Genomic DNA, 72,089 nt, shown 5'->3' on the forward strand with positions numbered 1-72,089 from the left:
CTAATAATAATTCAGCAAGTGCATGTAATTGATGACAATTTGGGCAATTCAGTTTGGTCTGATACATATGTCCTTCCTCTCCAACAGACAACATGACCCCTGATCAGGAGAAATCCTATTAGATCTGCCTGGAGAGGCACCAACACATACGGCACATTGCCAAGGCCTTCAGGCGCATGGGGCACAAGTTTGAAAAATCAAGGGCAGCGGGGACCTAGAAGTTGACACCTCAGGGACAGAAAGCAGGGTCAGGCTTTGCTGGACTTATTGGCTTGGCATTTTAGCGCGTCGCTCCTCAGCGCTGTATTTTAACCTTAATGCGCATTTATATGCGTTTATTTTTTCTGGTCTGCTGCTTTGCCTGGGGGAAAGGGTCTCCACTCACCTGCACTTAAAATATTAGCGCACCGCCGCTTTGGCGGGTCCGGGTCCCGAGGGGGCACATTTGTTTAACTTTAGCCGCCATTCTGGATTGGGGCTGTTGGCGCTTTTTGCGGGCGCCATCTTAGAGCGTCCTGACGCTCGCTTCAGTCCAGGGGACGCCTATTTAAGGCGGACTCTTGGTGTCTGACGGCGGTCAGGCTTTGCTGGACTTATTGGCTTGGCATTTTAGCGCGTCGCTCCTCAGCGCTGTATTTTAACCTTAATGCGCATTTATATGCGTTTATTTTTTCTGGTCTGCTGCTTTGCCTGGGGGAAAGGGTCTCCACTCACCTGCACTTAAAATATTAGTGCACCGCCGCTTTGGCGGGTCCGGGTCCCGAGGGGGCACATTTGTTTAACTTTAGCCGCCATTTTGGATTGGGGCTGTTGGCGCTTTTTGCGGGCGCCATCTTAGAGCGTCCTGACGCTCGCTTCAGTCCAGGGGACGCCTATTTAAGGCGGACTCTTGGTGTCTGACGGCGGTCAGGCTTTGCTGGACTTATTGGCTTGGCATTTTAGCGGGTCGCTCCTCAGCGCTGTATTTTAACCTTAATGCGCATTTATATGCGTTTATTTTTTCTGGTCTGCTGCTTTGCCTGGGGGAAAGGGTCTCCACTCACCTGCACTTAAAATATTAGCGCACCGCCGCTTTGGCGGGTCCGGGTCCCGAGGGGGCACATTTGTTTAACTTTAGCCGCCATTTTGGATTGGGGCTGTTGGCGCTTTTTGCGGGCGCCATCTTAGAGCGTCCTGACGCTCGCTTCAGTCCAGGGGACGCCTATTTAAGGCGGACTCTTGGTGTCTGACGGCGGTCAGGCTTTGCTGGACTTATTGGCTTGGCATTTTAGCGTTTCGCTCCTCAGCGCTGTATTTTAACCTTAATGCGCATTTATATGCGTTTATTTTTTCTGGTCTGCTGCTTTGCCTGGGGGAAAGGGTCTCCACTCACCTGCACTTAAAATATTAGCGCACCGCCGCTTTGGCGGGTCTGGGTCCCGAGGGGGCACATTTGTTTAACTTTAGCCGCCATTTTGGATTGGGGCTGTTGGCGCTTTTTGCGGGCGCCATCTTAGAGCGTCCTGACGCTCGCTTCAGTCCAGGGTACGCCTATTTAAAGTCGTCCTCTCCGCGCAGCGGGAACGCGCAGCCGGGACGCCGTCGCTTAGCTGGAGTCGTGCCTGAGTCCTGCCCGTCTGCGCCCGTCCGCGCTAAGGACGTGCGGGACTCGGGCTAGGCCCTGCTGGTACGGTGTGCGGGTGGTTTTTCCCAGCCATGTTGACATACTCCTGTGACACCCTGCGAGACTTAGGACGCCGGACTGCTGGGTGTAGTTCACCTCTCTTACACCCGTTAGTCGGTCCTTATTATTGTGCTGGCTGTCAGTGGTTTTTGGAGCGAGCTACTTCCATCGCCCCTTCGCATTCGGTGGCAGCCGTCTGCAATAACCGCCCGGAGCATGCTCTTCGCATTTTTAGTTTTAATGCTAGGTCTTTGGTGTCGCACTATCAGGCAGTATTTGACCTGTTGCAGGATGAAAGCCCAGACATCGTGGCTATCACCGAGACATGGCTGAAAGACGAGGACGCAGCCATTATTAATCTGGCATTCCCCCCTGACTATACAGTCCGTACCCTTAATCGATCTTCTAGGGGAGGGGGAATTGCCCTGGCTATTCGTTCTAGTTTCACTTGCTCCTGGACTGCACTGACCATTGCGGGATGTGAAAGTGCGATGTTTAAGATTCTGGTTACTCCTCACTTTTCACTCTCGGGGATGGTGGTCTATCGTCCCCCAGGGAGCGAGGCGGTGTTTCGCGCTGCTTTCCCTGATGTGGTCAGCTCCTTGGTGGTAGGGTGTCCCAATTTTTCGATTTTGGGGGACCTTAATCTCCATTTCGACAGACCTAACCTACCCGCGGTCAATGGCATTCTCGCGGATTTGGAGGCTTTACAGCTGTCGCAACTTGTTCAGCAGTCCACCCACACCGGTGGCCACATGCTAGATCCCTTCTTCACTAATTTGGCAGATGCTTCTGTCACTGCCGTCTCGCCCCTGGGTTGGACTGACCACTCTTTGGTCGCCATTAGTACCCCTTTACCAGGTAGGACTGTTATCCCCCCTGCCAAGCTGGTCGTAAGGCGGCATTGGGGTAAATTACGGTTGGAAGATCTGCACCGTGTCCTCGCTGCAGAGCCATTAGACCCGTTTGTAACTGTTGATTCAGGTTACGATGGGTTCTGCGCGTGGATCTCCAAGGCGCTAGATGCGCTTATTCCACTCACCGCCTGTAAGACCAGTGCTAGAGAATCTAGCCCGTGGTACGATGGCGCCCTACGTGCGCTCAAGGGTAGCTGTAGGCGTGCAGAGAGGGCTTGGCGGAAGGCGTACGATTCGGGGAAAAAAGCTATTTATCTCGCCTCCGTCAAAGTGTACCATCGGGCTGTGTGCCGTGCTCGGGCAACGTATTATACTGCCGAAGTTGGCAACAGCTCTAATCCCTCGAAAACTATTTTCAAATTGATGAAGGATCTTCTAGCTAAGCGCCCTGATGCTCCGACGACTGGCTCCACTGCACATTGTGAGGCCCTTGCGGTGTTCTTTCAGGAAAAGGTCCAAAACATCTATAAGACCTTTCCATCTACAGGACCCCCAGTTGAGTCTCCGATTTCCATCTGTGGAGACGCGGCCCTGCACGCGTTGCCCCTGTTGACATCTGAAGGGTTTGACATCTTGGCAAAGCAGGTGAAATCTGGTTCCCCCGCTGACCCTCTTAGTTCGGCTCTCTTTAGAGATGAGTCATTCTTGGGCCGGACCGTGGTACACTCCTTGATCAACATCTCGTTGGAGTCGGGCACGGTCCCCCTTAGCTGGAAGCGGGCGGTGGTTTCTCCCATTCTTAAGAAACCCTCATTGGACCCAGACAAGCCTGAAAACTATTGGCCTATCTCTTTGCTTCCCTGGCCTACCAAAGTAATGGAGGCCCATGTCAACAAAGTTCTCTCGGCCCACCTTATCCAGGTTAACATCTTGGATCCCACCCAAAATGGCTTCCGTGCTGGTCACAGTACGGAGACCGCCCTTCTCTCCATGGCTGAACACCTGCGCACAGTGATGGATGCGGGGCAGACAGCGGCGCTCGTTTTATTAGATCTGAGCGCCGCGTTCGACACCGTGTCCCATCCTATCCTGTTGCATCGCCTGGAGGAGATCGGGCTGGGTGGCTCTGCCCTCCAGTGGTTTCGCTCCTTCCTGAACGATCGTTTCTTTAGCGTTGCGCTGCCACCGTTCCAGTCCCAATTCCTTCCTCTGAGACAGGGGGTCCCGCAAGGCTCCTCGCTGAGTCCCACGCTGTTCAATCTGTACGTGAGACCGCTGGCTGAGATCGTCAAGCAATGGGACATGACTATGGTCTCGTATGCTGACGATACTCAGCTAGCGGTTACTATCAGCGGGGATGCGGACCGGGATGCCCCCAGGTTTCAGAGTGGACTTAGGGCGGTGGCAAGCTGGATGAAGAACAACTGTCTCCAGCTCAACGCGAAGAAAACCGAGATCATGATCGTCGGCAGGAGGGCGGAACTGTGGGGGGACAAGTGGTGGCCCGTTGAACTGGGGCCGGTCCCTCTCCCGGTCACTGAACTTAGGAATCTGGGAGTTTGGATGGATCCTGCTCTTAGTTACGAGGGCCATTCGAAGAAAATCGCGGCCTGCTGTTTTGGCATCTTGCGGGCGCTAAGGCCCATTCTTAAGTTCTTTGACCGTGGTACCAGGCAGCTGATAGTCCAGGCCACGGTATTATCTCGCCTGGACTATGCCAGCTCGCTTTTGGCAGGGACCAATGTGGCGGAGACCACCCGCCTCCAACGCGTGCAGAATGCCGCGGCGAGAGCCATTGTTGGCTTACCTCGAAGGAGCACTGTCTCGAGAGTCTTGAGATCTTTGCATTGGCTCCCCATCAAATCACGCATCCAGTTTAAGGTGTTGTGCTTGGCGTTTAAGATCTTGAGGGGAGTAGGTCCGCCAATTCTTGCTGATCTCCTGTCGTGGTATGTTCCTTCCCGCGCTCTGAGATCGGGAAGTCTAGCGCTCGCGGTGGTCCCCCGATACAGGCTGTGTCGGGTTGGTGGCCGCTCTTTCCGGGTTAGGGCGGCTGAACTTTGGAATTCCCTCCCAGTAGACTTGCGGCTATTGGATGACCTCTTGGCCTTTCGCAAAGCACTGAAAACTTTCCTTTTTAAATAAACTCTTTTATCTGTGTTGTGTCTCTGCTAACTGTTGCACATTGCCTGCCATGCGCCAGGACGCCCCTTAGCTGGGGCAGCTGTGCGCAATACAAAAGTGCATAACATAACATAACATAACAGGGCACGCACCGCACCAAAAGTAGTGATCCAAGGCAATTCTGGGACCCTCCACATTCCCACCAGCAGTGGCACCACAGGTGGTCGCCAGTACATCCGCTCAGCCAACTGAATTTGAGAGGCAGTTTTTGAAGGCACAGTAAGAGACAAATTTGAAGCTGGCAGGAGTACAACAACCCTTATGCAAATGGTTCGCACCTTACAACAAACTGTGGACCACGTTGATCAACACAATTAGACCCTCCCTCCAATGTTTTGGCCCTCTACAAATCATATTGCTTGTTATTATTGTTTAGACTTTTAGCATAGGTTAGGATAGGGTTTAGCATAGTTCTAGGTTAGGTTAGTTTAAGTATTTTTATAGCTTTTAATATTTATCTGTTTTTAGGTGGGGATATGGGTGGGTAGATTGTTAAGTGGATGAGGAGTTAATGTTTAGTTTGTGCCTTTAAAAAATAAACATAAAGAAAAGATACCAACAATATATACATATTTGTTTATGTTTTAATGTTTAGGTAGTTTGTGTATAGGTGTAGTTCATGTTTGTCTGTTGTGCAAATGTGTTTTAAGGGGGATGAGGGTGTGATGTTAGGATGTAATCTGTGTGTTGTAGTATATGTGTAGAGTAGGATAAGTTAAGGTTAGGTAAGTAAGGTTCATTTTAAGTTAGCATAGTGTAGGTCAGTTAACATAGGTTAGTTTAGGCATACTTTAGATAGGAATAGTTAGTGTAGGTTTTTAAGGTTGTTATGATGTGTTCAATAAATTATCTTTTGCACTTTCACAACTGCTTACTTATTTACTGCGTGGCAGTTGTCACAGGTGCTTAGGTTGGGTTGCCCCTGTGCTGTAGGATTCCTGCCAGTGTTTTAAAACTTGTGTTAATAGGTGGAGCACCTAAAGAGCAAACCATGTAAAGTTTACAATGGAGTAACTTAAGGGATCCTCTAACGTCATAGAGCACTGTAAGTAGCACGCTTGCTGAGAATGGACACACTGACCAAAACAGGTATTAACCTACTGTTGCACTGTGTGTGTACGTGAGGCTGCATGTTTTGTATGGATGATCAAGTCAAACCACTGTGACTAATCAAGGATTGTTTTTGTGCAGGAAGGGAAATAGCCTGAGTGTCAGGGTTAGCAAGCTAGCCTAGCTGATGAGGGGTAATTACCCAAAACTGGTCCTAGGATGCATGTTTCCAGTCCAGGGAGGACCTATCTTGGCTATTCGGGCAGGACTTTCCCCATGAGGAACAGGGTCAAGACTGATTTGCATACGACTGGGTCCAAACTGGGGTGGCATAGTGAGCAAACAAATGATGGATTAAACACAGATCTGTGACTGGGGGTGAGTTTTTGGTAAAGTTTCAGCACTATGTTCACCCTAAGTGGCGAAGGCTATGCCCAGACATGGCTCGCTTGCTCACTGTGCCACTGCATTCAAGCTAGTCTGGTGGATGAGGGGTAATACCCCGAATCCGGTCCTAGGATGCTTGTTTCCAGTCCAGGGAGGACCTGGCCTGGCAGTTCAGGCTGGACTGTCCCCATGAGGAACATGATTAAAACTGATTTGCATATGGCTGGGTCCAAACTGGGGTAGCATAGTGAGCAAAAGAACGATGTATTGAACCCAGATTTGTGACTGGGGTAAGTGGTTGAAAAAGATCAGCACTCCGTCCATCATCTTGTTGTGTTTGCTATGCTCGCTCTTAGTGGCCAAGGGTATGCCCAGACATGGGTCCCTTGCTCACTGTACCACTGATTTAAGCTAGCCTGGCTGATGAGGGGTAATACCCCGAAACCGGTCCTAGGATACTTGATTACGGTCCAGGGAGGACCAGGCCTAGCACAGGGTCAATACTGATTTGCATATGACTGGTTCCAAACTGGCATGGCATAGTGAGCAAAAGAACGATGGATTAAACTCAGATCTGTTACTGGGGGTGAGTGGTTGAAAAATGTCAGCACTCCGTCCATCATCTTTTTGCATTCGCTATTTTCGCCTTAAGAGGCCATGAGTATGCCCACACAAGGAGTCCAATGCTCACTGTGCCACTGGATTCAAGATAGCCTGGCTGATGAGGGGTAATACCCTGAAACCGGTCCTAGGATGCTTGTTTCTGGTCCAGGGAGGACCGGGCCTGGCAATTCGGGCTGTACTGTTTCCACGAGGAACTGGGTAAAGACTGATTTGCATATGGCTGTGCCAAACTGAGGTGACATGGTGAGCAAAAGAACAATGGCTTACACTCAGATCTGTGACTGGGGGTGAGTGGTTGAAAAGTTTCAGCACCTGTCCATCATTTTGTTGCGTTTGCTATGTTTGCAATAAGTGGCCATGGGAATGATCAGTCGTGGGTCCCTTGTTCACTGTGCCACTGGATTCAAGCTAGCCTGGCTGATGAGGGGTTATACCCTGAAACTGGTCCTAGGATGCTTGTTTCCGGTCCAGGGAGGACCTGGCCTTGTATTTCGGGCTGGACTGTTCCCATGAAGAACAGGGTCAAGATTGATTTGCATATGGCTGGGTCCAAACTGGGGTGGCATAGTGACCAAAAGGAGAATGGATTAAACCCAGATCTGTGACTGGGGGTGAGTGGTTGAAAACTTTCAGCACTCCGGCCATCCTCTTGTTGTGTTTGCTATATTCACCTTGAGTGGCCAAGGGTATGCCCAGACGTGGGTCCCTTTCTCACTTTGTCACTGGATTCAAACTAGCCTGCTTGATGAGTGGTAATACCCTGAAACCAGTCCTAGAATGCTTGTTTCCGGTCTAGGGGGACCTGGCATGGAAGTTCGGGCTGGACTGTTCCCATGAGGAACAGGGCCTAGACTGATTTGCATGTGGCTGGGTCTAAACTGGGGTGGCGAAGTGAACTAAAGAACGATCGATGAAACCCAGATCTGTGACTGGGGGTGAGTGGTTGAAAAGTTTCAGCACTCCGTTCATCATCTTGTAGTGTTTGCAGTGTTAGTGATCTACCTAGAGTTACTGGGCCCATCCCCTCAGAGTTGCTACAAAGTGTCCACAAATATGGAGCCAACTGTGTGTTTTTTTGCAAGAAGGGATACCTTTCTGCACAAAAACAATCCATGGATGTGTTTTTCTCTTTCTATGTGTGCTGCAGAATGCAGCCCACATAGAAAGAGGAATAAGCAAGGAGAAATTAAGATATTTCTCCTTGTTACGCCTCCCCTGGGGTGGTCCATATTTTTGATGCATTCCCAGGCTTACAGATCCTTGTAAATCAAGGACAGTGTAAAAAATCTCATGGTTGTTGGGTGAGAAAACCCACTGTAACGCACATGGAATGCCTCCTTGATGTAGAGTAAGGCAAGGCAGCGCTTTGCACTGCCTTGCCTTACTCCATGTCTATGAGGTCATGCAAAGCCACAAATGGTGGCATTGTGTCGCCTCAGAGAAGGGGTCGAGAGGCCTGTGCCACCGGAGCATCATAAAAAGTGACGCTCCGGCGCCGCAGCCCTCTTGTAAATGAGGCCCCATGTTTTTTGCTTTGTATCGTGGGACTTGTAGTTCTCATGACTCATGTTATACATTCCACTACAAGTGCCAGTATACAAAAGGTGAACCTGGACTGGTGTTGCAAGTTACACATTGAGGAGATAAACATGAGGGAGCTAGACTGAGCTGAGCCACATGTGACTGGGCAGTGTGACTTACATTTATTTGATGTTTAATGGTTCATTACCCAGATTCCTGCCCTTTGCCCTGCACATAGCGCAGTGGTGAGCTGGGACCTAGCTAGCTGCTCTGCACAACATGACCTTTTTTCCCACATTGCCCCTTGTTGCGACTTACCCTGTAGGTCTTGTTGTTCCTCATGGGCTGAACTGTCTTGTCCCTTAACTACTGCCACCAACTCCTGTGGGATGACAGCTACGCCCACTCCTCAAAAGCATCCAACTCCTCTTGTGGTGCCGGGCTTCCCCTTCCGGTCTGCATGGCTACCTTCCGGTTGTTGGCCAGTTTCTCCTTCGTCCTGCGCTCATAGTCATGGCAGCGTTTCTTGCAGTCAGTGACTATCATCTTGAATTGTCCCACACTGTTGATCTTAGTCATTATGGACAGTCAAATTGCCTCTTTCTTTCCTAGTGGCAATTTTGAGGTGACAAAGATCTGATGTTAGTGCTTTGTCACTTTAGTGATCCAGATTTCATCCGCCTCCTCACTGAAGTTGCACTTCCTCTTCCCCTGGGGGTCTGTCTGGGCATCCTGGCTGGTGCTCGAGTTGTTGGGGTTGTTGTCCTGGCTGCTGCTCTGTTCTCCCCGCTCCATGGCTACCTTCTGTGAAGTGTGTCAATGTTATTTCCCAAGGCGTCATTTAAAAAATGTTTTTTGATGCTTGAAGCAATGGAAAGTGACGCTAGGGTGATTGGCGTCACTTAACATGCCGCTAACCAGCCTTACATCAGTTTTGCTTCTGATGCGTCAGTTTCCTCCGTGACAACACGCCTGCTTGAATTTTGTTTTTACGCTACCTGATCCTTACGCCATGATGCGCCATACCATGAATATGGTGCATCCATGGCGTTTAAAACTGACATAGCGAATGGTAAATCATTTTAACGCATCGCTGATGCAAAGGGGGGATGCATCAGTTCTTGTAAATGAGGCCCATAATCCAGTAGCGGCCGGCTTTGTTCACTGGTGGCGTGGCGGGCGTGACAGGTTGCGGGGTGAGATTCACGAGGGGTGTTCCAGGGTAGATCTAGGGGGTGTCGTGGGGAAAAAAAGAAATAAAATTAAACTTACCTTTCCGCCGGGTCCAGCTTTTTCTCTGCTCCTGCTCTCCTGCCTCTGACAGGAAAAGGAAGCAGGCAGCCAGGCTCCCTCCCCTAAGACAATCACAATGCTGCAATGCAGTGTTATGATTGGTCGGGACGGCGCCCAGCCAGGGACTAGTGGGGTGGGCATGTTCTCCATGCAGGCTGCAATGCAGCCTGCATGGAGAAGGGCAGAGTGTGCATGATTGGTTTGGGCGGCCCCAGAGGGCCGACCACACAGTCTTTGTGCACTCAGGAGTGTGCAAACCAATCCTCCCTTGTCCTGCTCAAAGAGCAGAGCAGCCCCGCCCACCCACAATGCACAAAGCAAACATAAAATGGTAATAACTAAAAGATATTACCATTTTATGTTTTGACTTCTCGCACTGTGAGAAATCAGTGGGGCAACGGTCCTCCGCCATAGTGGAGGAGCCGCCCTTGCCATAATCCCTGTATTTGGACAGAAGCAATGCCAGTAGGATGCCATATCCCCTACACTGTTAAGATTTTCCACATCTTATTACCTTCTTCCTACCAATCATGGGCATATTTCTATGTTCCCCTCTACTATTAATGCACCAATAACAATAAACACAGGAAAAGCAATATTTCATCAATTATAAAAAAGACAAGTGTTTACTGTTTCTAAGCATTCTGACGAGCATGGATCCCTACGCTTTAGGACTCTAAAGCCAGTCTATAAGCCCAAAAGTAAACTGATCCAGTAAAGGTTCTGCAACACCAAGGGGCATATTTACAAGGAAGTGGCAGAGAGTGGCGTTAGCCTCCTTGGCTTAACGCCGCTCTCCGCCACTTCTGAAACATAGGGCTGCACCATATTTACAACAATATGGTGCAGCCCTGCGTTTCACTCTGTGCTGACGCTAATTTAGTTGCCTAGCACCAACGCAGGCACCCTTGCACGATAGTGCAAAGGTGTCTGCATTACAGGGTAAGATTGTATATATGCAGGAAGTTCTGCCTTCCTGCACATAAACAACCTTTAAATGGAGTTATGAAACTTCTTTTTGTGCTGCTTAATTAATCACACATAGAAGTTGCAAAACGAACTTTTTTTAATGATTGGTTATGTGCAGGAAGGGACACAAGCCTCTATCCTCAACCCACAAAGTCATGAAAAGTGACGTTGTGGTGGCGAAAGGGGCTTGTAAATATTCCCCCAAGTTTATTTGTGATCAGAGTGCCCAAAAAATACCTGCCACTTTGTCAATTACGACTTGGCTGATCACAGGGGAGAATTCATCTCATGCCTACTCGGATTGGCTCTATGGGTGTATCCCTCCACCTCCACTAGAGGTCTTGCACTACACTGAATTACGCTAGGCTGATCACAGTGGAGACTTTTTCTCACTCCTACTGCTACTATCTCTTTCGGTGTATCTCTCCACTAGAGGCCTTGCCCTGAACTGCACGAGGGACTACTTTTTCACAACAGCAATCTCTGTACGCTCCCACTTGCTCTCTGCCGTTCGCCTTTCTTTAATATGCTAAGTCTGCATGTGTTAGCACATTAACTCAGGCCTATTGGTTTTCCTAATGCTTAGTTTTTTTGTGCCTCAGCATTTTGTGCTCTGCTAGGCAATTTGATTTTAATGCTTCTTATATTCTGCAAGGGAATTGCATTAGATGAAGCACAAAGATCAGGAGCAGACATGCTTAAAGGTGTAGTATTTGTAGCGCTGCAATAACTAAGCAAGTTTTTATCAGGTAATAGCATTCATTTTAGATGCATGAAAGGCGGAGTTGGCCAGAGTGACCCGAATGTGGGACCTTCAGATCTTCTGCATGCAGAAGCCACAGGTGCTCATACAACGGAGTAATCTTCTTTTTTATCTCTTCAGTTTCTGAAAGGCTGAGGATGACAAAAAAAGACATGTTCTACGTCTATATTTAGTAAACAAGGATGGGAGACCTATCTGGGAAAACTGTCAAATGAATTGTACAGGGTCTCCCCATCCGCATCCTGAGACACGAAAGGTCAATAAACATTAATCACAAGTCTGTCTCCAAGGGGATGATTTGATATTTTGTGGAAAATTCCTGAAGTCTATTGCTGAGTCCAAAGTAGCAAAGCATGAGTTACAATGGTTATTGTCAGATGCACATGTAGCCCACAGGAGATGTCTATGTGCCCATTTATATTGTGTTTAAAAATTATATGAATTGGTCTTAATCAGTGGCGTATCAAACGCCCCCCACAGCCTGAACTCCAGGGTCCCCCTCCGGCACTGGCAGGCCCCTGACCGGAGAGCTTCAGACTGGGTCCTGAGCATGCGGGGACTCTGCATGTACTTTGCAGGGGGGAACCCTCAAGTTTTGCTACCCCACTGGTCCCAGTCATGAATTGTATTGGTTTTACCCTTACCCGTGAATGCTATAGTTATGTATCATTGATCATGCTAAAATAGGAAGCTTTTATTTGTAGTACTGCTATCATAAGAATAGTTTTAATATGAAGTAGGAAATGTATTAAAGGCACATGACCCTTTGTTTTGACTACTTTGTACAAATTAGACATTCATGGTTATAACATTGCTTGCTGATATACTTTAAATGCAATTATACTAAACTAAAACAACATAGTCCATGCTCTGCAAAACCTGAATATTGCAGCACTTTTTTTTCTAACACTTAACTGGGCAAAGTTATCTGAATTATATTCCATAGTTGGTGGTTTACAGTTGTGGATCATTATTATATGACATGTGACTCAGGTTTACGATTTTCAGTACCTCTTTCCTTGATTGCCAGGTGAAAAGTTAACTTTCAGAAGGTGTCCCTAAGGCTGGTCTGGTCCCATCACGGCCTCGTACCTGAACCTCTGCCTGCTGGTTCATAGCGATAGCCTGATACTGTTGACTTGTTCGTCTTTCTGTACTCCCTTTTTCTGTGTCTTCTTCACAGACTCTGGGCTCCTTGCCTCTCCTGACAGTTGTCTACTGGTTACTGGCTTTCTCTTTGGCTGTGGCCTCTCTTCTGTCCTGCCGGCAACATTTACGAATACGTGGTATCCGTGTCAATGCTACTGCATCTAGCGGTGGATTGTACTCTGTGAGTTCCTGTCATCTGAGTCTTCCATGGCTCTGTTATCCAAGCTTGCTGATAGATCTTCTGCAGCTTGGTTTCTGTGAGATGTACCCTCTAGTCATTGGTTTCTGTGAGAGTCATTGGTTTCTGTGAGATGTGTCCCCTAGTCATTGGTTTCTGTGAGTTGTGTCCCCTAGTCATTGGTTTCCGTGAGATGTACCATCTAATCATTTGTTTCTGCGAGATGGGCCCCCTAGACCTTGGTTTCTGCAAGATGTGCCCCCTAGTCATTGGTTATTGTGAGATGTGCCCCCTAGTCACTGGTTTCTGTGAGACGTTCCCCCTAGTCATTGGTTTCTGTGAGATGTGTCTCCTAGTCATTGGTTTCTGTGAGAAGTACCCTCTAGTCATTGGTTTCTGTGAGATGTGTCCCCAATCATTGGTATCATTGGTTTCTGTGAGATGTGACCCTAGTCGTTGGTTTTCTGTGAGATGTGACCGTAGTCAGTGGTTCTGTGAGATGTGCCCCCTGGTCATTGGTTTTCCTTCAGATGTGCCCCCGGTCATTGGGTCATTGGTTTTCTTTCAGACATGCCCCCGGTCATTGGGTTCTGTGAGACGTGACTCTAGCCATTTGTTTCTGTGAGTTTTGCCCCTAGTCATTGCTTTGCGTTAGGTGTGCCCCCTAGTCATTGGTTTTTGTGAGATGTGCCCCCTAGTCATTGGTTTTCTTTGAGATGTGCCCCCTAGTCACTGGTTTCTGCAAGATGTGCCCTCTAGTCATTGGTTTTCTTTGAGATGTGCCCCCTGGTCATTGGCTTCTGTGAGATGTGACCCTAGCCATTGGTTTCTGTGAGATGTGTCCCCTAGTCATTGGATTCTGTGAGATGTGCCCCCTAGTCATTGGTGTCTGTGAGATGTGCCCCCTAGTCATTGGTTTCTGTGAAATGAGCCCCCTAGTCATTGGTTTCTGTGAGATGTGACCCTAGTCATTGGTTGCTGTGAGACGAGCCCCCTAGTCATTTGTTTCCTTTGAAATATGCCCCCTAGTCATTGCTTTTCTGTGTGATGTGACCCTAGTCATTGGTTTCTGTGAGATGTGCCCCCTAGTCATTGGTTTCTGTGAGATGAGCCCCCTAGTCATGGGTTCATTGGTTTCGGTGAGATGTGACCCTAGTCATTGGTTATTGTGAGATGTGCCCCCTAGTCATTGGTTTCTGCGAGATGTGCCCTCTAGTCATTGGTTTCTGCGAGGTGTGCCTCCTAGTCATTGGTTTCTGTGAGATGTGTCTGGTTTCTGTGAGATGTGTCTCCTAGTCATTGGTTTCTGTGAGAAGTACCCTCTAGTCATTGGTTTCTGTGAGATGCGTCCCTAATCATTGGTATCATTGGTTTCTGTGAGATGTGACCCTAGTCGTTGGTTTTCTGTGAGATGTGACCGTAGTCATTGGTTCTGTGAAATGTGCCCCCTGGTCATTGGTTTTCCTTCAGATGTGCCCCCGGTCATTGGGTCATTGGTTTTCTTTCAGACATGCCCCCGGTCATTGGTTTCTGTGAGACGTGACTCTAGCCATTTGTTTCTGTGAGTTGTGCCCCTAGTCATTGGTTTGCGTTAGGTGTGCCCCCAAGTCATTGGTTTCTGTGAGATGTGCCCCCTAGTCATTGGTTTTCTTTAAGATGTGCCCCCTAGTCACTGGTTTCTGCGAGATGTGCCCTCTAGTCATTGGTTTTCTTTGAGATGTGCCCCCTGGTCATTGGTTTCTGTGAGATGTGACCCTAGCCATTGGTTTCTGTGAGATGTGTCCCCTAGACATTAGTTTCTGTGAGATGTGTCCCCTAGTCATTGGATTATGTGAGATGTGCCCCCTAGTCATTGGTGTCTGTGAGATGTGCCCCCTGGTCATTGGTTTTCTTTGAGACGTTCCCCCGGTCATTGGTTTCTGTGAGAGGTGACCCTAGTCATTTGTTTCTGTGAGTTGTGCCCCTAGTCATTGGTTTGCGTGAGGTGTGCTCCCTAGTCATTGGTTTTTGTGAGATGTGCCTTCTAGTTTTTGGTTTTCTTTGAGATGTGTCCCCTAGTCACTGGTTTCTGCGAGATGTGCCCTCCAGTCATTGGTTTTCTTTGAGATTTGCCCCCTGGTCATTGGTTTCTATAACATGTGTCCCCTAGTCATTGGTTTCTGTGCGATGTGACCCTAGTCATTGGTTTCTGTGAGATGTGTCCCCATGTCATTGGTTTCTGTGAGATGGGCCCCCTAGTCATTTGTTTCCTTTGAAATATGCCCCCTAGTCATTGGTTTTCTGTTAGATGTTACCATAGTCATTGGTGTCTGTGAGATGTACCCCTAGTCATTGGTTTCTGTGAGATGAGCCCCCTAGCCATTGGTTTCTGTGAGATGTGACTCTAGTCATTGGTTGCTGTGAGACGAGCCCCCTAGTCATTTGTTTCCTTTGAAATATGCCCCCTAGTCATTGCTTTTCTGTGTGATGTGACCCTAGTCATTGGTTTCTGTGAGATGTGCCCCCTAGTCATTGGTTTCTGTGAGATGAGCCCCCTAGTCATGGGTTCATTGGTTTCGGTGAGATGTGACCCTAGTCATTGGTTATTGTGAGATGTGCCCCCTAGTCCTTGGTTTCTGCGAGATGTGCCCTCTAGTCATTGGTTTCTACGAGGTGTGCCTCCTAGTCATTGGTTTCTGTGAGATGTGTCTGGTTTCTGTGAGATGTGTCTCCTAGTCATTGGTTTCTGTGAGAAGTACCCTCTAGTCATTGGTTTCTGTGAGATGTGTCCCTAATCATTGGTATCATTGGTTTCTGTGAGATGTGACCCTAGTCATTGGTTTTCTGTGAGATGTGACCCTAGTCATTGGTTCTGTGAGATATGCCCCCTGGTCATTGGTTTTTCTTCAGAGGTGCCCCCGGTCATTGGGTCATTGGTTTTATTTGAGACGTGCCCCCGGTCATTCGTTTTTGTGAGACGTGACCCTAGTCATTTGTTTCTGTGAGTTGTACCCCTAGTCATTGGTTTGCGTGAGGTGTGCCCCCTAGTCATTGCTTTCTGTGAGATGTACCCCCTAGTCATGGGTTTTCTTTGAGATGTGCCCCCTAGTCACTGGTTTCTGAGAGATGTGCCCTCTAGTCATTGGTTTTCTTTTAGATGTGCCCCCTGGTCATTGGTTTCTGTGAGATGTGACCCTAGCCATTAGTTTCTGTGAGATGTGTCCCCTAGTTATTGGTTTTCTTTGAGATGTGCCTCCTAGTCACTGGTTTCTGCGAGATGTGCCCTCTAGTCATTGGTTTTCTTTTAGATGTGCCCCCTGGTCATTGGTTTCTGTGAGATGTGACCCTAGCCATTAGTGTCTGTGAGATATGTCCACTAGTCATTGGCTTCTGTGAGATTTGACCCTAGTCATTGGTTTCTGTGAGATGTGTCCCCTAGTCATTGGTTTTCTGTGAGATGTGACCCTATTCATTGGTTTTTGTGAGATGTGCCCCCTAGTCATTGGTTTCTGTGAGATGAACCCCCCTAGTCATTGGTTCACTGGTTTCTGGGAGATGTGACCCTATTCATTAGTTTCAGCTAGAAGTACCCTCTAGTCATTGGTTTCTGCAAGATGTGTGCCCTAGTCATTGGTTTCTGCAAGATATGACCCCTGGTCATTGGTTTCTGCAAGATGTGCCCCCTAGACCTTGGTTTCTGCGAGATGTAGCGAGATGTGCTCCCCTAGTCATTGGTTTCTCTGAGATGTCCCCCCCAAGTCATTGGTTTCTGCTGGATCTGCCGCCTAGTCATTGGTTTCTGAGAGATGTGCCGCCTAGTCATTGGTTTCTGCAAGATGTCTCCCCTAGTCAAGACATTGGTTTCTGTGAATTGTGTCTCATAGTCATTGGTTTCTGTGAGATGTGCCCCCTAGTCATTGGTTTCTCTGCCCCCTAGTCACTGGTTTCTGTGAGATGTGGCCCCTAGTCATTAGTTTCTGCGAAATGTGCCCCCGGTCATTGGTTCAAGTTCAAGTTCGAGAATTTGTATAGCGCACTACTCACCCAGAGGGTCTCAAGGCGCTTGAGGGGGGGGTAGGTACATTACTTATCGAATAGCCAGGTTTTTAGCTGCATTCTGAAGGAGAGGTGGTTCTGTGTAAGGCGGAGGTAAGTGGGGAGAGAATTCCAGGTCTTGGCCGCTAAGTAGGAGAAGGATCTTCCTCCCATGGTGGACCTATGGATGCGCGGGATTGCGGCGAGGGCTTGATTGGATGATCGTAGTTGTCGGTTGGGTGTGTAGAAGGACAGTCGCGTATTGAGGCATTCAGGTCCTAGGTCGTAGAGGGCCTTGTGTGCGTGGGTAAGGAGCCGGAAAGTTATTCTTTTGTTGACGGGGAGCCAATGGAGGTCTTTCAGGTGGCCGGAGATGTGAGCTTGACGGGGGATGTCCAGTATGAGTCTGGCGGAGGCGTTTTGGATGCGTTGGAGTTTTTTCTGCAGTTTGGCTGTGGTTCCGGCATAGAGGGTATTTCCATAATCCAGTCGGCTAGTGACCAGTGCGTGGGTGACTGTCTTTCTTGTTTCGGTGGGGATCCAACGGAAGATTTTATTGAGCATGCGTAGTATGTTGAAGCATGAAGATGAGACGGCGTTGACTTGTTTGGTCATCGAGAGGGAGGAATCTAGGATGAAGCCCAGGTTACGTGCGTGATCTGTGGGTATGGGTGCTGTACCCAGGGCCGGTGGCCACCATGAGTCGTCCCACGTAGAGGGGGATGATCCTAGGATGAGGACTTCCGTTTTGTCCGAGTTAAGTTTTAGACGGCTGTTTTTCATCCATTCAGCTACTTCTTTCATTCCTTCGTGTAGATTGGTTTTGGCGATACTTGGGTCTTTGGTGAGGGAGAGGATCAGCTGGGTGTCGTCTGCGTAGGAGATGATGTTGAGATTGTGTAGTCGCGCGATGGATGCGAGGGGACTCATGTAAATGTTGAAAAGGGTGGGGCTGAGAAATGATCCTTGTGGTACGCCGCAGATGACTTCGGTGGCCTCTGATTTGAATGGGGGGAGGCGGACTCTCTAGGTTCTTCCGGTGAGGAACGAGATGATCCAGTCTAGAGCTTTTCCTTGTATTCCGACGTTGCTGAGGCGTTGAATGAGGGTGCTATGACAGACTGTGTCGAAGGCTGCGGAGAGGTCGAGTAGGATGAGGGCAACTGTTTCTCCGTTGTCTAGTAGCGTTCGGATGTCGTCTGTAGCAGCGATGAGGGCGGTTTCGGTGCTGTGTTTGGCTCGGAATCCAGACTGTGAGGGGTCGAGGAAATTGTTGGATTCAAGGAAGGCGGCGAGCTGATTATTGACGGCTTTCTCAATGACTTTGGCAGGGAATGGGAGGAGTGAGATGGGGCGGTAGTTCTTAAGTTCAGAGGGGTCTGCTGTGGGTTTCTTCAGAAGGGCGCTAAGTTCGGCATGTTTCCAGCTTTCCGGGAAGGTAGCGGAGTTGAAGGAACAGTTGATGACATCGCGGAGTTAGGGTGCGATGATGGAGTCTGCTTTGTTGAAGATGTGGTGGGGGCATGGGTCGGTTGGTGAACCTGAGTGGATGGAGTTCATCAGGTGGATGATGTCTTCAGTAGTGATTGGGTTCCAGGCGTGAAGGTTGTGAAAGTGCTGTTTTGGTTCGGGGGTGGGTGGAGTGGACTGATCTTCGGCCTGGTTTTCGAAGCTGTTATGTATGTCGGCGATTTTGTTGTGGAAGAAAGAGGATAAAGAGTTGCAGAGGTCTTGGGAGGGAGTGATGTCGTTGGTGCCTGTGGTGGGGTTGGTAAATTCTTTGACGATGTTGAATAGTTCCTTGCTGTTGTGGGCGTTGTTGTCGAGACGATCCTTGAATGCTGATTTCTTGGTTGATCGGATCAGTTGGTGGTGTTTGCGGGTGGCGTCCTTGAAGGTGGTCAGGTTGTCAGTCGTTGGGTTTTTTCTCCAGGTTTTCTCGAGGGTACGACATACCTTCTTGGATTTCTTAAGGTCATCGTTGAACCAGGGGGCCTTTTTGCTACCTAGTTTGATCTGGTGGTTTTTCAAGGGTGCTTATTCGTCAGCGCTGTGGGAGATCCAATGTGTGAGTTTGGTGGCAGCTTGGTTTGGGTCCGATGAGATGGCAGGGGGGTATTGATTGAGCGATCTGAAGAGTTGGTCGGTGGTGATTTTGTTCCAGTTTCTTTGAGGAATAGGATGTGGGGGGATGTGGGTCGTGGTTTTTTTGTAGCTGAAGTGAACGCAGCTGTGGTCCGTCCAGTGGAGAGCTGTGGTGTGATCGAAGGAGATGTGTTTGCTGGAGGTAAACATAGGGTCGAGCGTGTGTCTGGCTAGGTGGGTGGGGGTGTCAACAAGTCGTTTGAGTTCGAGATTGGCCAGGTTGTCCAGAAGGGTGGTGGTGTTGCTGTCATTTTTCTTTTCCAGGTGGAAGTTGAGATCTCCCAGTAGAATGTAGTTCTCGGAGGTGAGGGCATGTGGGCTGATGAAGTCAGTGATGTCTTCATTGAATTGTGTGCGGGTTCCTGGTGGTCTGTAGATGAGGGTGCCTCTAAGTGTGGTCCTGGGGTCGGTGTGGATCTGGAAGTGGAGGTGTTCGGCGGTCGTGAGGTTATCATCGGAGCTGGTCGTGATTCGGATGGTGTTTTTGTGGACGATGGCGATGCCTCCTCCTGTTTGGTTGGTGCGGTCCTTTCGGATGATCTTGTAAGTGTCTGGGATGGCTATTGCGATGTCGGGCGCTGAGGAGGCGTTCATCCAGGTTTCTGTAAGGAAGGCGACGTCCGGAGATGTAGTGTCGAGTAGATCCCAGAGTTCAGTGGCGTGTCTGTGGACCGAGCGGGTGTTCAGTAGGATGCACTTCAGGTGGTTAGACTCGGAGCTGTGTTTGGAGGAATTGGATTTGGTGTAGTTCCTGATGCAGGCGAACTTGCAGGAGTGGCAGGCGAATGGTTCATGGGTGTGTCCTGGGGCGGCTTCGCAACATTGCGGTGTGCGGCCGGGGTTAAGGGCTGAGAGGGTAGCGGCGTCATACGATATGCGGGAGGAGTGGGTTTTGCGAGGACCAGGGGGTCTGGCACTGGGCGCGGTCCAGGCGCGGACGGGCGTAGACGGGCTTACCTTTGGCGCACATTCGTCGCGCATGGGGCACGTCCGCTGCGCGTGAACGCTGCGCGCAAATGCTTCTGTCATAGATGGAAAGTGGAAGGGGAGGGGCGAGGGAGGGTCAGCTAGGAGGCAGGAGCGGGGTGGAGATACGGGCTAAGAAGCACAACAACAACAAAATGGCTGCAACAGATAGAAAGCGAAACTGGGCGAGACTGGGGCACAAACAGAGGCACAATCGGGCATAAAGCACTTTTAAAGAAACAATGCGATCAGAACAATGCGATAACTAAAATATGCAGCACTACAGATGGCAATCTCACAATGCAGGCAGCGGCAGCAATGCAGGGGTATAATAGCGCTAATGAATGGCAGCAGAGCGAGCGGAGCGCAGACGCGGTAGTTTAAGTCAGCTGGAAGGCGCTACGATACCGCAAATCAGCTTCAAAGCGCTCTGGATTCATGAAGCCTTGGGAGCGTGGGGAGCGACCTCTTCTGAGCGAGTCAGGAGAGTCACAGCGCGGGGATGGAGGTGCCGACCTACAACTATCTGTGGGAGGGAGGGTCAGCTGGGAGGCGGGAGCGGGGTGGAGATACGGGCTAAGAAGCACAACAACAACAAAATGGCTGCAACAGATAGAAAGCAAAACTGGGCGAGACTGGGGCACAAACAGAGGCACAATCGGGCATAAAGCACTTTTAAAGAAACAATGCGATCAGAACAATGCGATAACTAAAATATGCAGCACTACAGATGGCAATCTCACAATGCAGGCAGCGGCAGCAATGCAGGGGTATAATAGCGCTAATGAATGGCAGCAGAGCGAGCGGAGCGCAGACGCGGTGGTTTAAGTCAGCTGGAAGGTGCTACGATACCGCAAATCAGCTTCAAAGCGCTGTGGATTCACCAAGCCTTGGGAGCGTGGGGAGCGACCTCTTCTGAGCGAGTCAGGAGAGTCACCTGCGAGATGTGCCCCTAGCCATTGGTTTCTGTCAGATGTGGCCCCTAGTCATTGGTTTCTGTGAGATGTGTCCCCTAGTCATTGGTTTCTGTGAGATGTGCCCCCACCCCAGTCACTGGTTTATGTGACATGTGTCCGCTCGTTATTAGTTTCTGCGAGATGTGCCCCCTAGCCATTGGTTTCTGCAAGATGTGCCCCCTAGTAACTAGTTTCTGTGAGGTGTGCCCCTAGTCCTTGGTTTCTGTGCCCCCCTAGTCTTTGGTTTCTGAGAGATGTGGCCCCTAGTCATTGGTTTCTGCAAGATGTTCCCTAGTCATTGGTCTATGCGAGATGTGCCCCTAATCATTGATTTCTGCAAGATGTGGCCCCTAGTCATTGGTTTCTGTGAGATGTGCTCCCTAGTCACTGGTTTCTGCAAGATGTGCCCCTAGTTATTGGATTCTGCAAGATGTGTCCCCTAGTCATTGGCTTCTGCGAGATGTGTCCCCTAATAATTGGTTTCTGTGAGATATGCCTCCTAGTCATTGGTTTCTGTGAGGTGTGCCCCCTGGTCATTGGTTTTATTTGAGACGTGTCCCCTGGTCATTGGTTTCTGTGAGACGTGACCCTAGTCTTTGTTTTGTGTGAGGTGTGCCCCCTAGTCATTGGTTTGTGTGAGGTGTGCCCCTAGTCACTGGTTTCTGCGAGATGTGCCCTCTATTCATTGGTTTTCTTTGAGATGTGCCCCTGGTCATTGGTTTCTGTGAGATGTGCCCCCTAGTCATTGGTTTTCTGTGAGATGTGCCCCCTAGTCATTGGTTTCTGTGAGATGTGCCCCCTAGTCATTGGTTTTCTTTGAGATGTGCCCCTTAGTCACTGGTTTCTGCGAGATGTGCCCTCTAGTCATTGGTTTTCTTTGAGATGTGCCCCTTAGTCACTGGTTTCTGCGAGATGTGCCCCCTAGTCATTGGTTTTCTTGTGTCCCCTAGTCATTGGTTTCTGTGAGATGTGACCCTAGTCATTGGATTCTGTGAAATGTGTCCCCATGTCATTGGTTTCTGTGAGATGAGCCCCCTAGTCATTTGTTTCCTTTGAAATATGCCCCCTAGTCATTGGTTTTCTGTGAGATGTTACCCTAGTCATTGGTTTCTTTGAGATGTGTCCCCTAGCCATTGGTTTCTGTGAGATGTGTCCCCTAGTCGTTGGTTTCTATGAGATGTGCCCCCTAGTCATTGGTTTCGGTGAGCTGAGCCCCCTAGTCATTGGTTTCTGTGAGATGTGACCCTAGTCATTGGTTTCTGTGAGATGTGTCCCCTAGTCATTGGTTTCTGTGAGATGGGCCCCCTAGTCATTTGTTTCCTTTGAAATATGCCCCCTAGTCATTGGTTTTCTGTGAGATGTGACCCTAATCATTGGTTTCTGTGGGGTGTGACCCTAGTCATTGGTTTCTGTGAGATGTGCCCCCAGTCATTGGTTTCTGTGAGATGAGCCCCCTAGTAATGGGTTCATTGGTTTCGGTGAGATGTGACCCTAGTCATTGGTTTCTGTGAGTCATTCTGGCTCGTGCTGAGACCATGGCGAAGGGACAGAATGGTTGAAAGAACACTACCCAGATCCTGGTGCCTAGCAGTCAGCAGCCAGCAGTCCCACAGTATAGTTCTGATTACACTTCACCCTGGCCAGGAAGCGGGGTACTCTCACTGACCCGGTGTCTCCGTGTCCCATTTACTCCCTGTTGTCTCCCAGTCCTGGCCTGTTCCTGTGTCTCTCTCAGCTGGTGCCTCCCTGTCACAATATGTCTTTGCTGCAGTCTCCCTGCTCCATATATTACCCTGTCACAGTTAGTGAGTCGCCTTGTACTTGCTCACAAGCGCGTCTTCCCCCTAGTCTTAGTTTCTTACCCCCTCCCATATCTTCTGCTGCAGTGCAAGAGTGTTCACTGACCGCATGCAATGCTGTCCCTTCGTCTCTGTCCCTTAGTGGTACCGCCTCTCACGCTGACTTGTGATTAATTCCCCAGTTTTCAAAGATTGGGGTGAGAAGCTCAGTTCTGTAGTAGGACTATGCATTTTCGGTTTATCTTCTGAAATGTTTCTCAGATTCCATTGATGGTGTTGTCCTGACATTACTTCATGTTTGTCTTTCATAAGGCCAGAGTGAATGTGGTTGGTGGCGGTATATTCTACAGTCTGCTGAGGGGCATGGCAAAGGGTGGGTCCACGCCTGTCCTATTCTGGATTGGTTTCTCTTCACAGCACTGGCAAGCATAACACTCTGCATAAAAGACAGCACCTGGTATAAGGCTATTAACTCATCATTATTAATTCTCAACTTTTATACATGGCCTACTGATGTTGAGCTACTCACCACACGTCCTCTTCTCTCTGCTTCCCTCAATGTAGTGAGAGGGAAAACTAGTACTTCCTGTCTCCACCCAGGAAGTTCCTGGCATCACGCTTCTGTCTGGACCAGCCAGACCGCTGACCTACTTATATAACAATGTCCTTTCCTGAAGGACATGACATCTCTCCCCACTTACAAAGAAATTCAGTCAATCTCTGCAGTGAAAACTTTGGGCTCTGTAGTTGGTTTCTTTGCTCCGCAAATGTTGATAGTGGTTCTGCGGATGTTGAGAGTAATGTTTGTTGCGGGGAGTATTCGTTACTGAGGTGAGCATCCTTTGGGCTCCTTTATTGGTTTGTTAGCTCTGCTGACCTACTTATATAACAATGGCCTTTCTTAGAAGACATGGCATCTCCCCCCAATTACAAAGAAATTCAGTCAATCTCTTCAGTGCATCCTTTGGGCTCTTTAGTTGGTTTCTTTGCTCTGCGATTGTTGATAGTGGTTCTGCAGATGTTACGGGTGATGTCTGTTACAGGGAGTGTTTGTTGGTGAGGTGAACATCCTTTGGGCCCCTTGATCGGTTTGTTAGCTCTGTGGATGTTGAGTGGGGTTTCTGTTGAGAAAGGTGTTTGTTGGTTTGATGCTTCACAAGAACAAGGGTCAGTTCTGGGACCCATTTACTTGTTTTGTTTGCCTCACCCACTCCCAGTTGCATTTGGGAATGCTGAAGTCTTTCACCATCCAGGCATCTGCATGTTCCTTTCTCATCCCCTTTCCTTGAGAATGACATGTCTCTGTCTACACGTTTCTGCCTTTCTAACAGAGTGATGAGACAGCATTTTCTCACCATTTCTGGGTAATGTCCCATACGTTCGTTCTTATTCTGCAAGTTCTTTGAGTCAGCCGAGCTGTCCCCATCAGAGGTGAAGGTTTAATATTCATATCTTGATGTGAATATAACGGACATGATATGTTGCGTTGTAGGGTACGTGATCGTTCTGAGTAACCGGCATGTGATGTTTTGCTCTGAACGGGGAGAACGTTCTCTGATTCCACTGTGCATTTGGGTGATTGACGGCATGGGCTTTTCTCGATCTTGACGTGCCAGATGAATCTGTTGACCTGAGTAATTGTGCTGACATGCTTTCTGAATCAGATGAATCTTCTGCTGATTTCCTTTGAGGAAGGTCTTTTGGGTGTGGTCTGATTTGTGAATCTCTTGAGCTGATGGACTCCTGCTCCTTGAGTCGGAGCTATCTTTGGACATTTCTTTGGGTACATCTCTTGAAGTGCCTTATGTGCTCTTGAAACTGGGGGATAATTTGATAGGTGAGTGTTTATTTCTTTTGATTGGCCCCAGTGCATTTTGCTCTGCTCCTCTCATGTGGTATTAACTGTCTCCTCTCAGTTTTCTCTTTATTGTCGTGAGTTTCTTGAGTGCGTTTGCATACAGGTTTCCGGAGTCTGAGTGAATTGCCCAGTCTTATGTCGTTTGTTTCTTCTTCTCGCTTGTTAGGCACACTGTTGTCTGTGCCATGTGTGTGATATGTCCCACTGCTTGATGCTTCTTCGGAAAAGTCTTTGCAGCTCAATGAATAGTGGGTTGCTCGGGTACATTTGTATACCGGCTTCCAGAGTCGGTGTGAATTGCCCAATCTTCTGTAGTTTGTTTTTTCTTCTTGCTTGTTGGGCATGCTGTTGTCTGTTCCATTTGTGTGGTCTGTCTCACTGCTTGATGCTTCTTCAGAATACTCTGGAAAGTTTGATAAATGACTCCTTGAAGTTATTTCAGTTTGGCTGTCACAATCCCGGATTGTACCTGTCTTTTGTGTGCCATCTTCCACTGCCGATTGTATTGGTGAATCTGAGTATTTCATGCCACTTTGTCTATTGTGATATCTTGTCTCTGGTCTGCCTTTTCCCTCACTTTTTCTGGCTCTTTTGGTCTCTTGGGCTTTACTCACAGACATGAGGAACATCTAATTTCTCTTGTCTTCCTTTCTTGCATTGAGGTGCAATTCTCTTGCTTTGGCCCGCTCTCCAGCTTCGGCCCTCCTGATGATTTCCTTTAGTGAGAGCTGCTTTTGAAGGATCTTGCGCTTCGTGTCTGGTATTGAACAGCCCTTAATTACCCTGAGTCGAATTGCTTCCTCATTGGTGAATGTATTGAAATCACAGTATTGTATCGGACTTTGTAAACTTGTAATGAAATTTGTTAATGATTCACCTGGTTCCTGAAGTCCTGCGTTAAAGATGAGGCGTTCTTTCCTGATCCACATCTTCCTTTGGGTTGAAATGGCCACGTAGTGTCTCTTTGAGTTTTTCATATATCTCTGTGTCCTTTGTTGAAAATGTTCTAATTAGGCGTTGGCCTTTATGTCCCACCAGCTGAAGTAGTAGTAGCAGCCGTTTTTCATCTCTTCGCTCACCAGTTGTTGCAAGAAATTCATCCAGTGACTCCAGCCACCGGTTCCATTTTGGACCCAAACTCTGGGTGCTAGTCTGTGTCACTGGGGGTGGCACTTCAATGCTGGGGTTAGCTTTCTGTGTTTCTTTCCCACCAACATGATGGTGGAATGTGGTAGTATGATAATGCCACAGGACTGCCCGCTATACTTTATGTATTATTTGTTGGCCCTCTTTGGTATAGATCTTGCCTATAGTTGTTTTTCTTTTGATTTTGGTAAAGCTCTCTCAAAGGTGATCACTCTGTATTCTTTCTGGCAGTTTTACATTTTTCTTTTAGAGCTGTTCCAGCTTTGATGCCCCCAGCTATGTGTATTCCTTTCAAAAGCCAACCTGGCTTGGTGTCTGCCCTTAGTATGGCTGTCTCAGTAGGCTTCAGTGAACTATGCTTCGATTGCCTGATTTTAATATGGCCGCCTCATCGATTTTAGTGGATTTGTCTCAGGGTGCCTGACTTCAAGATGGCCACCCTATAGACTTCAATGGACTTTCCCTCATCTTGCCTGACTTAAAAATGGCCGCCACTCGGCTGCTGCATTCATGGCATGTAGCTCATAGAATTCTTGCTTTTCTTTAATGCTGCATGCTAGCTGCGGGTAATTTGTGCCTCCTCAGCACTGGTACTTTCTTATGTTACTTGCCTGCTTTATCTGCAGGCGTGATCTTCGATCCCACCTTCGTCGCCATTTGTCCTGTTCTGGATTGGTTTCTCTTCACAGCACTGGCAAACATAACACTCTGCATAAAATACAGCACCTGCTATAAGGCTATTAACTCATATTTATTAATTTCTCAGCTTTTATACATGGCCTACTGAGCTGTGGACTGTGGAGCTACTCTCAACATGTCCTCTTCTCTCTGCTTCCCCCAATGTAGTGAGTGAGAAAACTAGTACTTCCTGTCTCCACCCAGGAAGTTCCTGGCATCTCACTTCTGTCTGGACCAGCTAGACCGCTGACCTACTTACATAACAATGTCTTTTCCGGGAGGACATGACAACGCCCTTCAGGAGAGCCGCTTTCAAATTAAGGCCAAAGAATATATGTGAACAATGGGAGTCTCACGGCCCCTCACCAGTTTCTGCACCTTACACCACTGTCTGGGCATCTGTCTGTTAGAGGGGGCCTTGGTGCCCAGTGCTTTTATGGCTGCCTCACACTTGGGGGCAGATCTTCAGGCTGCCACTCGGTCTCCGGTGCCCACAGGAGCACCCTGCAGCAAGGTGATAGCTAGAATGCTAGACGAGGCGCGCACTAATATTTAATGAGCGAGGCACATCGATGTACATGGTGCTTTTTCCATACGAGTAACCAGAGGAGCCTCGGTGTACACTGACCTTCAACTCTTATTAAAATGTAATGCACTTGTCTGGCTAAACTTATAAGACTCTGCAGAAGACGGCTATAAGATGACCCGTGGAGTGGAAAGCACCCAAGTGGTTGATGATGTAAAAAAGCACACACACATTTCATAGGGGGCAGTGAAATATGGAACACATTTCACGGGTTCCTGTAATATAAGGAAAACTTTTCATAGGGCGCTGTGAAATATGCATTTGATCATCTTAATGATAGCCACAAACAATTCTGCACAGCTTTACAGTGGTCTGTTGGTCAGTCGACATTCTAGTCGTGAAACGTAAATACACCTGAACCGTCTAATTCCTTAAGTGCCCTTTGGTAGCTACACCTTGTTACTATTGGTGGCTCAACATACCTCACACTTCGCCCCACCCCCTTTTGCGATTTTGAATATAACTACCTGTACAGGTCCGCCTTCACACTTCTTGATAATCCTCTGGTTATTAATAATTGTTCAACTTTTGCTGCCGTTTACAAATTTTAAATATAAAGCCTACCATTCGATCCTTGGTGATTGTGGGCATTCTTCTCCTAAATATCTTAACCATAGCCCCTTCGCCTAGTCGATTGAACATTTGATACATCATCTTCCATGCCTTCAGTTGAAGGTCTTGAACACCACTTCATTACAGTTTTCATTCTTTTCACCTCTGTTCTTCCTTCACACAGTCCTTACTAATTGTGACATCACCCTCCTTCTCCTACCGCTCTCCCTGCTTTTCAAACATGGTAGTTTGTAATTATAATGTTTTCCTAGCCACTCCTAAATTAAAAGTATACCTGTGATCACAGTTTTAAATGGTATGCTTTGCGCTAAACAAAGAGAAAAAAACTAATAAAAAACATAATTTGCAATGCCAATAGCTCCAACTTTCACTATTGCGAGACCTATTGCATTGCAAATGCTTGTTTGTCCAGCAGACACACTGAAACACTGGTTTAGGTGGTCGGTTAGTGCTGATGGACTTGGTCAGCTATGGCGGCTTGGCAAGCAGCATGTTTGGACTATGCACTTTGTACGTGTAGTGTGAGCATGCAGGATGGTGAAACTAGACCGAAGGTTCTTGGCCATAAAATCACCCATAGAATGGTTGCAGTCTGGTGTGGGAGATGCAATTCTCACTCTGTGGAAAGTGGGGTCTGCATTTGAGGGGCACAAAGAGCAATACAAATGTATTTTGAGGTCCATATCTGACATGAAAGGAATGCTGAAACCTAAAATATATGGGGTACAAATGTATGTGGGTCTTATTCAAGCAGATCATAAAAAACATATGGCCAAAGTTAGGTGTTACCTGAAAAGTGATTTTTGATATGCCCCTTCCATGACAAAGACTTTGTGGCGATATGTTGATTAGCCTTCACTTAGTGGATAAGACTTGGAGAGGGTGGACGTGAATCATATATATGCTGCAACCAAGAATTGTAGGGGAGAGCTATGCGGCATTTATTTGTTACATGTAATGCCTTATTGTGTTCTTTTGTGTTAATACAAATGGCAAAATAAAGATTTTTTTTAAAAAGCCTTACCTAACCCCTGCCAGAATATCCAGGGTATACGTAAGTGCCTTTGACCTCAATGAAGCTCGCCCCAGGCAAACGTTTATTATATGGTGTGGGACTGTGGGGTCATACAGCAGTTTTGATGCATTTTCTTTCTTTGATTAATGATCGTTTGGGTCCACATGTTGTAATTTTATAATTATATTTTTCTAGCACTTACTATCCCTTTCAAGGCATTGAAGCGCTTTATGGCGAGTAGCACGCTACTCTGGAACCCAAGGTCATTGGTTAATCCAGTGGTTAAATGTTGGTTATTGCGATTAGTCATGTGCTCTCTAGAAAAAACCTTGCATGCATTTACTCCAGTTACTTTGTGATAGATTGTTTTAATACCAGTTTGGTGTTATCATTAGTGGGGGTGCTGTGGTTTCAGGTGAATGGTTGGTGAGATCGGCAGGCTGGCGGAGATTAGGTAATGTTAGGTTGCAGGGAAGGGGTTTTAAAGCAGGAAAGGTTGTGACCTAAGAGATGAGGTGTAAGCCTTTTACAGAATTACAATAAGAGAGATTAAGGCATGAGAATGAGAGGAGGCTATATTCAGGAGGCTGGAAGGTAGGAAGAGTGTCACACTGAAGAAACAAAAGAGAGAAATCAAGCTGAAATGAATCATGCTGGGTTTTAGGAATGTAGTTGGAGACGGCTTTCTGAGACAGGAAGCAATCTTAGGATGTAAGCCGAAGAAAGCAATCTGAGGATGTAAGCTATAAAAAGAAAAAGCATTATACATAGGGCTCCATATGCAGGGCAGAGAGATTAAAACATGTAGGTTTGAATGTACGCATCACTTAAACATTAAGATTCTAACCTCCTGCATGCCAACCCTAGGAAAGCCCTTGTGAACATAGTCTGGGGTATTCCAACCTTGGTACAGAGTCTGTACGCTGCACAAGAGGAGTTGGTGAAGAAAAAAGGTCTCATTTAGTGATTTTCTGTCACTATTCTGTATAAAAGTTCTTATTTTTTTTACTCACTCAGTAAATTTAGTTATTTGAAATTGGCTGAGAGCGTCTCGTCAATCAGCAAACAGATATTACATTTGTTTTGTTACCTATTCCCATTCTAACTTGTTTCTATGGGAAACAACCTTTACAACGCAACTTTTACAACGCACTATCATTACAACTAAACTTTTACAACGCAACATCTATTACATCGCATGTCATTACAACGCAACCGTTACAACGCATGACACTACAACGCAGTCATTACAACGCATATCATTACACGCACAGCATTACCATCCAACACTTACCCTACTGTTGCACCCCCTAGAGTTAGAATAGTAATTTTTACCCCTAAACTATCCAACACTTACCCTACTGTTGCACCCCCTGGAGTTAGAGTAGTAATTTCTACCCCTACACTATCCAACACTTACCCTACGGTTGCACCCCCTGGAGTTAGAATAGTAATTTTTACCCCTACACTATCCAATACTTACCATACATGCAATGTAATGTTATACATTGTAATGGTATGCGTTGTAAAGGTAGTATGCGTTGTAATGGAATGCGTGGTAAAGGTAGTTTTGAAAAATTCGTTGTAATGGCATGCGTTGTAATGGAATGCGTTGTAATGGATGTTGCATTGTAAAAAATGTGTTGTAAAGGTATGCGTTGTAAAAGTATGCGTTGTAACGTCATACAACCGTTTCTATGACACAGTAGAGTGACTGCTGATATAAAAGGTACTTACAGCTAACATCCCCAGTGTATGTTGTGCATGTGTGTATGTGGTTGCCAGTGTAGTAGATGCCTTGTACGAATAAGGAAAGCAGAGTAATGGAAGCCTGTGGGTTCCATTTTGAAAGCCCCTGGCCTTTTCCTGTGTACACGATGGAAGTGATTTTGTTTTCCCCAGACAGTGGAAGTGTATTGCTGGCAATCCTGAAGCAGGAGGGTGGAGGCCCAGCCCTGAAGTATGGACAGAGGAGACAGTGCTCCTATAAAAATCTGATGAGGTACTTTTGCTGAGAAGTGTTCCTGAATAGTCTTCCTGTAGCACTGCCACTTGGTAGATGGGTGAAGGGGAGGGCAGGGTGGCTGTAGTCTCTGTTGTCCTTTAGGTGAGAGCAGCCTTTTGCCTCTTTCTTGATCACTGTCTTCTTAGCTGTTCATAGCTGGGAACAGATAGTTCACACCTCTTTGTACCTCTGTTGCATCTCTCTGCACAAAGGCTGTGTCTGCAGAACAGCCTAGAGAGGCACTTAAAAAAGAAAGTCAGCACAAACCAGTTCTGCCTACTCGAGGAGCGCCCTGCAGCAGCCCAGTGGGTTAACTCTTACTATTTAAATCCAATTAACAATAGGTGTGTGGTGCACTATACTTAAAAATGAAATTACCTACGAAATATGCAGCCTTTACAGAGGGAGGTTGCGACAACAGGAGAAAAAGCAACATTTACAAAGGTACCCCACAAAGGGAGGTTAAGAGTTGGCAATGAAATGTGCCACTTCCCTGATCAGCATTTCATTTCATTTCATACATCTTTATTCGAATTCCAAGAATTCATAAAAGCACATTCACAAATTGACAGTGGTATGATAAAATCCTTGTTAAAACTTTGTTAAATCATAATAGACATCAGACAATTTTAGCAAGATTACTATAAAAAAGGAAAGTCAAGGATTATCCATCATTTTACGGGCTCGGGTGGCAGTTCTCAAGAAAGTGCTAGTGCGAAAAACTATTTCTTCATTATCCAAAGAAAACAGCATGTGATAAGATTCCCCCAAAGAAAGAGGTCTATGTTGTTTTAAAAAAGGAGTTAAAAACCAATTTACATATTTTAAATAATATTTACAAAAGAAGAAAAAGTGCAAATCAGTTTGTGCGCTCGCTCCATCGCAGGGGCTTGGTGTATTTTCTAAGTTTACCCGATAGCCTAAAGGAAAATTTAACAAGAATCTTACAGTTCCCACCCTTAATCGGAATAAAAGGCTTCTTTCCCAGTTTACCATTGGCAAGGTGAGATATATTGGTAAAGGATACCTATGCAGTTCCTTGTCCATGTAAATAGAAACTGTGGATTTCTTAGATACCTCGCTGATCCTTTCTAAGAGTTGGCAATGAAATGTGCCACTTCCCTGATCAGCAGATAAACACGCTTTCTGGAGGAGGGCTGCATCTGGTGCGCAGTGGCACTGGAGGATTAATAAATCCCCATTGAAACTGTCACTTGGAAAACAATAAGGGACAAAATGTCAACATATATTGACATTAAGTAAGCTGACCAACGCTTTCTTGTCATGTATAATTCAAGACTCTGTCATCGTTGTTGATACATTGATCATTAGAGTACACAACATCGGTGTTAGAAAACAGGAGTCAGAATATACGATTAGTATTGTACAATTTTTACGTCTGACTGTTTCTGTCCTTTATGTTCCAATTATGCGGGTCATAAATGAATGTTATGATTTGTTATGAAATGTTTTTATTTAGATCCTAGTATTGCTTTGTCTAGTACCCATTGTATTTTATCGTATCTTATTGTATGTATACATAATAAATTGTGATCTTTCTATTGATAAGTTTGTGGATTTGTCAAACATCTTTTTAATTTAGGTATGGATTGTTTATGCTATTTCATTTAAAGTTCAGTTCAAGGGAACGTCACTTTTACTTGGTTGTTTAACCCTACTTCCCTTGACTAGTTTAAGGGGTACCTCTCTATTTTTAATTAAGTAAGCTGACACATGACTCACTCTCCATCATTGGGTCACCAGACTAACTGGTAATTAAGACAGCTTTGTTCTGACAAGTCTATCTTGCAACTTACTCTCCCCAGCCCGTGGTGCTATTCACAGACACTAACCTGTCAGTTGGACTTTCAAAGGAGCACACATAGGCTACTTCTTTTTGCCCCTGTGCTTCCAAATGCATCGGTGACCGACTCTGCTTCAGCACAAACGATGTTTCAGTAGTCTATCCTGTCAAACTACGCATCAACCATATCAGCCTTTCAGAAACACTGGCCTTATACATGACTCTCCTTACCGGCCTTCAGAAGCCAGGGTGTCCAACACAGGATATGAGGGCCAAGTCCATGTAATGTTTTCAAGATATCAACATTTAACACAGTTATGAAGACTGACCCGCAATCAAATGCATAATGGACATCATTAAGATCTGCCTTGGAGCCTTCCCTCCTTGATCTAAGCGGGACACTTCTGTTTTAGAGGCACCGGCTTAAAGCGGGTTTTTCAGAGAAACTCGCTCTTTTAAGAATGTCGACCCCCGGGTGAAGTAGGGTGAAGACCAGTCTTCCCCTGGGGTTCTTCGTGCAGAGGCGGAAGGATAAGCTGGGGAGGAGGTCAAGGGGTGGACAATGGGAGGAATTAGAGTGTGTTATAAAGGTGCAGGGGAGGAGGGCTCTTCCTCTTCCTGCACCTGGCACAACCGGGGAGGGTTGGAAAAATTTAGTTTATGGAGCAGTTCCGGCCAGTTTGTCGATTGTGCGGGGTATTTCATTAGGTCTGATTAGGAGAGTAAACAATAGGTCCTATTACCTGGTGAGTGGAGTGGGCATGGCAGAACTCGATTTCCAGGTTGTCTGGGCCGCATTGAAAGTGTTGGGCCAGGCAGGCCGCGAGGACCTGTTGCGGCCTGGAGTCCTTGACCAAGAGTGGGTCGGCATTGTCCTACCGCTACGGTCAGCTTCAGCAGACGTCGCATCGGTGGTGGTGGCATGTTAGGAGGAGCTGCCGCCACCAAAGAAGAATAGGAGTGGCAGGGGGTGGGGGTGGGGACAGCCCAAACAATAGCAGCCAAAGCGAGGAGCCTGGCATCAGAGCCTGCCCGTGCGGCTGAGGGAAGACGCGCTTTTATCGGACACAGTGAGTCAGGAGGTGGGCCTTCTGCAGATTGTACCGGTACAGCAGCGCCCTGAAGCCAGGACGAAGCCTGCTGTTTTTATTGGGGAAGGGGGCAGGACAAGCAGGAACCAGCCCAGAAACATGCTAGAGCCAGTGTGGGGCCCTGGGAAGCTATGCCCCAAGGGGGAGGCGATTTTGAAGATGAACCGGCCCAGCTGCATGCTGGGTATGGAGGCCTTCGTGGGGATGAGATCCCTATGGACCTCACATGGAGGGCTCTAATGAGGAATAAGCAACAGAGAGATGGAAGTGGGGTACCCCAGCACATATTTAGTAAATCACAACGGGTGGGTTCCCCAGTAGGTAATCCCACTGGAAAGCATGGGTTAGGGGATGTGGACAGCAGGGGGAAAAGACCCCCACCCACACTCCCCAGATGGGTAGGGATGGATTTAGAGGCAAAAATCTGCGAACAGTGGCGGATTATACAGGAACCCGAAAGGAAGTGGGATGCCATGTGTGCAGCCAGGGAGAGCAGTGGTTTTGAGGCCTGGGGCAGTGGGCTGCCTACCCCAACGTGGGAGGAGGAAGCAGTGCTAGAACAGAACGACAGGGGAGGGGAAGCACAGGGCAAGTGGGTATGGGTTGAAGAGACACACCAACCAGGGAGAGGGCCTGGGACAACCGGGACGACAAAAAGACCCGGTGGTGCTGGGAACCCCTCAGGTTGGAGCAGCCAGGGGGGGCACAAACCGGCAGCTGAGGCCGGCAAATGCGGGGTGGCGCCGGTGGGGCGCAAAATGGCCCTGAGATGCTGGCAAGAAGCAGCAGGCGGGTCTGCGGCAGCCTACTCTCCATCAGGGGATCAGGCACCAGGGACGAGTCGAGAGTAATGCAGTGGTGTGTGTATGAAGAAAGGGAAGGGGCGGAGGAGAGTGGTGCACAAAGTGATGTGGGCGCCTTTAGAGGGTGAAACAGATTTACAGTTAGACTATGGTGATGAGAGTGAAGATTAGGAAGAGGGCGAAGTGCGGGATGACTGTAGGGGTTACTGGGGCACTGGAGAAGGCAACCAGAAAGATTGGTGTTTTGCAGGAGGCAATTGCGGCCAAGGGCAAGAAGAAGACAGCCAGCCAGAAGAAGACCAGCAGCACGGGAAAGGACAAGGAGGCCCAAGAAAGCCTATCAGGTGAGGGTGACTGGTGGGCAGCTTGGGATGGGCCCGAAGACAGGGAGGAAGAAAGCCTGCCGGTCGGTGGGTGTGGGAGTCGAGTTGGTGAGAGACACAAGGGTTCACGGAAAAGGAGCGGCGGATCCAGCATCAGGTGCGAAGGCCAGTGGTGCAAAACAGTTAGTGGTGCAAGTGTCCAGATGGACAAGGTAGAAGGAAGTTATGGGAAAGAAGAAAAAGGGGGAGACAAACATCACAAGAAACTTCCCTACATGGGCCTGTCAATGTCCTTGGGGCCCCATCTATCTGGCAAAACAAGAAATAGAATATGGAAATTTGAGTACATTGATGTATTTAAGCTGCTCGATAGGGAGATCCAGGCAAAAGACGGATCAAAAGAGGAAGATTTTGACCTAACGAGGAGGCCCAGGGTTCCCATCAACATGGAGAACTGGACATCAACCTTTCTCATATACGCCAGAATTTACTGCGAGAAACAAACACCTGGACAGGACAATAGTATTATTGAAATACATGGATATCATTCAAAAAGCGCAGAATCATTTCTGGGGGTTTGCTTGGTTGAGTTATGATTAGGAGTTTAGAGCCAGAATCAGCATTAACCCTGACAAGCCATGGGGGGAGCTAGACCAAGAACTGTGGATTCAATGGATGTCGTCCACCCAGTCATCGGCATCTACACATACGTCTAGCGGTCTACCAGTGACGTATCAGTGCTTCCCAGCGCGTCCCGCCCAGCCAAGGGCGGAAGGGGCTGATTTCAGCACAGGAAGTGCAGGTTCGACACCAAAGCAAGGGGGAAGTACCACGGGGGCCTATTGGAATTTCAACAAGGGTTTCTTGCAAGGGTGTCCCTTGCAAGTTTAAGCATGAGTGCTCCAAGTGCGGGGATCGACATCCGCTCACGTAGTGCTTCACGCTGTCCACCCCAACCGAGCAATAGAGGGCCACTAAGGGCAGGGGACAGTTTGGGGCAAGGGCTTCTACCCCAGTTAGGATCGAGGTCATGGGCCCCTGGCTCTCTATCCACCCTGACAGAGAGGCTGCATTGAAGATTCAACGGGGGTTTATTGAAGGTTTTCGGGTGGGATACCAAGGTCCCAGAGAACGGAGGTGGGCAGAAAATTTGAAATCAGCCAGAGAGTTGTCAGAATTAGTAGCAGTAAAATTGAGAAAGGAAGTTGAAGAAGGAAGGATAACGGACCCATTTGAAAGCTGGCCAGTGGATGACCTGATTATATCGCCATCTAGGAGTGGCACCGAAGAAAGAACCAGGGGAGTACAGGATGATACATCATCTATCTTGGCTCAAAGGGAGATCAGTCAATGATTTCATTGCGGAGGAGGACTCAAGGGTGCTGTATGCTTCAGTGGATGATGCGATCCGCCTTGTGAGGATGTGTGGGCAGGGAGCAGAAATGGCAAAATGTGATGTGAAATGGCTTTTCACTTACTACCTATACACCCTGCGGATTTCTCTTTGCTGGGGATGCAGTTTGAAGGGGCCAACTTTGTAGACAAGGTCCTGCCAATGGGCTGTGCGATTTCTTGTGCACATTTCGAGATGTTCAGCACTTTCTTACAGTGGGTTTTCACGAAGAGTGGTGGTCAGCGGGAAGTGTCACATTACCTGGATGACTTTCTGTTCATAGGGAGAGGAAATTCAGGGGATTGTGAGAGGGCACTATAGCATTACCAGGATTTGGCACAGTGTTTTGGGGTCCCCTTAGCGCCAGAAAAAACGGCTGGGCCCGCTGTAGACTTACGTTTCTGAGCATCGAATTGGACTCTGTCTAGTGGGTGGCTAGGCTACCCAGCGAGAAAGTGACAGACATACAGGCTTTTCTGCTATGGGTGGTAGGAGAGAAGAAGATTGATCTGAGAACGGTTCAACAACTGATGGGTTTCCTGAACTTTGCTTTCCGGGTGGTGAGAGCAGAGAAAACATTCTGCCGACGCCTCGGCATGGCCATGTCTAGGGCAGTGCTACCACACCACATGGTCAGGATTTTGATGGGAGTCAGGGCAGATTTGAGGGTCTGGCAGACCTTTTTAACAGAATTCAATGGAATGTCCTTGGACTTTGTGGAAGACAGGACGATCTGGCAGGTTAAAATTTTTTCTGATGCGGCACGGGCGTATGGCTTTGGTTTATTTTGGGATGGTTGATTGTGCGCAGAACAATTGCTGGACCACTGGTTGAGGCAGGACAGGAGCATAGCTTTCTTGGAGTTTTTTCAATTGTTAGTGGCGCTGGCAGTGCAGGGCCCGGAATTTCAGAATAGGTCAGTTTTGTTCCATGTGGACAACATGACAGTGGTTGAGCTAGTGAACAAGCAGAAAGCAAGAGACTTGAGGTTCTTGCTGCTGCTGCAGATTTACATGTTGAAATGTTTGAGATTGAATGCAGTATTTCGGGTAAAACACATTCCGAGGGCAAGTAATGACATTGCGGATGGCTTGTCTCGTTCGCAGTGGCGGCGATTCCGATGACTGGCATCTGGAGCGGATGAATGCAAGAAAGAGATGCCGGGCGGCATCTGGGCCTGGGGGTAGTGGGAGTGATAGACCTGGGCGAAAAATCTCTGGTGGAATCTACAAGGCAGAGTTACAGGCTGGCATTGGCAGAATTTGTTTTAAGTTGTATAGATAAGAGTTTTTCGCAAACAACAATAGCGGGGAAGTTGGCAGGGATCTCATTCTATAGCAAACTGCACCTAGGTTTTGATCCTGCGAAGGATGAGATTCTGAATAAGATGCTGAAAGGTTGGGGACTCGAGCGGAGGGGAGGGTGGGAGTGGCAATGAAGTTTGAATTTTTGCACCGTTTGCTGGGAGTATTGCCCAGTTGTTGTTATGACTAGTATGAGGTATCAGTATTTTGTTTATGCATGGTATGGATATTTTTGGGGGCTTTCAGGTTTTCGGAATTGTTGGGTCCGGGGCAGCAGGTAGGAAGAATGTATGATGAGGTGAGATTGGATGGAGGTCGACTGGGGATTTGGCTGGGTCATTCCAAGACGGATCAGGCTGGGAGGGGTAGATGGGTTTGGTTGAATGAAAGTGGATGCAGTGGTGTGTGCCAAGTGCAGGAATGGCGAGATTTCCTAGAAAGGGCAGGAACGCTGTCAAGAGGACTCTTTTGTCATGCGTCAGGGGACAGGCTGATGGCGTTTCAGTTGCTTGCGGTGTTGCACATTGTTTTAATTCACCTGGGAAGAGATCAGGCTAGATATGGCACTCATTCTTGCCGCATTGGAGTAGCTACGGCGGCGGCGCCTTTAGGTTGGTCCTGGGACAGAATACACAGAATGGGAGATGGAGGTCTAGGTGCTACAAGAGATATGTGTGCAAGTAGGAAAAAGGGGCTTGGGGGGGCACATGCAGGAGGGAAAAGGGAAAATATTTGGGCATTTATATATTTTCTCTTGTTGCAGGTTTTGTGGGCAGCCTAGGAACCAAGACGGTTACCTGGATTGTAGGAGACTCTTTTGTACATTAGGTGGCCTGATACGCAAATTGGCAGGTCTAAGGTCATAAAAGGATCTGAAGAGCAGCCATCATGAGGTACATTGTTGGGGTAAAGGAGGGATGTGTTGGGGGGCTTTATTGCAGTGACTGACAAAGAGGCTGTTCCGATATGTTGGTCCTATATTTGGGTGAAAATGAATTGATACCATTATCTGTATTGGCAATTTTGCAGCTTATGCAGAGGGACTTGGAGCTGATAAAATGTAATTTGGCAGGAACATGCCTACAATGGACAGAATTTGTGCAGCGTAAAATGTTGAAAGGGGCGGTAAAACATGCAGCCGTGGAAAAAGCCCACAGAAAGTTGAATAGGGCCATGAGGGTTTTCTGCCAAGCCAAAGACATTAAGGTGATTGCTCATGTTGGAAGAGGTGTGGCGCCGCGGCCAGGGCGACTGACGCTGGAATCTGGGGACCACGGTTCGATCCCCGGCTCCGGCGGCAGGTTAGCCCAGCACCATGTGACTCTGGGCAATAGCTCGCTTAATCTTCCCGACGGCCCCCAGCGCCTAGAGACCCATCCGGGTGATTGTGCGCTTTACAAATGTGGACTTTAAATTAGAGGAACCATTGTTCTTTGGTTTTTTTAACATTTTTATTTGCATTTTATTATAGTCCAACAGTACAATCATATCATCTTCGATCCGCACTCCCCCCTACCACCCTCCACCCCCCCCCAGCATTTTAGCACAAATTCCATCTTGTTCAAAATGCCCTATTTTTCCCTGTTTAGCGCTATGACAGTTCGATGCCTCTGACCTCTTATGTCTCCAGTGTGTATGTCCCTGTTCTCCTGTATCTCTATGTCCCTTGTGTCCCTTCTCATAGCCCCCCATCCAGCCCACGATATCTACTCCACTAGCCCCATACCTTACGGAACTTCTTGGGGCAGCCTCTCGCCTTGTATGTGACCCTTTCAGCGGCCATGTAAATATCCAACCCTCTTCTCAATTCTTCCAGCTGTGGCGGCGCTTTCGCTCCCCAGTACTTGGCTATGTCTCTCTTTGCTATCACCAGAGCCAAAACCAGGAAAATCAACAGGGGACGGGCAAGGTCCACGTCATTTGCCATGCCTAAAAGGACCAACTTAGGCTCAAGCTGTAAGGGAGTCTCTAGTACCTCACCCAGCTCACTAAGCACCCCTGCCAATAGCTCTGGATCGCGGGACAGGACCAGATGGTATGATAGAAGTCCCCTCCAGTGACGCCACACCTGAGACATCTTGTGTCTTCCGTCGTGCCCATTTTATGCAGTCGCACCCTGTCATAATAAGTTATGAGGAGTACATTATATTGGATGAGCCTTAGCCTGGACTTAATAGCTACCTCCCTAGGATGCTTTAATACCGTGTCCCAATCTACAGCATCCATTTCTTCTACCTCTCTCTCCCACTTCCTCCTAAGTTTGCCCAAATCGTCAGTCATGTTGTTCATCAATGTTTTATATGTGAGTGATACTGCTTTTTCCTGTATCTGTTCTTGCAGTAATCTCCCCTCCAGGGGTGCGTACTCTGGGAGTGTGTCCAGGTGGATATTTTCTGCTTTCCAAGCGTGCCTTAGTTGAGCGTATTTAAAATACTGCGTGTGGTGTAGTCCAAATTCCGACCTCGGATCTGTGAAGGGTTTCAGTTCCCCCTTAGCTATTATGTCTCCCAATGTTGAAATCCCTATGTCATCCCATCTATGGAAGCCCTTCAATCTATTTAATTCTGTCAGCCACGTACATTGCCAAATCGGTGTCTGTTGTGTAGGTTTTTGTCCCCATCCAGTGCGCACAGTCGCTTTGCACCAGATCACCAGGGTAAGCCTAGTGGCCGGGAGAAGCTTCCTACTCCCTTTACCCCCGTACAGATAATACATCAAGGGCCGGACTGCCATACGGTGTCTCTCGAGGGCATATGTGGGGTGGTCCGCCGGGGCATGTAGCCAGTCATTAATGGGAACTATATGTTCCGCCCAGTAATACGCTTCCAGGTTCGGAAGTGATATCCCCCCGCTATACTGAGGGCACTGAAGGGTGCTCAGTGCCACTCTTGGCTGTTTGCCCAGCCAAAGGAAGGACCTAAGCTCCGCGTTTATCCTCTCGAACACATTTCATGGCAAAGGGTAGTACTCATTTTGTAGTGCATATAAGAATCTCGGTAGTGTTATCATTTTGAACATAGCTGCTCACCCTAGTATGGTAAGGGGGAGCTGCCGCCACCGAGTCACGTCCTCTATGAAGTTCTGTATTATTCGTTCTATATTCCGCTCGTAAGACTGTTTTTTGTCCAGAGTCACATAGACTCCGAGGTACTTAAACCCTTCAATTGTCGTCATCAATCTTCCAGGCAGGTCTGTCCAGTGTCCAAGTCCCCTGGGGTCATAGAGGACCAACTTGTGCCAGTTTATCTTGTATCCCGCGTGAGCCCCGTATCGTTTCAATTCCGACAACATCTCCGGGATCGTGGTTTCCGGCTGTGTGATGTATAATAGGACATCGTCCGTGTAGAGCGATATGTTCTCCTCAGCCTCTCCCCTCCTAAATCCTTTAATGACCTCGTTTTGGCGTATCTTGCCCACCAGCACCTCTATTATGAGTGCAAAGAGGAGGGTGGACAGCGGACACCCCTGTCTCGTCCCTCGCCGGACCAGGAAGTCACGAGATACAGTCCCGTTCACCCTAACCCTGGCTCTGGGCTCCGTGTATAACAGTTGGACCCATGTCTGAAATTTAGGGCCAAAGCCGAACAAATCTATCTGGTGCCACAGTGAAGACAAGGAGTGAAGCGAAAGGTGCACAGGAGGGGTGGTAGGTAACCGCCCTACGGGGGTATCTTGGTTGGCAGTATTTTGGAGGGGTGGGAAGTCATAGACGGGCACAACCACACCTCGAGGGGGGAGGGGGAACAGCTGAATGATGGGGGTGCGGGATGCAAGAGAGCGACAGCAGGAGATCTAATAGAGGATGTTGAAGATAAGTGAAGACAAGAATGGAGAGATGGAGAAGGTCGCAGAGTGAAACTGGATAAATACAACAGGTGTGAGGGTTGAGGGTGGATAGAGTGAATGAAGGGGTTGCTGATGGGAAATGTTATAGTTATTGATGTTTTGTTTAATGTAATTTGTTAACAACCCTGTCCTAATTAAATGTCTTTTTAAGCTTCAAGTTACAGTGTGGAGTGTAATTATTGCGTGATGAAAATATTATTTACTGACTGCGATACTGGCTCTCCTTATTCCGCACTGACGTCTGGAGCTCACAGATTGGATTTGTTGGTCTTAAACCTTACACGCACCATCTCATGCACTCTTATCCCTCTTATCCCGTTTTGTTGCTGAGCACAGATGTGGAGCTGATACACATTTTTGCCACAATTAATTATTTATTACTGAGGCAAATTACCATCTCCCTGAAACTTTAAGGACATTGTATATTAAGAATATCTTTAGAATATTACATCCACTCTTTTACTTTTCACCTTCTCCTATATTACGTTTTTTTCTTATCTGGCTGAGTACTTTGCCTTTTTATAACTGTAACATAATACATTTCTGTACAAGTCTCAAGAAGGACCTCTATAAATCTTGAATTTTTCTAATAGAGGCTGTAATTGTTGTGATATTAAGCACTTTAGAGGCCGGACAAAATTAGCAGTTTATTCCCAAAATTATTTTTGAGTAAGATGTAGAGGTAGTGACTAAAATTATATGGGTGACACCTGAGCTTTGTCTACTGGGTAAAATTATAGTTTGATATTATGTTGCTTTTCCTTTCCAATTTTGATTGATAGTTCAAAATACAACCTACACCTGGAAAAATGTTGTAGGATGCGGGCTATGTACCCATGTTGTGCTCATGAGGGTGGATTGACTCTTATTTTAATTGTACCTGCTATGACAATGCTTGTGGATGTATACGCTTGTGAGACGAAAAGCAAATAAAGAGTGAAAACAAAACAATTAGAAATAGGAGTTTATTATGTGCAACTATTATAAGTGTTTGGTATCACGGACAAAGGGAGGATGTTTAGAGCTTTATTGGGAGGGGAATGCTTTGGGGAGGTGGGGTAGGTTAGAGTTCAATTTGTTAGTACAGTGTTGGGGGCCTATTCACGAGCTGGTTTGCATCACTCTTGCCCCACGTTTCATGCAACGCAAACCTTTCATGTGATTTATGAAGCCACGCAAGGCCACTTTGCATGGACCTGAGTGGCTCCATAAATCTGAAGTAGAGCAAATCGTTGCGTTGCCGTACACTGCCCTGGGAAGGCGTTCCATGGGTGTTGCGTGAGTGCTCCCATTTTATCCTAGATTTACTAGAACTGGCAGACCTGGGAATTCGCCAAAAAGATAGGCCTTCTCAGGTGAGGTGTAACAAGAAGAAATATCAGCAACACACACCGAAAGAGGAATATGTCCACGCGTCCCCCCTGCCCGCCAAAAATACTTTGGTCCACGGGGGATGGTGTTGCTGAACCGGAAATGGCTTGGGGGTTGACCCCTCCCCTTAAATAATGCTGCAGGCTACAGGACCATTAAGAGCTTGGCGAGGGAGGTCATACGCCCTCCCTCCGCCCCAAAAAAACGTGTGCTTGAATTAAAAGGAAGCGCGCGAGCCCTGGCTTCTTTTTTCAAAGAAATATTGCAACGGATCCTCCACATGCCAGAACTAATCTCGTTTTTATTTTATTTTTTAAAAGTGGGTTGTCCACCCGAGGCACCCAAGACCATTATTTTTTTTTTAGGGTTATGAGGGAAGCCCCCCCATCATTATCCTTTTTTTTTTTTTTTTAAAGGAGGTGGGGCTGTGGGCGCCCAGGGCACCCACAGCCCCACCTGCTCCTCAGCTTGCAGCAGATACGGGTGCCGGCATTGCTCCAACCCCACAGGAGCAGTTTTCTTTTGCTCCCACAGGCTGAAAGCAATCAAGGCATTTCGCTGCCTGAAAGATACAACTTTGGCAAGACAATCAGCTGCCCTATTTTTCACCCGGGAAATTTACTCTATAATAAACGTGTACTCCCACTTACAAATCTGAGTTGAAATTAAATATAAACTTTGGTGACAAATATCTAAAAGGGAGGTTTGTGGTCCATCCTTATCTTGAACACTACACTCCATAAAAACAACTGAAACTCATCAAACACTCATTTTACTGCCAAAGCTTCCTCTTCAATAAGAGAATAATTTTATTCAGCTCCTCTTAATGCTCTGAAGGCAAAAGCATTGTTATTTCCTCGCCATGTACCATCTGAATTAGAACCGCACACAACCCCTTGGAGTTAGCTTTAGTAATTACTACACATTCCTTACCAGGTACAAGAATTTTCAACTCAGTAATACCTCCAAACCACATCTGACCTTACTTAATTCTTTCAAACACTTAGGAGTCCATTTATATTCTGAATGTTGTTTAAGCAAAAGAAAGCACAGTTGTTTGCTGGCAAATTTTCTGTGAACCTACTATAGCACTGTGTGAGCAGGGGGAACCTCTAAATTTGTACACCCCAAAATATTCTAATTCAACTAAATCATCATGGGTTGAGCACAAGAATTACATTTTGAGTAAATAGGAGCACAGATTTATTAAATATTGCCTTTGCCTTTGCATCTATGCACTATCCCACTACATGAATATTGATTCTGCCCACTCTATGCTAATGCCATCTGGAAATGGCAGAACAAACTAGGTACATGAACAACAGCAAATTACTATGAATATATAGTTTACAAAGAACTAGTGCAAGGTCCTTGGGAAAAGAAACATTATGGTGACCATGCTGGAAGGTGTCATCAAAAACAACAAGAAAAACTTCGGTGGAATGTGCTGCAGAAATAATGAACGGTGTACATGCAAGAGGAGGAATTAATTTTTAACAAGATGGCGTCAGGGCCTAAATTAGGCTTGGTTATTATACGTAAAATTGTATGTAAATCCACATCTGCACATTGTAAATGCACTAAAATGAGAAATGCACAAAAACTTCAACAGTATTCTGCAATCCCTAAAGTGAAATGAACAACAAGGCACTTCAAGTCAACAGATATTTCTTTGGTTGACGACTCACTTTATTAATCTCATAACCTAGGTAAGAAATTTTTTATTTTTTTAACAGAGTTTTATATAGTGTGAACTTGACCCTAAAGTATTGGGTATCAGAGCGCTTTACACGAGCACCAGTTGCGTTACATGATGACACATTCATTTTTGCTAGGCACAGGGAGATTGAGTGATTTGCCCAGAAACACAGGATGTTGCCTGTCACTGCGAAACTCAAACCTGGTTCCCCAGCTCAGAGGTCGACCGCCTTAGACATTAGGCCAACTCCTCTCCTCTTTCTATGCAAAACAGTGTTTACTTGCTCTTAAAGTTAACCCAAAAGCCTTAAATACTCTTCTTCACTCTGACATTGTGCTTCTCCTATGTTGATCTATAGATAAGAAAGTTGTTTTGGTAGAACAGCACGTGTGTCATACCATCAAAGATTGAGGACAGTGTTCTTTGATAGGCTGAACCCGCTCATACAAGCCAAAACAGCATGCAAAGAAATGCAAAGACAACTATGGGAGTAATGAATGCAGTCAAATCTTGTCCTGCTACCTTACTAGATGGTATTCAGCGACCACATCCAATGTGGTGAAATTCTTTGGCCATGCATGTCATTGATACTCGGTAACAGAAATGTATCCACAACAACTTGTTTGTTCAGTAATCAGAGATCGAAACACAAGCTTGTTTCACCACTTGTCTTTCTGGGCCACAACTGATGGAGTCAGTCAGTCGGTAGCTTCTACCAGTGTAATAACTCCCATCTCACATAGTCTCTATGTTTCCACCCTTGCTGGCCCTGTTGCTGCTACAATCAACCAGTTAACTTTAGACATCTCTGGTCTGAACCATTTTTCATCTCAATTCTATGAACATAAGACTTAAGGCACCACAACTTTTCATAGAATGCTTTAGGAAACATTTGTTTCAAATACCAAATATTCACATTCTACGTGCCTCACCTCTACCTAAAGATTTGCACTGGCATCCAGCAAAATTAAAATTTCCCTATGAAGAGGGGAAATCCAAGAAATAAACTCTTATTTAGATAGGTTGACTCCCATTCCCGACTCTTATAGATCTCCCATCTATGCTTAACTGATATCTACTTGCAAAAGGTCTGTTATATAGCTCTTCACACGTCATCATATGCACAAATGTTTTAAAAAATATCAACACCACGCTCAATGGTAAAGTCATCCTGTAACCATAGCTCTTAACACACTTTCTTACACTTACAATTTAACAGAAACTGGTCTGAAATTCTCTTGCCTATTGATTGTTCAAATTTGCACAACACTGGTAACTTTAATACTGCTTTTAGATATTTTTAAACAGACTCTCCTTCTGACTGTTTGTCTTCCAAAATTATATTTTTCCAAAATGGTGAATACTGCATACATCCAACATTTTAAGAAGAGGAAAGTGTGAGATTTTCTAAAAATAATCATGGGGATTTATTTCTCTCATTGACTTTTATTAAGGCCCGAATTTTGTCTATTGTCATGTATTGGGACTAAATGAAAATATAGGTTTTTTCCTTACCTGTCAGGAGCACAGAGAAACTGCTATGGCAGGCAGAGAGAGTGTGACCAAAATGTTGTGCACTGGCCTGCAGGAGGGGATTACAGGCAGTGCATACTCCGAGTCACACAAGACCAGTGTCTGTCGGTTGAAGCCTGCCGAGTAATTGGATTTTAGCTTGCAGGAATCGGGAAGTGGGAGCCTTGAAATCAGTAGTCTCCCACCTAAATCGGCATGGTTGGCATGTATGAAACTGTAAATTCATCTTCTTAATGCCCACTGCATGTTTATTCAGATCGCGCATAACATCACGCTCTTAATCTGGCACAATTTCTAACATTGTCTGTCCTTCTGCTCCCAGATGATGTAACAGTAGAACTCAGAGCCGGACTGGGAACCACAACCGGCCCCGGCAAAGTGCTCAGCCGGCCCCCCTACCCACTCGGGGGTGTTGGAGCGGTGCCACCGAGCTCTTTGCCGGGGCTGGTTTTCGCCCGATTTTGGTACAGGGCTGATTTTGCAGCTAAGCTGCAAAAACTGCCCTGTATCAAAAACGGCCCCCACCCGTGCGGCGCACCGGGGGATTACCCTTCTTTATGAGCACTGCCTTACACGCACCATACGGCGAGAAGTTTAAAAGATCTCCACTAAAGTGATCCTTTGGAGAACCGTAGGGCATTGCAGCACCAGCCTGACGAGGAGCAACCGACCTTTGATGAAGCAGGGCATCCCGTGGGATATGTGAGGGCAACAAGAAGGAGTCTTGCTGATTCTCCTATTTACACCCTAGAGCGCTCCCTCTCCCCCCTTCTTTCTTCTCCAGGAACAGTGGCCCCTTATTTTGGAGTATATGTAACAATACAGCCATCATCAACACTCATGTTTGGTCTACACATATGTGTATGATTCCCGAAACACTTTTTTATTCCATCGCATAGATGGCTCCCCAGCATTCATAAGCATTCATAGGGAATAAAGGGGGCAGTGTAATGATCTGCCTTCTGTACTCCTGACTTGTAAATAAAAAAAAGTTATTTTTAACTAGGAGCATAACTTTTCAATCAATCGATCAATCATTCCAATTGTAAAGCGCTCCATGCCCGTGAGGGTCTTTAAGTTTACAATTACAATTACAATTGTTGTAATTATCCAAACATCTGTTAACTAGCTAAATATTTGTTCTTTACCAATAAGCTTAGAGGTGTGTCTGTCACCAACACGCTATTCAAATACCCTGTTACAAAGGTATCCTCCTGCCATGGCTGTGTACAAGGTATAGCCACCAACGTGTGACTCGCACTGACAGACTCTGCTGCATATGCGAATATTGCCCACTTGATGTTAATCCTATATCACTGTGCACATGCATGTCTGCTGGGGCATTGAGGGAGCACATGTTACTGTGTGTTTCACTCCTGTACACGCCTCCTACTTCCGAAGCTCACATTCTCTTGATCTCGGCCACCGTGGTTAAAGCAACACCCTTTGCTAGGAATTTCACAGGCCTCCTCTTTCAAGTGCACGTTTTCCAGTCAGGAGACTGGTTCAAAGCATAGCACACACTCTGTGGGCACATGAGTGTTATTACATCACAGTTCAGCATTTTCTCTTGTTCCCGGTGGCGCCATTGAGCTTCACACCAGTAGTGGCTGCTACTGGATGTGATGATGTGAACAGTCTAGTAGTTGGGAGGGGAGGAGTTACGGGGTTGGAGGAAGAGGAGGGGCCTGGGACAGGAAAGAAGTTAGTTAGAGTAGGGACTAGGACGAGATAAGAGGGAGCTAATAAAGCTCCATGTTCCACATACTTGGTGTCTGTCATTATTACAGTCAGGACACTACAGCTGGCGACAAGGGTGGGATTGTGCAGTCTGCCATCCCTAGAACCCCACGAAGAAGCGTCCCGTCCCTTGCAGCGCAGAAAGAGAAAAACACTGCTGAAGACACGTGTGTCTGTATTGAGGCCGCCGCCCAGATCAAGAGGCTAGCGGTATTTGCCCCTGCCCTGCGATCGGCTGGTCGTGTAGAGCCCCGAGGGATAAGCGTCATTGGCGCTGAGAGCGTTTGAAGTGAAACGCCGGTGCGCGCCAAAAAGGTGCTCACCCCCGGTGCGTGCAAAACGGCACGCTCTCAATAAGGAGAAATCGGGAGCCTACCCCGATCCTGCCTGCTGCTTCGGTGACCGAGAGGTGTCTGAGGCATTGTTAAAGCCTCGTGAACGTGCCCTGAAGAAAGAGCGCCGGTGTGCGCCAAAAGTGAAAAGCTCACCCCCGATGCGTGAGAAATAGCAGAGAAATAACGAAGCGCTAATCGGCAGCTCACCCGATCTTCCATGAACGTTCCCTGGATCAAAGAGCGTGTGAGGGGTTGAGAGAACATTGATGCCTGCAACCAACTGGTTTCTGGTGAGTGCTGAGTGACTCCCTGTGAGCCTGCAGTCGAATGAGTTTGAAATCTCGAGGAGTGAGAATGCCAGGCGAGCGGCTATCTTGGAACCAGGCAGCTAGCAGGACAAATCCCCTGTGCAGTGTGGAAGCAGCCATTTTGAAGTCAGGCAGCACAAGGCAAATAAACACTGGCAAATGCAAAACAAGCATTGGAAATTGCAAAACAAGCATTGGAAATTGCAAAACAAGCATTGGTAGTTGTACAACAAGCATTGGTAATTGCAATACAAGCATTGGTAATTGCAAAACAAGCATTGGTAATTGCAAAACAAGCACTAGTAAATGCAAGACAAGCGTTGGTAAATGCCAAACAAACATTGGTAACTGCAAAACAAGCATTGATCACTGCAAGCAAGCACTGACGGCGGCAAACAGCAAACAAACAAGCACTAGCAAGTGTAAAAAGTGACATTGATACATCAGTCCAGTAATGTCGAACTCACCGCACCGGAATGGTGGCGATGCAGCGGCGGCTGCCCCTGTCATGCCTGGAGTTTCACATCTGCGCCCCTGGGAATCACTGACCCTGGTGGCTGGCGGAAGCATGGGCCCCAGATGGCAGGAGTGGCTGGAGGATTTCGAGGACTATCTTGAAGGATCAAAAGTCACGGGAGACAGAGACAAGCTAATTGCACTACGCAATTTGGTCGGTAAAGAAGTTTGCAAAGTGATCAAAGAGTTGCCGACAGATGAGAAAGGTACCTATGACAAGGTGCGAGATGCATTAAACAGAAAGTTTGTGCACAAAAGAAATGTGGACTACGAGAGATATGTATTCCATCAAGCCCGTCAAGACAAGGAAGAAATGATGAGCACATTCATATCCAGACTACGCCGACTGTCTCAGTATTGCAACTTTGACGCGTTCTCGACGGAGGATGCCATCCGACTAAGAGTCATCGAGGGCTACCACTCAGAGACACTCCGACGGCGGCTGCTAAGGAAAAGTCATAATCTCGACGAAATAGAGGAAATGACTAGGGTGCATGACCAAGCGGAGGAGCATGCCAAGAGCATGGAGACAGGGCGTAGTGAGAGAAGAGAGCAAGCATATTGGATGCAAAGCAACAGCACTCGGAAAAGATCAAACGAGCGACAGAGAAGGTCTCGACCAGCGTCCCGTCATCAACACAAAGGTCGTCGACGCTATGAATCTGGAAGGAGAGACAAGAAATCAAATCATGCCAGAAAGCCAGAGCGCTCACGGAAATGCTATCGATGTGGGTATGATTTCCCACACACAGATGTATGTCCAGCAATGGGTCAACAATGCCGAAAATGTGGACGGAAAAACCACTTTGATGTGATGTGCAGAGTATATAGCAAAGAAAGAAGGAGTGAGACAACAAAGTCGTTTCGCCCAGATAACAAGCGACATCATGCAAAAGCCGTACAGGACAGAGCAATATCATCCTCTGGTTCATCACATTCCAGCAGGGAGTCTCGCAAATCCCAATGGACAAGAAGGTCGCCGAGACGGTCATCGTCGAGGGAATCGAGATCGACATCTCAGGAGTCAGTATACACGGATGAATATATCTGCATGGTGGCCGACCCGGACCAGCTAAAAAAATATCCTCCATTAGACATCAAAGTGGGGACACATGCAACCAAGTTTGTTTTAGACAGTGGGGCATCATTGAATTACATGCCAGTGACCGAATACAACAAAATGAACCCCTCCTGTGTCCAGCACATGTCAGGGTGTTCACCTGGATGGCGAAAAAAACACTTCCCTGCCTGGGCAAATTCGCAACAACACTTAAACATGAATCTACTTCAGTGTCGGCATATATTCACGTCATCGAGGGCCCGGAGGCTGATTGTCTCCTTAGTCTGCCTACAGCGGAGCGCCTCCGACTGGTTGAGATCTTATACCGAGTCAGTGATAATCCAAACATTGTCCGTGAGTTCCCCAAGTTATTCACTGGGCTCGGAAAAATGAACAAATGTCTGATTCGATGGACATCAATGATCAAGTGCGCCCTGTGGCTCAACATCCCAGGCGAGTGCCTTTTCATCTTCAGCAAGCCGTAGAGGATGAAATCCAGGAACTGTTACAAGCTGACATTATTGAGAAAATGGATGGTCCCACACCATGGGTGTCACCAGTTGTCATCATTCCAAAGAAGGGCACCCCTGAAAAGGTACGCTTATGTGTGGACATGAGGCTTCCCAATACAGCCATAGAAAGAGAGCGTCACCCAGGGCCTCACCTGAGTGATATGATATCAGCATTGAATGGAGCCAGGGTATTTTCCAAACTTGATCTAAATAAGGGATACCATCAGCTGGAATTACACGAAAAATCAAGGTACATAACGACATTTGCCACTCATCTGGGTTTGTTTCGATACAAACGGCTGAGTTTCGGTATCTCCTCTGCGGCTGAAATATTCCAAGAAGTCATCCGTCAGACTATCAGACACATACAAAATTCACTGAACTATAGTGATGATATTCTGGTGTATGGGTCGAACACACAGGAACATGACAAAGCTTTGGATCGAGTATGCCATGCTCTCCTAGAAGCCAAGCTAACTCTCAATAAGGACAAGTGTGAGTTCCATCAATCCACTCTTAAGTTCTTCGGACATGTGTTCTCGGGGGCTGGGATGAAACCCGACCCTGAGAAAGTGACAGCGCTCAATACCACCAGGAGCCCTCAAGATGTGAGTGACATCCGATCGTTTCTGGGCATGGCGAGCTATTGCGCCAGATATATAAAGGACTACGCCACCATCAGTCACCCACTCCGTGCCCTCACCAAGTAAGGACAACCGTTTGTGTGGAGCCCTCAGTGTGAGCGGGCGTTCCAAGAAATTAAACAGGCGGTGGAATCAGCGGACAACCTAGCCTACTTTAACCCCAAGAGGAAGACGGAGATAACGGTGGATGCCAGTCCAGTGGGGTTGGGTGCAATCCTGGCTCAGTACGATAATGACACTGATCGACGACACATTGTGGCTTATGCCAGCCGCAGCCTATCAGACACCGAGAAGGCTTATTCCCAGCCCGAGAAAGAGAGTCTCGCGGTCGTATGGGCTTGCGAGCATTTTCATGTGTTCATCTACGGCAAACATTTCACCATGATTACGGACCACCAGGCGCTTGTCACCATCTTTGGTAATCCCAAGGCCAAGATGCCACCTTGCATTGAAAGGTGGGGTTTACGCCTGCAGGAATACACCTACACAATCATACATAAACCAGGAAAGGCAGAGAATCCTGCGGACTACATGTCCCGACACCCTTAGGCATCCCAGGCCTCACCTCCGTCTATAGCTGAAGAATACATACACTTTGTGGTAGGTTTAGCCTGGCCACCGGCAGTCCCTTTGGAAGCGATACAGGTAGCCACTGCGCAAGACAACATTCTTCAGAAAGTAGTACGCCGACTGCGCACACATCGCTGGAGACATGACAGTGAGGAGGAAAAGAGTGATCCTCAAATCCGTCAAGATATGCAAGCCTTCCGACATGTCAGTGAAGAGTTGTCTGCTACCTCAGAGGGGCTCCTACTGAGAGATCATCGGATTGTCATCCCGAGGCAGTTACGTCAAGGTGTGATTAACCTCGCCCATGAGGGTCATCGTGGAGTTGTTGCAACATAGAGAGCTCTCCGGGAGCGAGTATGGTTCCCACTACTTGACCAAATGGTGGAGCTCACCTTAAAGGACTGCCCCCAGTGTTAACTGGTGAAGCATGGAGATTCCCCAGCTCCTCTTCAAATGACTAAACTACCCAGTGGGGTATGGCAGGAACTTGCCATGGACTTTTATGGACCCCTCCAGTCAGGCAAATACGTATTGGCCATCATGGATGAATACTCGAGATTCCCAATAGTACAGTTTGTGTCTTCTACCAATGCCTCCAGCACGATTGCCATACTAGACGAAGTGTTTGCCGCATGGGGTGTTCCCAAAGAACTCAAAACAGACAATTGTCCCCCCTTTAACGGACATGAGTTTAGTGAATTCTCAAAGCATCTCAACTTTCGACATCGCAAGGTCACGCCTCTGTGGCCACAAGCCAATGGCACCATTGAACGGTTCATGGCCACCTTGAAGAAGACATTTCAACAAGCCACCTTGGAAAAGAGAGATTTACAATTGGCTCTCAATGAGGTCCTAAGAGCCTATCGAACAACACCACATGCTACTACCGGAAAATGTCCTGCCACACTCATGTTGGGGCGACCCATCAGAACACGGATCCCGACATGGGAAGGAGCTCTACGACCGGTGTCTCCGACACGTGTCCATCGAGAACTAGCGGTGGCTGATCAAGCTGGCAAGAGCAAAATGAAATCGTATGCAGACACTCGACGGAAAGCAAAGTCTCCATCTCTTCATACAGGAGACTGTGTGGTGGTCAAACAAGAACAGTCAAAGAAAACGGACTGTAGATTCAAAGATGAACCTTTGACTATCACTCAGCAGAAGGGTACCATGATTACTGCAGAGTCTGAGAACAGACGGATCACCCGAAATGTGTCCCATTTTCAAAAATGTACCCCAGCCATGAAAGAGGTCCTTGACAGAGACACGGACCAACGAGATGCAGAAGGACTTAGTCAACTGGGTACAACACAGAGACCTGATCATCAGACAGAAGCTGCGTCTGCAGATATTGGAGTGAGTCTCCGACCTCGAAGAGACATACACAAGCCCAAAAGACTGATTGAAGACCTATAATCAAGTCAGTTTGTTTCTTTTGTTAACAAAGGGGGAGATGTGATGTTATGAACAGTCTAGTAGTTGGGAGGGGAGGAGTTACGGGGTTGGAGGAAGAGGAGGGGCCTGGAACAGGAAAGAAGTTAGTTAGAGTAGGGACTAGGACGAGATAAGAGGTAGCTAATAAAGCTCCATGTTCCACATACTTGGTGTCTGTCATTATTACAGTCAGGACACTACACTGGATGACAGGGGCGGGTTGGAGGGGACGGATGAAATTCAGAAAAAAAATCACTTACCTTGGTACAGCCGGCCGCCGCATTCCCTGTTTCCTCCTCCTTCGTCCTTTCTCCAGTCCGACCGGCAGCAGGAAGCACCTGGGCACACAGGCTCCCCTGAGCCAATCACAATGCTGCAATGCAGCGTCTGAGCGCCGTTGTTCGGCACTTAGATGGGAACAGGAAGCCTGGACATGATCCCCACCAGGCTGTGCATTACAGCCTGGTGGGGAACATGCAAAGTGCGCATGAACTGTTTGGTCGGCCCAAGAGGGCCACCTGATAACTAGGGCTATAAATGGCCAAGGCATAGAGCGTCTCAGCCTGGACGTCAAAGCTAAAGGTGGAGAGGACAAGGGTGAGTGCCTGTTTGAGCCTGTTACGGGTGGAGAGGACAAGGGTGAGTGCCTGTTTGAGCCTGTTCAAGACTGGTCGGGACAAGGGCCAGGAATGCTGCCCATTTTCCCATTCATTAATACACACCCTATGTATTTGTCCCTCTGTATATAAGCATTTATTTTCACTATAGATATGTGCCTATCTTTGTATATTGCTTTGTATAAACATGTACAATAATTATGTTGTTATAAAAACAAAAACAAAAGAAAAAAATCATCTTTCGTCTATATGTACTTGCTTCCATTGTGCATCTACATATCTCCATGCACTTGGATCTGTGTGTCTGTTACTTTTTTCCTGAAAAAGCATATCCAATGCACTACCCTATTTCTCATCCGCTACCTCTATCAATATCTTTAATTTGCATTTACTTACCTTCTTTATGCATCTATATACTTTCAATGTACTTATGGATCTATATATTTATCACTTTCTTCTAATTTAGCATTTTCAATGCACTACCCTATTTCTCAGCCTATACTTCTCTCACTATGTATTCTAGCCCAACTTTCTGACTCATCTAAAACTTCTTTCTACTACTCTTTCCAATTCACTACCATATCTCTCACCCTATACATCTATCATTACATCCTCTACACCCACTCTCTCATTTATCCCAAACCTCATACCACTACTATGTTCCCCAAAATAACCCTTTCTTGACTCTCTCCTACTCTACCCCTCCTTGTATCATCTGACACCACTTTTACTATACTGATCCCCCAATACAAAACTTTTTAAACTCTTCCCTCTGACTCTTCCCCTCCAAAAACCCTTTTTACTCATCCAAAAGCCTCCTCCTACTGCAATGACCTAAAAAATAAATCCTTCACTCTGCTATCCCTCCACTATCCTTTTCAACCAAAACAACAGACTAGCATGTTCACTTCTCTAATTCCATATTCCACTATACTAATTCACCACTAATCCTTTATGGGTTCCAGAGTGGCATGCTACTCGCCAACAAAGCGTTTCAACACCACATGAGGGTTACAAGCGCTATATAAATGCAAATCTTTTTTACTTTTTTACCCCTCCCCAACCCTTCTCAATCCAAATAACTGACTAACATATCCACCACTCAAATTACTTCATATTTCACTATACTAATTTTCAACACTAATCTTTTATGGGTTCTGGAGTAGCCAGCTACTCGCCAGAAAAGCGCTTCAACACCCCCATCAGGGGTAACAGGTGCTATTTGAATGCAAACCTTTCTTTCCCTTTTATCCCTCCGCTATCCTTCTCACTCCAAATAACGAATATCCACCACTAAAATTACTTTCATATTACACCATACTAATTCACCACTAATCCTTTATGGGTTTCCGGAGTTGCGTGCTACTCACCAAAAAAAGCGCTTCAACATCCCATCAGGGGTAAGAAGCACTATAAATATACAAATCTTCTTTCCTCTTCTATCCTTCTGCTATCCTTCCGAATCCAAATAACTGACTAACATATCCACCACTTAAAATGTACTTGCATGTTTCACTATACTAATTCAACACTAATCCTCTATGGGTCCCGGAGTAGCGTGCTACTTGCCGAAAAAGCGCTTTGACGCCTCGTATGGGGTAGTAAGCGCTATACAAATGCAATTAGAATACAATACAATATGTCCCTATAGTACCCTTTTCCTTTAAGGGCTGCTAGAAGTGATCAGCAGTCTATAGGATAACATGGGCTGGCATCCGGATAACCTTGAGGTTGCCAGCCCCATTATAGTACCACCACAATATGTCATGTTTGGTATCAAACAACTTGCCTCTTCACCCCGACACAATTCCGGAATCGATGTGGCAAGCACCCAAGTGGATACCTTAGCGCTTGCCCACCTGGTAGCCCCAGTCTTTCCTGTGCTCTGGCTGGCAGCCCGCAGCTGCTGCCGCCACGACAGGAGTCAGACCCCTGCTAGGAAATGTGAACTCTTCCAGGAGTCAGAAACAATGGCCTGGATGGAAAGCCTATGACACCTCTTTCCCTGACAGGATAACTAGTGAAGTGGCACATCAAGGTGATGAGCTTCAAAGCTTACACCACCTCTGATGTGCATACAGGCTCCCTCCTAAAGAAGGAAACAGCGGTCTCACTGCCCCAGGCACGTTTGCAACCAGGCAAGTGGGAAAATGATGTAGTCAAGTGTTGAACACCCCCAGAAGGCTAACAAGACCCCCTAGAATGAGCTACCTACACTGTACAGCTAAGGAAGGTTTCTGCCATTTTAAAAAGTGGCACAGTAGAGGTTTCTGGGTAGCGAAGGTGACACACATGCATGTGGTCACCTGAGGGGCAGATTAGCTGCTAGGGCTAGTAGTCCATTGCCCACTTGTACCCCAAACTCACCGAAATCTAGAATGTAAAGGGGAACACCTGGCCCCAGAACCTCAGTTCTGGTTCAAATTGCAACAGTGCATACAGATGAGGCCCGAGTCTGCGACAACAGGACCAGCACAAAACAAAGGTGTGATACTCTGCACTTGTGGAAACCATCCTGATACTGCACAACTTCTACATGTCCCAGACCAAAGGTTAATTCCCCCAGACAGAGGGAACTCTGTGAGAGGCAAAGGCAACTTCAGACTCCCTTGGACTAGTGGCACTAGTCGCCTACAGTCTGCAGATAAAAACAACATATCGGAACCAAAACATTGCTGCCCCTCGGGCCCTCCAACTGATTACCCAAAAGTAGATGGTCCAGTCCACTGTAGGAAACTTAGTCCTGACCTCCAGCAAGTTTCAGGTGGCTACCATTTTCCCCCAAACCTCCAGATATTGTAATAACATCTTGCTTACCTTACCGCCGCAAGGATTGCTGGTGGCCAGTCTGGCAACAAACCCTTTTACTCGACACTACACCACGAAGGCAGGGCCGGACTGGGAATGCCAACCGGCCCTGGCAATTGAGTCAGTCCGGTCACGGGGATGGGGGGTGGGTGTGCGTGGCAAACACTGTAGCTGCTTTTGTTACAGGGAACCGATATTGCAGGTATGCTACAAAACCGGACTGGATAACAAAAATGCCCCCCCCTCAACCCCCAGGGGTCCAAAACCAGCCCCCACCCTGGCAGCCCACTGGGGGAAACGTCCGGTGCCCGCTACGGCCAGTCCGGCCCTGCATGATGGAACTCCACAGCACCTTCAACCGACTACCTCAGTGGCCCTGTTATTGTCTTTTTGCACCTATTTCCCTGCCAGCACCATCTAAGCAGTAAAACCAGCTGCTCCGCAGGTCCCACTTCAGCACCAAGGACAGCCAGGACAACTCTGCACTCGGGCCTCTCGAGCCAGGTAAAGTAGAATTGACAGTTGTGGCTTGGCCCTGGGACCCACATCACCTTAACCCCCAGTGGGTTCCATGCAACTCAACCTGAAAGAGACCGATTGTCACTAGAGCTTTTTACCATTGACCACAATGCTAAAGTTTTGCAATATTAATTTGCATTAATTTATTTTTTATTCTAAAATCCATAATGCCACACTGCCCTTTTCCACACTACTAGGACTGAGCTAAGGAATTATTATTGTGAATCCAAGGACCTTCTTTGGGGCATTTAAAGAGTGTTGCATAGTGAAGCCTTACCAGCCTTACTACATAATACTCTTCTTTCCTATATCATGAATCTGTTTCACTCTGAGACACTTTAAGGTTCAAGATATTAGATCATTAAAATAGATTAAAAAAATGTTTGTTCTTCTTAACAAAGGGTGCTCTCTTGAAACAATGCTGCTATTGGAACACTAAAATAAACATGAATTTGAATAGAAAACCATAACAATTTTGTGGCAAATATTGAATCACATCACCGAATATTCACACCATGTTGGAAAATCTTCCTTTTTAAGGCCAGAATGCAGAAATCATCAGGTGATGGTTGGTAAGTTCATATTTTTATTGGAAAGTGTAAATTATGTAGCAGATTTTGGGTAGTGTGACTAGTATGGTAATTTATTAACTGAGTAAAACAATACTGCATGGGGATTTTACTGGTGTCCCCCTGGCTTGACCAGGCCACTGCACAGCAGCTGGAGTAAGGGACACCGGGCTGGTTACATGCAGACACATGTGTACATGTGTGTGCACACGTGTAGGGGCTGCGCAGGGGAGATTCCTAGTGAGCGCAGCCAAAGAGCAGGTGCAGATAGACTGGTGTGGTAGGCCTTATGCAGAATGGGATGGTGATATGGGATAGGCTTTATACACTGGGAAAAAACATGGCCAGGAATGTCAGTGTATTTTACTGTTTTTCACTTCATTATTCCCCTATGGGGATGTGGAGCCCATGGACTAGATTAACTTTCCTAAGGCCTACAGATTACAGACATGCACTAAAGTCCACTGTAACCAGTGTGAGAAGAAGTATTCTGCAGAGTCCAAAGTCCTATTTGTACTACTTTTGGGTCATCCACAAATGTCATATTTCTCTGAGTCAGCCATAACCAGGGCCTGGCTGAGGGCTGACCACAGCAGGCTGGATTGATAACCTTTCTTCCACGAGCTAAGGCCTCCTCTCCAAGGAAGAGAAGATGGGTGAAGCTACAGGCTCATCCATCAGCAGCTATCACTGGGTGCCAGGCCCCAGGCTGCACCAGGGAGAAGGCAGCCCGGGGGGAAGGGGCTTTTTAGAGACCATGTCGCCAGAGACCCTGGACGACGCCATCTTGATCCAACCTAGAGGCCTGGGCAGGAAGGAGGGATCCGGGGCAGGGAAGTGATGTGTGGCTGTGTGATAGGGCCAACAGAGACTTCCTGCCAGCCCCCTGCCCAAATTTAAAAAGTGTTTGCACAGGAAGAGAAGCTCTCTCTGGGGTGTGGTCTGCTGAGGCAGAGGGTGCTGGAGCCTGGTGCAATGGGCATTTGGAAGGAGGAACCCCCTGACTGCCCACAGGATCCTGAGCAGCACCGGGAGAAGAGTCCAGGACCAGTGAGCAGAAGCAGGGGCTTGTGCGCCGGGAGACGAGAGGCCCAGGAAGAGAGCAGGCGAAAAGATGGCGCAGGTAGCCAATGAAGACAGCTCCCTGCTGAATCCACCCTCCGTGAGACCAGGAGGGAGAAGGAAAGTACTCCCAAGGGTTGGGGTGCGCCACCAGGAGCAAGAAGAGGCCAGATTTGCGAAGATCGGTCCCCCTGGGGTCTGAGAAATGGCCCCCAGAAGGTAGACGACCTTTGACCTCTGGCAGACCGATGACGAAGCACATGGGGCTCCGCCGCCGGTCTTGGATATGCCCCGGGGTGGGTCAGGTCCTGGGGGCTGCCCCCAAAAAGAAGAGAAAACGGGGAGCGCCGTCGCGCTCCCTGTGAAATTGACCCAAGCTGGGTGCCAGGAGCCCACCCTGACCACAGCGGATTGTGGATGGAGGGGAGCGCCGTCGCGCCCCCGAGGAGGTTCGGGGGCCTGGGATCCCAACTCCGGGCCCTGTGTGTTGAGGTGGAGGTGGGGAGCAACATCGCGCCCCCACAGAGAGGTCTTTGAGGGCCTGGGACCCCATGCCCAGGCCCCGAAGCAAAGTCGGGGAGAGCCGTTGCGCTCCCTGTGAACTTATCCCCCATGGGGGGCCAGGAGCCCACCCAGGTCCTCCCCGACAAAGAGCAGCCGGGGAGCGCCGTTGCGCTCCCCATGAAGAGGAGGAGGGGCCCGGGACCCCATCTCTGGGCCCCGAAGTGACCGGGATGGAGGAGAGCGCAGTTGTGCCCCCCGAAGATATCCAGGGGCCCATGACCCCATCCCGGGCCCCGAAGAGAAGGAGGAGGCCAGGGGAGTGCCGCAGCACTCCCCCGAGGTCCTGCCGGACTGGCGGATGAAGACGTGTCTGCCCGCTGGAGGCGGGCAGACCAGAATTGCCAAGCCAGCTCCCGCGGCAGAACGCGACAGTGCTGACCAGCCGGGGAGCCGGCGGGGGCAGCCAGGGGTGGGCTTCCCGGGCTGCCCTCCAACCTGGAGAGCCTGCGGGGGTCGTGGGTGGTACCGGGATCCGTATACACGCAAAGGGGCCCAGGTGGGACAGGGCCCCCGAAAATGGGCATGAGCGGCCGGGGGTGGGCTCCCACCGCCGTAGCGCTTACCTAGGGCTCCAGGTGGGACCGGACCCTCCAACGGAAGTCCCCAGTGGCCGGAGGCCCACATCACGGCTCTCCCCGGAGCAGCGCGAGAGCCGCTGTTCAAAAATGCAAGAAGTCCCATAATGCCTTGCAGGCCACGACTGGCCTGCAAGGGCAACCAACGGTTTTCTCTGCTTGTGGTGGCCTCAGGAGAACGGGGTCACCACCACACCGGTGCAAAGGTGCAGGGGGGACTGCTTGAGAAGTGCAGTCTTCCCCAGCACAAAAATGGAAGTCCCTCCCTAAGTCTCATGGGGACTTGAAAAGAATAACTCCTCAAGGGCTCAGCTAACATTTCATCATCTCCTGGGCTGGAACTTTTGATCTACAGCTGGGGGTGTACTGAGAAGTGCATTAAAGAGTGAAGGGCTGAGTTGGAGATGTCTGGAGGAGGGTATCTCCTGGAGGTGAAGAGGTGTAATTGCAACAGAAATGCATTTACTAACAGTAAATTCTTTTAGCGAGACTAAAGTTCACATGTGTAATGTGAAGTATCATGTAAGGTGATGTCATAAGCAAAGTGGGGTTATGTTGTTAAACATTCCTGCTAGGGGGTTTGGCTGTATATGCTTAATCCTATGAATTCATCTGTGATGCCTTTAGGGGCTGTTGTTGCAATGCATTCTAATGTCCAACTAATGTGATGAGTACTATCATTCTAAAGTGATGCTTTAACATGTATTCTTGCTGCTGCGCTTAGGTGAAGAACCCATTCTGCTAGCCCTTAAGATGTAGAGGTGTATACTTCATGGTCAGTAGGAAATGCTCATTCAGGGTTCTGTTTCACCAAGGCAGGGTTGCCTTTTTTAAATGCTTGTTGAGGTGATGAGGTGGATCGCCACCGGGATGGTGCCAGTGCACAGGGCCCTCGCTCCAGGTTATGTTGAACTAACTGCATTGGCGGCAAGATGATGTGCATACATGGGAATGGTAGTACTAGACCCCACCCCCCTGCGGTAGGGGTGGAGATGTTATGCAATGTCACAAAGTACTTCCAACAGCTTATGTATATTTGTAAATTGGTGTATAGTATTGAATAGTGTGTGTGTTTAACCCCTTCGCTGCTAGGCCTTTTCCCCTCCTGTGCTAAGCCTTTTTTTGGCGTTTTGGAGTAGTGCGCGCTTAGGCCCTTGTACCTTTTTGACCACATAAGGTATCCGCGCCAAATTTGCGTCCTTTTCTTCCAACATCATGGGGATTCTAAAGGCGCCCAGGGTTTGTGGATTCCCTTGGAGGGGTCCCAGAAATTAACCAAAATATAGTGATTTTTTTGTTTTTTTCAGAAAAATGGGAAAAACGGGCTACAAATGAAAGCCTCTGGGTTTTTCCCTGAAAATGGTATCACAAAAGGGTTTGTGGGGCTGAAATTTCCATTTTCTCAGCTTTCAGGGAATGACAGTCTTTTGTCAGAGAACCGAAATTTTTCACTCAGTTTTGGCATTTTTCTGGGACATAGCCTATTTTTGCTATTTTTAGAGCTTTCCACCTCCTTCCAGTTAATGGTAGAAATGAGTTTGAAAGCAATAATGGATCCTTGTTTGTAAGCTTTACATTTTTGAAAAGTAGAAAAAATACTGAATTCAGAAAGGGGTCATTTGTCTAAATCCATGAAGGTTTCGTTATAGAAACTAACAGTTAGATATTGGAATATTTGAAATTTTGTTGAAAAAAACAGCCTTTTGTCTCAACGTTTTCACCTATAACTTTTTCTAATTTTGACAGCTCTTGGAAAGCAATATACTGTTACATTCGTTAGACCTTCCTGGTTGTGGGGATATATAGGACTTGTAGTTGCACCAAGAACCCGACGAACCCAGATCCAAAAACTGAGCAGCAACTTGCAATGGTATTTTTTCATTTACTGGGTATAGTGCACTTTGTCTTGGAAAATGTATACATGGAATAATCTGTATGAAAGACACCTATGTATTTCTGAATTGGGTACAAATTATAGAGTTCAGAAACAGTATATAATTGCACATTTTCAAAGTTGGGAATACTCATACTAGCATGACAATTATTGGTCATTTTTCATAAAGTTTTTTTTTACACAATGTCTTTCATTGAAAGGGAGAAATGCATGAAAGCTCAATTGGTAATAACAGTTGATTTACAAATCTGAATTACCCCAAGTGTCCCGATAAAAACGGTACCTCACTTGTGTGGGTCGGCCTTGTGCCTGCGACAGGAAACGGCGCAAAATGCAACGTGGTCACACCTAAATTTTGCAGTTACAAATTGACCCTTTTTTGGCAAAGTGCCTACCTGTAGTTTTTGCACCCTAGCTCTGCCGGCACCTAGGGAAACCTAGCAAACCTATACATTTTTGAAAAGTAGACACCCAGGGGAATTCAGGATGGGGTGCCTCGACTGCCTACCACCAGGTTTTGTTACCCAGAATCCCTTGCAAAGCTAAGATTTTGACAAAATAAACACATTTTCCTCACATTTCTGTGGTGGAAAGTTCTGGAATCTGCGTGGATCAACAAATTTCCACCCACCCAGCGTTCCCCCAGGTCTCCCGATAAAAACAGTACCTCACTTGTGTGGGTCGGCCTTGTGCCTACGACAGGAAACTGCACAAAATGCAACGTGGTCGCACCTCAATTTCCCAGTGAAATTTTACGTTCTTTGGACAAAGAGACTACTTTTTGTTTTTGAGCCGTAGCTCAGCCAGCACCTAGGGAAACCTAGCAAACCTATACATTTTTGAAACCTAGACACCCAGGGGAATTCAGGATGGGGTGACTCGTCTGCCTACCCCCAGGTTTTGTTACCCAGAATCCCTTGCAAACATAAGAATTTGACCAGAAAAACACATTTTCCTCACATTTCTGTGGTGGAAAGTTCTGGAATCTGCGTGGATCAACATATTTCTACCCACCCAGCGTGCCCCCAGGTCTCCCAAAAAAAATGGTACCTCACTTGCGTGGGTAGGCATAGTGGCTGCGACATGAAAAAGCGCAAAACGCAGCATGGTCGCACCTCAATTTCCCAGTGAAATTTAGCACGATTCCGACAAAAAGACTACCTTTTGTTTTTGCGCCGTAGCTCTGCCAGCACCTAGGGAAATCTAGCAACCCTATACATTTTAGAAAACTAGACACCCAGGGCAATTCAGGATGGGGTGACTTGTCTGCCTACCCCCAGGTTTTGTTACCCAGAATCCCCTGCAAACATAAAAATTTGACCAAAAAAACACATTTTCCTCACATTTCTGTGGTGGAAAGTTCTGGAATCTGCGTGGATCAACAAATTTCCACCCGCCCAGCTAACCCCCAGGTCTCCCGAAAAAAATGGTACCTCACTTGCGTGGGTAGGCATAGTGGCTGCGACATGAAACAGCGCAAAACGCAGCATGGTCGCACCTCAATTTCCCAGTGAAATTTAGCACGTTTTGGACAAAAAGACTACCTTTTGTTTTTGCACCGTAGCTCTGCCAGCACCTAGGGAAACCTAGCAAACCTATACATTTTTGAAGACTAGACACCCAGGGCAATTCAGGATGGGGTGACTCGTCTGCCTACCCCCAGGTTTTGTTACCCAGAATCCCTTGCAAACATAAACATTTGACCAAAAAAACACATTTTCCTCACATTTCTGTGGTGGAAAGTTCTGGAATCTGCGTGGATCAACAAATTTCCACCCACCCAGCGTGCCCCCAGGTCTCTCGAAAAAAATGGTACCTCACGTGCGTGGGTAGGCATAGTGGCTGCGACATGAAACAGCGCAAAACGCAGCATGGTCGCACCTCAATTTCCCAGTGAAATTTAGCACGATTCGGACAAAAAGACTAACTTTTGTTTTTGCGCCGTAGCTCTGCCAGTACCTAGGGAAATCTAGCAACCCTATACATTTTAAAAAACTAGACACCCAGGGCAATTCAGGATGGGGTGACTCGTCTGCCTACCCCCAGGTTTTGTTACCCAGAATCCCTTGCAAACATAACAATTTGAAAAACCATTTTCCTCACATTTCTGTGGTGGAAAGTTCTGGAATCTGCGTGGATCATCAAATTTCCACCCACCCAGCGTGCCCCCAGGTCTCCCCAAAACAATGGTACCTCACTTGCGTGGGTAGGCATAGTGGCTGCGACATGAAACAGCGCAAAACGCAGCATGGTCGCACCTCAATTTCCCAGTGAAATTTAGCACGATTCGGACAAAAAGACTACCTTTTGTTTTTGCGCCGTAGCTCTGCCAGCACCTAGGGAAATCTAGCAACCCTATACATTTTAGAAAACTAGACACCCAGGGCAATTCAGGGTGGGGTGACTCGTCTGCCTACCCCCAGGTTTTGTTACCCAGAATCCCTTGCAAACATAAAAATGTGACCAAAAAAACAAATTTTCCTCACATTTCTGTGGTGGAAAGTTCTGGAGTCTGCGTGGATCAACAAATTTCCACCCACCCAGCGTGCCCCCAGGTCTCCCGAAAAAAATGGTACCTCACTTGCGTGGGTAGGCGTAGTGGCTGCGACATGAAACAGCGCAAAACGCAGCATGGTCGCACCTCAATTTCCCAGTGAAATTTAGCACGATTCGGACAAAAAGACTAACTTTTGATTTTGCGCCGTAGCTCTGCCAGCACCTAGGGAAACCTAGCAAACCTATACATTTGTGAAAACTAGACACCCAGGGCAATTCAGGATGGGGTGACTCGTCTGCCTACCCCCAGGTTTTGTTACCCAGAATCCCTTGCAAACATAAAAATTTGACCAAAAAAACACATTTTCCTCACATTTCTGTGGTGGAAAGTTCTGGAATCTGCGTGGATCAACAAATTTCCACCCACCCAGCGTGCCCCCAGGTCTCCCGAAAAAAATGGTACCTCACTTGCGTGGGTAGGCATAGTGGCTGCGACATGAAACAGCGCAAAACGCAGCATGGTCGCACCTCAATTTCCCAGTGAAATTTAGCACGATTCGGACAAAAAGACTACCTTTTGATTTTGCGCCGTAGCTCTGCCAGCACCTAGGGAAACCTAGCAAACCTATACATTTGTGAAAACTAGACACCCAGGGCAATTCAGGATGGGGTGACTCGTCTGCCTACCCCCAGGTTTTGTTACCCAGAATCCCTTGCAAACATACAAATTTGACCAAAAAAACACATTTTCCTCACATTTCTGTGATGGAAAGTTCTGGAATCTGCGTGGATCAACAAATTTCGACCCACCCAGCGTGCCCCCAGGTCTCCCGAAAAAAACTGGTACCTCACTTGCGTGGGTAGGCATAGTGGCTGCGACATGAAACAGCGCAAAACGCAGCATGGTCGCACCTCAATTTCCCAGTGAAATTTAGCACGATTCGGACAAAAAGACTACCTTTTGATTTTGCGCCGTAGCTCTGCCAGCACCTAGGGAAACCTAGCAAACCTATACATTTTTGAAAACTAGACACCCAGGGCAATTCAGGATGGGGTGACTTGTCTGCCTACCCCCAGGTTTTGTTACCCAGAATCCCTTGCAAACATAAAAATTTGACCAAAAAAACACATTTTCCTCACATTTCTGTGGTGGAAAGTTCTGGAATCTGCGTGGACCAACAAATTTCCACCCACCCAGCGTGCCCCCAGGTCTCCCGAAAAAAATGGTACCTCACTTGCGTGGGTAGGCGTAGTGGCTGCGACATGAAACAGCGCAAAACGCAGCATGGTCGCACCTCAATTTCCCAGTGAAATTTAGCACGATTCGGACAAAAAGACTACCTTTTGATTTTGCGCCGTAGCTCTGCCAGCACCTAGGGAAACCTAGCAAACCTATACATTTTTGAAAACTAGACACCCAGGGAAATTCAGGATGGGGTGACTCGTCTGCCTACCCCCAGGTTTTGTTACCCAGAATACCTTGCAAACATAAAAATGTGACCAAAAAAACAAATTTTCCTCACATTTCTGTGGTGGAAAGTTCTGGAATCTGCGTGGATCAACAAATTTCCACCCACCCAGCGTGCCCCCAGGTCTCCCGAAAAAAATGGTACCTCACTTGCGTGGGTAGGCATAGTGGCTGCGACATGAAACAGCGCAAAATGCTGCATGGTCGCACCTCAAATTCTCAGTGAAATTTAGCACGATTCGGACAAAAAGACTACCTTTTGTTTTTGCGCCGTAGCTCTGCCAGCACCTAGGGAAACCTAGCAAACCTATACATTTTTGAAAACTAGACACCCAGGGCAATTCAGGATGGGGTGACTCGTCTACCTACCCCCAGGTTTTGTTAACCAGAATCCCTTGCAAACATAAAAATGTGACCAAAAAAACTAATTTTCCTCACATTTCTGTGGTGGAAAGTTCTGGAATCTGCGTGGATCAACAAATTTCCACCCACCCAGCGTGCCCCCAGGTCTCCCCAAAACAATGGTACCTCACTTGCGTGGGTAGGCATAGTGGCTGCGACATGAAACAGCGCAAAACGCAGCATGGTCGCACCTCAATTTCCCAGTGAAATTTAGCACGATTCGGACAAAAAGACTACCTTTTGTTTTTGCGCCGTAGCTCTGCCAGCACCTAGAGAAATCTAGCAACCCTATACATTTTAGAAAACTAGACACCCAGGGCAATTCAGGGTGGGGTGACTCGTCTGCCTACCCCCAGGTTTTGTTACCCAGAATCCCTTGCAAACATAAAAATGTGACCAAAAAAACAAATTTTCCTCACATTTCTGTGGTGGAAAGTTCTGGAATCTGCGTGGATCAACAAATTTCCACCCACCCAGCGTGCCCCCAGGTCTCCCGAAAAAAATGGTACCTCACTTGCGTGGGTAGGCGTAGTGGCTGCGACATGAAACAGCGCAAAACGCAGCATGGTCGCACCTCAATTTCCCAGTGAAATTTAGCACGATTCGGACAAAAAGACTAACTTTTGATTTTGCGCCGTAGCTCTGCCAGCACCTAGGGAAACCTAGCAAACCTATACATTTGTGAAAACCAGACACCCAGGGCAATTCAGGATGGGGTGACTCGTCTGCCTACCCCCAGGTTTTGTTACCCAGAATCCCTTGCAAACATAAAAATTTGACCAAACAAACACATTTTCCTCACATTTCTGTGGTGGAAAGTTCTGGAATCTGCGTGGATCAACAAATTTCCACCCACCCAGCGTGCCCCCAGGTCTCCCGAAAAAAATGGTACCTCACTTGCGTGGGTAGGCATAGTGGCTGCGACATGAAACAGCGCAAAACGCAGCATGGTCGCACCTCAATTTCCCAGTGAAATTTAGCACGATTCGGACAAAAAGACTACCTTTTGATTTTGCGCCGTAGCTCTGCCAGTACCTAGGGAAACCTAGCAAACCTATACATTTTTGAAAACTAGACACCCAGGGCAATTCAGGATGGGGTGACTTGTCTGCCCACCCCCAGGTTTTGTTACCCAGAATCCCTTGCAAACATAAAAATTTGACCAATAAAACACATTTTCCTCACATTTCTGTGGTGGAAAGTTCTGGAATCTGCGTGGATCAACAAATTTCCACCCACCCAGCGTGCCCCCAGGTCTCCCGAAAAAAATGGTACCTCACTTGCGTGGGTAGGCGTAGTGGCTGCGACATGAAACAGCGCAAAACGCAGCATGGTCGCACCTCAATTTCCCAGTGAAATTTAGCACGATTCGGACAAAAAGACTACCTTTTGTTTTTGCGCCGTAGCTCTGCCAGCACCTAGGGAAACCTAGCAAACCTATACATTTTTGAAAACTAGACACCCAGGGCAAATCAGGATGGGGTGACTCGTCTGCCTACCCCCAGGTTTTGTTACCCAGAATCCCTTCCAAACATAAAAATTTGACCAAAAAAACACATTTTCCTCACATTTCTGTGATGGAAAGTTCTGGAATCTGCGTGGATCAACAAATTTCGACCCACCCAGCGTGCCCCCAGGTCTCCCGAAAAAAATGGTACCTCACTTGCGTGGGTAGGCATAGTGGCTGCGACATGAAACAGCGCAAAACGCAGCATGGTCGCACCTCAATTTCCCAGTGAAATTTAGCACGATTCGGACAAAAAGACTACCTTTTGATTTTGCGCCGTAGCTCTGCCAGCACCTAGGGAAACCTAGCAAACCTATACATTTTTGAAAGCTAGACACCCAGGGCAATTCAGGATGGGGTGACTTGTCTGCCTACCCCCAGGTTTTGTTACCCAGAAACCCTTGCAAACATACAAATTTGACCAAAAAAACACATTTTCCTCACATTTCTGTGGTGGAAAGTTCTGGAATCTGCGTGGATCAACAAATTTCCACCCACCCAGCGTGCCCCCAGGTCTCCCAAAAAAAATGGTACCTCACTTGCGTGGGTAGGCATAGTGGCTGCGACATGAAACAGCGCAAAACGCAGCATGGTCGCACCTCAATTTCCCAGTGAAATTTAGCACGATTCGGACAAAAAGACTACCTTTTGTTTTTGCGCCGTAGCTCTGCCAGCACCTAGGGAAACCTAGCAAACCTATACATTTTTGAAAACTAGATACCCAGGGCAATTCAGGATGGGGTGACTCGTCTGCCTACCCTCAGGTTTTGTTACTCAGAATCCCTTGCAAACATAAAAATTTGACCAAAAAAACAAATTTTCCTCACATTTGTGTGGTGGAAAGTTCTGGAATCTGCGTGGACAACAAATTTCCACCCACCCAGCGTGCCCCCAGATCTCCCGAAAAAAATGGTACCTCACTTGCGTGGATAGACATAGTGGCTGCAACAGGAAACGGTTCAAATCGTACGGTGGTGAATTTACATTACCTTATTGCAAAACTACCTTGATTTTGGGGGGGGGGGGCATCTGAGTTTGTGGCCCGGGGCTCGGTGGTATTCTTTGCAAAGTGGCAAACCCAAACAGTTCTGACAACTAGACACCCGGGGGAGTCCAGGGAGGTATGGCATGCATGGGTCCCCCAATGTTTTCCTACCCAGAACTCCTTGCAAACCTTAAAAATAGGTAAAAATAGCACTTTTCCAAACATTTTGGCGTGGGGTCGCCGTGCCGGCAAAAAAGTCCTACCACCCTGCGTTCCCCTTGTTCTCCCGAGTAAAAGGATACCTCACTTGTGTGGGTGCCCCAAAGCAGAACACGCCAAAAATGAATTTTGAAAAAAGTAGTTTTTAGTCATATTTAAGTTTTACAAATTAAGCACCCCAGCCTGCGTCACATGCCTTTGGCCCACTCACACAAGTGAGGTATCATTTTACTCGGGAGAACAAGGGAAACACTGGGTGGTAGGACATTTGTTCCGGCAGCGAGATCCCACCCAAAAAAGTATGGAAAAGTGGGTTTTTTGACCAAAATTTCAGGTTTGCAGGGGTTTCTGGGTAGGAAAACATTGGGGGACCCACGCATGCCATACCTCCCTGGACTCCCCCGGGTGTCTAGTTCTCAGAACTGTTTGGGTTTGGTAGTTTCCAAAGATGCCTGCCAAGCCCCAGGCCAAAAGCTCAGGTGACCCCCTCAAAAAATAAGATTATTTGGCTAAAGGTAATGTTTTGGTCTCCACAGTATGAATTGGGCCTTTTCCTAAAGCAGCCGCTATGCCTACCCACGCAAGTGAGGTACCATTTTTATCGGGAGACCTTGGGGAACACTGGGTGGGAGGTAATTTGTGTGAGCCCAGTGATGCCACGCTTTCCCACACTAAAACGTGTGAAAAAACTGATTTTTTCCAAGCAAAAAATGAGGTTTGCAAGGGATTCTGGGTAAAGGAACGTTGGAGGATCCACGCAAGCCATACCTCCTTGGAAGCCCCCGGGTGTCTACTTTTCAGAAATGTGTGGGTTTGGTAGGTTTCCATAGATGGCTGTCTCGCACGGGGCCAGAAACCCAGGTAACCCCTCTTGCAAAAGCAGGTGGACTTAACATTTTCACCATTGTTAATTTCACCAGCTTTTGCAAGAGCGGTTACCTGGGTTTCTGGCCCCGTGCGAGACAGCCATCTATGGAAACCTACCAAACCCACACATTTCTGAAAAGTAGACACCCGGGGGCTTCCAAGGAGGTATGGCTTGCGTGGATCCTCCAACGTTCCTTTACCCAGAATCCCTTGCAAACCTCAATTTTAGCAGAAAAAAGTCAATTGTTTCACACGTTGTAGTCTGGGAAAGCGTGGCATCACTGGTCTCACACAAATTACCTCCCACCCAGCGTTCCCCCAGGTCTCCCGATAAAAACGGTACCTCACTTGCGTGGGTAGCCATAGTGGCTGCAACAGGAAAAGGTCCAAATCTAACGGTGGTGAATATAAAATACCCTGAAGCAATATAACTTTGATTTTGGGGGGGGGGGCACCTGAGTTTTTGGCCCGGGGCTGGGTGGTATTCTTTGGAAAGTAGCAACCCAAACAGTTCTGAAAACTAGACACCCGGGAGAGTCCAGGGAGGTATGGCATGTGTGGGTCCCCCAATGTTTTCCTACCCAGAACTCCTTGCAAACCTTAAAAATAGGTAAAAATAGCACTTTTCCAAACATTTTGGCGTGGGATCGCCGTGCCGGCAAAAAAGTCCTACCACCCTGCGTTCCCCTTGTTCTCCAGAGTAAAAGGATACCTCACTTGTGTGGGTGCCCCAAAGCAGAACACGCCAAAAATGAATTTTGAAAAAAGTAGTTTTTAGTCATATTTAAGTTTTACAAATTAAGCACCCCAGCCTGAGTCACATGCCTTTGGCCCACCCACACAAGTGAGGTATCATTTTACTCGGGAGAACAAGGGAAACACTGGGTGGTAGGACATTTGTTCCGGCAGCGAGATCCCACCCAAAAAAGTATGGAAAAGTGGGGTTTTTGACCAAAATTTCAGGTTTGCAGGGGTTTCTGGGTAGGAAAACATTGGGGGACCCACGCATGCCATACCTCCCTGGACTCCCCCGGGTGTCTAGTTCTCAGAACTGTTTGGGTTTGGTAGTTTCAAAAGATGCCTGCCAAGCCCCGGGCCAAAAGCTCAGGTGACCCCCTCAAAAAATAAGATTATTTGGCTAAAGGTAATGTTTTGGTCTCCACAGTATGAATTGGGCCTTTTCCTAAAGCAGCCGCTATGCCTACCCACGCAAGTGAGGTACCATTTTTATCGGGAGACCTTGGGGAACGCTGGGTGGGAGGTAATTTGTGTGAGCCCAGTGATGCCACGCTTTCCCACACTAAAACGTGTGAAAAAACTGATTTTTTTCCAAGCAAAAAATGAGGTTTGCAAGGGATTCTGGGTAAAGGAACGTTGGAGGATCCACGCAAGCCATACCTCCTTGGAAGCCCCCGGGTGTCTACTTTTCAGAAATGTGTGGGATTGGTAGGTTTCCCTAGATGGCTGTCTCGCACAGGGCCAAAAACCAAGGTAACCCCTCTTGCAAAGCTGGTGGACTTAACATTTTCACCATTGTTAATTTCACCAGCTTTTGCAAGAGCGGTTACCTGGGTTTCTGGCCCCGTGCGAGACAGCCATCTATGGAAACCTACCAAACCCACACATTTCTGAAAAGTAGACACCCGGGGGCTTCCAAGGAGGTATGGCTTGCGTGGATCCTCCAACGTTCCTTTACCCAGAATCCCTTGCAAACCTCAATTTTAGCAGAAATAAGTCAATTTTTTCACACGTTGTAGTCTGGGAAAGCGTGGCATCACTGGTCTCACACAAATTACCTCCCACCCAGCGTTCCCCCAGGTATCCCGATAAAAACGGTACCTCACTTGCGTGGGTAGCCATAGTGGCTGCAACAGGAAAAGGTCCAAATCTAACGGTGGTGAATAAAAAAAAAACACCCTGAAGCAATATAACTTTGATTTTGGGGGGGGGGGGGGGCACCTGAGTTTTTGGCCCGGGGCTGGGTGGTATTCTTTGGAAAGTAGCAAACCCAAACAGTTCTGAAAACTAGACACCCGGGAGAGTCCAGGGAGGTATGGCATGTGTGGGTCCCCCAATGTTTTCCTACCCAGAACTCCTTGCAAACCTTAAAAATAGGTAAAAATAGCACTTTTCCAAACATTTTGGCGTGGGATCGCCGTGCCGGCAAAAAAGTCCTACCACCCTGCGTTCCCCTTGTTCTCCCGAGTAAAAGGATACCACACCTTAACAGAGTTACTCAAAAGTCAAACATTCAAGCACGGCTATCTATTCCTCAAAGACACACACATACAGGTTGGATTTGGCACGAGGGCGAGTGATGGTTCAGTACATAAAATTTTATTAACAAGATATTTCAAAAAAATGAAATGCTCTGTCAATAAATAAATGCATAAAAACCGAACCAGTGACTCGCAACTCGTGAGCTGTAAAGCCACGACAAGGCACCAACCGTTTTACAGGCCATTCACGCACCTTTCATACCTGATACAAACCAGACCATTGACACCATCCGAATGGAAAAGCAACACATAACAACAATCACAATAAGGGGCAAGGTACACCCTACTGCAGAAAGAGAAAAAAAAAATTATTACTACACACCCATCTAATCCGCAAACACACACACATACTGGTTGGATTTGGCACGAGGGTGAGTGATGATTCAGTACATACAATTGTATACGCAAGTAATTTCACAAAAATGAAATACACTGTGTATAATTGAAAGTATGATAAACTGAACCACTGACTCTCAGCTCGTGAGCTGTAAAGCCACGTCAAGGCACCAACCGCTTTACAGGCCATTCATACACCTTTCGTACGCGTGACACATACAAAACATTCACACCGCCAGCCGCGGACCCATCAC

This window comes from Lissotriton helveticus, chromosome 3_1 (assembly GCF_964261635.1).
Source record: "Lissotriton helveticus chromosome 3_1, aLisHel1.1, whole genome shotgun sequence".
Taxonomy (NCBI): Eukaryota; Metazoa; Chordata; class Amphibia; order Caudata; family Salamandridae; genus Lissotriton; species Lissotriton helveticus.